Raw genomic sequence first — 72089 nt, 5'->3', positions numbered from 1 at the left:
CCTTAGGCCTCCTGTGCGGCTCCGTCTTCAGCGAGGGGGGAAGTTGTAGGGAAGAAGAAGTGCGCCGTGCCGAGTTCCGCAGCCGGATCGCCAGCGCTACTGAAGTGGGGCTCGGGCTAGACGCTGTTCCTGGTTTTTGTACCAGCTAAGCCTACGCTGTTGCGTCTTCTTGTCCACATCCTTCGCGTCGTCCACAGCCGTGTCGGACTTCTTTGCCATACTAGGTATACAATCAACGTTTTGCCAAGCATGACGACTGTGCCTAGGTCGGTGGCTAGACATGTGATCAGGCTTGAGTAGACACGCATCGTTCGACGGTGCGACGCCTGTTCGGTCACAGGGAAAGTGCAAGTGCTAGACATGCAAAGAGACGCCGCCAACATGCGCAGCTTCGAAGCACAAATGCACAGGGTGCGAACGCGGTGGTTACATTGATCCCCACGGTGCGATGCGTATTGCATTCCGGACCCTCTTCAGTGAAGCAGATCGCGGTGTGATATCCGCGGGGTCGTCATGCGTCACCTTAGCGACGACGGCTCAAAGCCACCGACTCCCACACAACGCACAGAGAAGACGGCCAGACCTCGCTCTTATCTATGGCGAAGCAAGCACCGACTAGGCGAGCGCGGCGCTCCTCTTAGACAAGCGTGCGGCGAGTCACGTAGTCAGGCGGCCACCCAACTGCGGAGAGCGCATGCGCCACGGCGGCGCGGGCAGTGGAGCTCGGCGCGGCAAGTCACGTGATGCGTTGCCAAGGCTACGGCGCAGATGCGGTTAAATAAATGTCAAATTGCTGGTGGCGGCGAAACTCGGCTCGACGTAGTTAGTAAAGCTTTCGCTTTAAAATTAAATTATGGGGTTTTACGTGCCAAAAACACTTTCTGATTATGAGGCACGCCGTAGTGGGGGACTCCGGAAATTTTGACCACCTGGGGTTCTTTAACGTGCACCTAAATCTAAGTACACGGGTATTTTCGCATTTCGCCCCCATCGAAATGCGGCCGCCGTGGCCGGGATTCGATCCCGCGACCTCTTGCTCAGCAGCCTAACACCATAGCCACTGAGCAACCACGGTGGGTAAGCTCTCGCTTTAAATAAAAAGTTACTGACCCGGTCTCCTCATTACCACGACAGAAGAGAAGCGAAATTCCACGCTGGAATGATGAGTGGCAACGGAGCCAGGTATCGAAGACGACGACGACGAACGCGGGAACATAGGCACGAACGCCTTCAAGTGGTGCGCCGAGGCTCACCTACGACCTAGTTCGCGGGTACATACGCAATATCCAATACAATCCCGGGGACTGCGCGTGGAGGTGGACACCAAGGTACAACCGCTGTGAAGAGATTGTTGCCGCTATGCTGTCGCCCGTACACGGTGTGCGCCACCTCAGTTGTAATTACGAGGCCGTGCCTCGAAGTGATGCTCCTCGTTCAATCCGATGGCGTCAGCGCGTCGAAGTTTTCCGCGTAGAACGGATGAAGCTGTACTTTCCGCGAGCGAAGTGCACCAACTGACTCGTCTGGCACCCTCTTAGCAGTGCTATTCACGCTATGCTTCCCTCTGCGAGTATATCTCCACCTTTTTGTCATCCGGCCTAGCGGGAAGATCACTTTGCACCGGAAGTAATGAAACAGAATAGGACGGGGAAACCAGTCCAGAACGAGAATGACGAAGTGCGCTGTGGCGCAGGCGTTCTCCTGCTGTGCGGCATCATTAAAAAAATAATTGTTGGGCTAGCTCTTGCGCGTTAACTTCGTAGCAACATGACTCATTGTATTTTATTTTTTTATTTACAGGATACTGCAGGTGATCAGGAGGCCCTAGCACGAGGGGATATAAATACGTTCAACTAATGTAAAAATACATGTAATTCAGATGAATCAATACAAAAACACCAAGTATTGTAACAGGAACAAGAATAAATAAAGTACAAAGTGCGATAACAAAAACAAACTAAAAGAGGGCGCTCTTACACGCCTATAAGCTCTAAAATAAATGACAACGCTGAAGAGCACTACAACTCTTCAAGCTACCAAAATTTAGGTTAGGCTATACAATCAGGTTAGTAAAGAAATGCACGAAATACTGTAACAATATCAAAGCAACAACATACGAATTTGAATCAAGCAAATGGGGACGCATATGCATAAGGTAACAAGTACCAACAAAACAGAAGGGTACCAACGTAATATACTAACAAAACAGAAAAGAAAAAAGGATACCACTATGTCCTATGTAACCATGTGTTCGATTATCTCAGTGCTATGCAACCATGCCGATGAAAAAACCCTTCAATCATTAACTGTGCGTGGAAAAAAGGAAAAGTTGAATGTATTGGTTCTGGCGGTGAAAGGGCTGAGAGACTGAGCATGGCGATGCCTTGTTTGTCTGGTGAAGAGAGGCGATATATAACCATCTGGATTTAAAGCTAGTTTCCTCTGCTTCAGCTGAAAAACAACTTCAATCTCTGAATTTTGCGCCGAAGCTGCAATGTTTGAATGCCATGTTGACGCATTAAAATGGTCGGGGAGTCTGTCTGCCGATACTTTGAATAAATAAACCGTATAGCTTTCCTCTGGATCCTCTAGAGTGCATCGATATTAAGTTTCGTGTGTGGATCCCAAACAGTAGCAGCATATTCAAGCTTCAGTCGAATAAGCGACGAATATGCTAACCGTTCTGTCGCGACCGGTGCTTGTTTTAATTTATGTCTGAGGAAACATAGTTTGCTGACTGAGGGCGCGCAAACATTTGATATGTGTGAATTCCACTTCAATGTGTTTGTTATAGTTACTCCTAGGTATCTGTAGTTTGTGACCTCAACTAGTGGCTGTGATGCAAGCGAGTACGAAAAGGCAGAGCAATAGATTTTCGGGTTATTTTCATGAAAACAGTTTTCTGGGCGTTCAGAAACATGTCCCATTGTTCACGCCATTTATGAATGTTCTGTAAATTGTGATTAAGGAATGATTATCCTCAGAACATCTCAATTTATTAAATAGCAGGAAATTGTCAGCAAAAAGTCTGATACAGACTGGCTCACTAATTACGTTAACAATAGCATTTATGTATATTGAGAACAACAAGGGACCAAAGGTACTTCCTTGTGGTACACGTGATCTCGCTGGTAGCTGCCGTGAGCAATGGCCATCAATACTAACACACTGCATCATGTCGCTTAAATACGATTCAATCCAAGAAATTATAAATTTGGGTAAGCCTAGAGACCAAAGCTTTAAGATTAGTTTTGCATGACATGCAAGATCAAATGCCTTCTTAAGGTACAAGAATATAACCCCAATCTGACCTGGCTTATCAAGAACTGAGGCGAAGCTGTGAACAACTGTTGTCAACTGGGTGACTGTGGAGAGACCCTTTCTAAAGCCATGTTGAAACGGTGTTATTATGTTATCATCGGTTAAAAACTTGTTCACGTAATTCATGATGGCATGCTCCACAATTTTACACCATGAAGACATTAAAGAGATTTGTCGATAATTAGTTCATAGCATGCTGTCTGCTTTTTTTTTTTGAAGACAGGAACGGTTCGAGCAGTTTTCTTATTGGTAGGAATGTTAGCTGTTGATAGGAAAAGCCATCCTTGAATGGCTTTTCCCTTCGCCTCCCATCACATGTATATGTGACAAACCAATAAAGAATCAATCAATCAAGCAAGCAAGCAAGCACAAAAAGTAACAAAAAGAAATTTAGCAATTACCTCGGCATACCGGTGAAGAAAGGGGCTGGGTATATTGTCAGGTCCAGGTGACGATTTATTCTTTAAGTTTAGTAGCACAGAAACAACACCGGGTTCTGACATAAAGGTAGATATGTCATACCCGCTTTTTAAGGCTCAGACGTAAGGCTCGGTTTGGCTAGAAAAAACACTGTGAAAGTACTCATTGAACTTCTCAGCTCTTCACGCCATCGTACACAGTGCGATGAACTGCCTTCTTTTTTGTGGACAAGTATCGCCAAAACTTCTCAGGAGAGTTTTTAATGAAATTGGGACACGTGTAGTTGAAATAATGGTGCTTAGCCTTATACTTTGCTTAGCTTAAGCTTGTCAGTGCCATTTGCACTGTGTTTTTGTTAGATTTTACTCGCTTCAGTCTTTTTTTTTCTTCGTTTGAGGTGCTATATATCCCTCGTTATTCAAGGATTGTTTTTGCGTGTTCATTTTTTTTTAATTTTGTTCGGCACAACATTATAAAGACAGTACGTGCAAAGGCCCTTAAAAGTGTTCCACCGTGATTCGACATCATGTCCTTGGAAGTTACACAGGTTATGAACCAGATAATCCAAAATACTTTCGTCTTTAGCATGAGAGACGTCCTTAATCACAACTGGAGTGACAATTGCTTTTTGCACCCCGAGGGAACACGTAAGACACACCATACGGTGTTCAAGGATCCCTTCTTTACAGTTATCAGCCTACTTTATGTCTATTACAGGACGAGAACCTCTCCTGGCGATTTCCAATCATCCTTGTCTTACATAAGCTGACACCCTTTTATGACTGCAAGTTTTCTCATTTCATCACACCACCTAGTTCTCTCCTGTCCTCAACTGCACTTCCCTTCCATTCGTATATGCATTCTGTAACTCTAGCAGACCATCGGTTACTGCCCCTGCGCACTGCATGAACGGCCCAACTGCGGAATAATATGGATACGTAGGAGTTATGTTCTAGCAGTAATGTGTGAAGGGGTGGTGCCGTAAGACGTATGTTTTATTTCCGAAATAAAAAATGTCACATACAAGCTCTTTATCTGCTTCCGATACGACCTCCATACTTCTCATGCAGGGGCCCTTGTTATCCCTACAAAAATACCCGTGTCAGCAAGTAGGTAACGCCCTGCATTAAGATTTTCATCTGGGCCTTCAGTTTCCCGTGTTATATCTCTACATCTTCTGTCCTTGGCGCTGTTCGTAAATTAGTAATGAATTGGAAGACACATTCCATCACGAAACTAAAGATTACTTATTTATTCTTACACAACTGCCTTTGCCTGGGGCCGCGATGGTAGTTGAATTATTAACACGAATCGAAACGAGACTATCCGCGGTGTAACTGAGTAAAGCCATGTGCTACAGTGCGGTGCGCTTTCCGCTGTTATGAACAATGTTCACCACGCTAGGGAGTCGACAACACTGTCGATATAAAGGGACTTCAAAATGAAAGCTAACGGTAATTTTAATAAAACCATGATGCTAGCTACGCTTAATCTCCTTGAACAGGCGGTTTATGCACTTTTTTCGGAAAAAATGTTCGCCGACGTTTAGAGTCATCAAGCGCATAAATAACGAAAAACTTCTTGTGACCTCTTTTGGTATCACGATTATGGTACATTTCTATATGCGAAACGTTCAGACAAGCGTATACTTAAAGAGAATCTTCACTTTGATTCTGCTGCGATGCTTATGTTCCAAAATATTAGTCAAACTTCGCGCTCGGTCAGCGAATTTCGCATTCATGGCCGTAGACTTCGACAGCACGTTATGCCCCCATCGGCACATCCCGACGACTACGCTGCGTCGAGTAAAAAGGGGCATTTCGCCAGCCGATAGCAGTTGTTATCCGCTGCACCCTGCTAGCAAACGATGTGCTTTCAACCATGGCTTTTCGAACAATGAGCTTTCAGCGCAGCTTGCACGCAGTGAGCAACGTCACGATGTGATTCAAATCAAGGACAGCGTGGCGCCTTGAGGGATACTTGCTACCGCATACATCGCGTGCCGCGCTCCCAGGGACTCGATCATTCGACCACGAGATACAGTCCCGCTCCGTCGCGCGCCCGGACGAGTCGGGTTTTCTGCGCGAATTTCTTTTCGTCACCCACGTGTTTAGATATTCTCGAAAGACCGCATTTGAGCGCATCTTCCGAGTGCGTGACCGCCAGGCGCCGTGCTTTCTTGCCATCCGGTTTTTCGTCAATGTCTGGCCCTCAAGCGTGTTACCAGAATAACTCAATCGGAGTTCATTTAAACGCGGGCGAGGTATATAATTGATGACAAAAAATATTGATGCTCATTATTCGAAACGCCCCTCATGCATACTTTATTAGCTTCTTATAGCGCGTTATACCATTCAGAAGAGCTATGCAGCACACTTGGCTAACGGAAAAAAAAATATCCTTTAAGTATTTCCGCAATTATTTATACTACAATAACCCTGCAATGCCCAACATTTGCTATATATCGTTCTCTGATGTTGGTACCTCCAATGTTTATATTTAAGCAAGTGAAATTACCGCGTAGCCTATAGCAGTAGCAATTGTAGCAATTTGCTACGAACAGAAATAGTTTGTAGGAATTGCTACGAACGGGTGGATGTCTGATTTTCCCTTTATTAATGGCCTATAGTAAAGTTTTCGACACGCTGTATCCAGTTGCGGATAGTTCGGCAAACCAATTACTACATATGTAATTACTGTACTATTTACAATTTAGCTCAAATAGCATTTCATTGTTGTTGCTTTTAATAGCAATTTTCGTGCCCTGAAACAGAGAGCAATACGTTGTTTTAACTTTTCTTGAGCGGAACTGTGTTTCGGCATTACATTCATAAAGTTGCGGTTGTGACTCGAAGCTTTCTTGATTGTATTCGATAATAGCGTAAGCAATTATATTAAATGCAGACATCCTTTTCATCGGTTTGCTGCTTTATTTGGTGACTCCATGACGAAGCAAGATAAAAAATTAGCAAGTTAAGCATGATGCTTCTGAACCCTGTGAACCCAGTGAACGCTACGACCACTGCGCTACATGTCGTCGTTTGATGAAAATAGGTTCATTTGTTAAAACACTCAAGCAGTAGAAGAAAGGCGCCAAAGTTGTTCATCTGTAGTGTTTACCAGTCTGCAGTCAAAATGGTGTAGAGTGCACAACCTAACGTCTTATTCAACTATTCAAATCGACATCCTGCACTGAACTGGCACTGTTATGAGCATAGGCGGAGTTGAGTTGAGTTGAAGGTTGTAGGCTACTGGTGGGATTGGCCTTGCAGTGGCTGCCGGCAATTGCTTCACAGTAGCGACACTTAAAATAACTAAATCACATAAATCAGACACAGACCTCACAACTACAAATAGTCACTTCTAAGTCACTCCATGTGGAGGCCAAATCCGTGTCCGGCAGGTAACTTAAAAGAAGGCGAGAAACCTCCTTCCTACACAACTCAAATCAACTGAACTCGTAGGCGGAGAGTTTTCAACTTGAAGAAACTTCGTGTAACCTCGAAGAATTGCGCGCTCAAGTGTAGGCGTTATATGAGTACGTACAAGAACTCATAGTAGGAGACAGTTCAATTTCACAGCCTGAGTGCTCTCTCGGTGGTACTAATACTGCTCCGCTACACCTTTCCGGCGAAACTGCGGCCTCTCTCTCTCTTTTCCTTTATCTGTGAGTCCGAGTATACGCGCTGTTGCGCATGGCTGTTGTTGATCCTGGTTTCGAGTAAACCCGGCTTGGCCTCATTTTGGTTACTAAGTAAATTCTGCAGTGTTCCCCAACTATCATGCACCAAGACATAAAGAAAGAGCAGTTGCGTTACTGGAAGAAGAGCTAGTGCATATTGTTTCCAGTACAGCGGAGTAGCCGCCAGTAATTCTTTCGTTACTGAAATTTAATTGGGTAATTGTAATTATCTGACTTGAAAAGTACTGTCCTAATTTCCAAAGTGTCATTGCGGCATTTGCAGGCACCCCAAAATGACATCTAACTGCGGTGTTTTCCTCGACGTACTGATTGCGTTCAATTTTTTGCGACTGGCAAAAAAACGCCCACGAAGTATGAAAAACAGCACGTGAGTGCGCTCCCACCCGCATAATGCAACGCCCTCAAATAAGCTGATTGAAAACAACTGCATTGCCTGACGCAAACCCGAAGAGACGCCGCATCAGCTTGATGATGGTACAGAAGGAGCACCGACAGCAGGTTTCGCGGCTTCGGAGCTATTCCTTCCTCTTATTTTTCCGCCACACTTATTACCAGTGTCTCAAGGCCGACTGATAATATTGATAACAAAAGCCCCTTGATAACGCCGCCGAAGCGCCGCTATAGTTACGCATGAAATGCGAAAAGCAATTTAATAGGCATATAATATTTCAATATCCCGGCTTTGCTCGCCCCGCAACCGAAAGATAGCGCGCGCGAAGCTACATTTCGCGTCAGTCACTTGCTTGGGACTATAGCCAAATTAAAGTGACTGTTTTATTTTCGATTAAAGTGTATACGTGCTGCAAAAACCGGTTCGTGTCAAAGAAATAAAAGTGAAATAAACATACTGGGAAACGACCAACCTGTAGACAAAAGGCAAAATAGATGCATTCAAGAAAGTAAATATTCCACTTCTAAATGAGCCGAATACGCTATCCAGATGTCTCTAAAAGAAGAAGACCATCAAATATCAGTGTGCCTTTATTATCTATGAATTGGTAAGCTCCATTGAACACCAGCTGCTGCCGAGAGGACGTGTTCGAATAAGGCCTTTATGAAGCTACGCAGTACTGAGTCCGCTTTATCACATCTTCAGTGGCTTTCTTGATGACAGACGCCGGGATTATATGACAGACGTTCGTTATCCTTGCCTTGAGCTAATCTGACGTCCGTCTCGATCATGTGAGCACGATCTTTCACATAACCCCAAAGAAAGAAATCGAGTGGAGAGAGGTCAGGTGACCTAGCCGGCCAATTTACAGGCCCGTGCCTTCCAATCTATTGCGCATGAAAACTCGCATCCAGCCAGTTTCGTGCTCGGCTGCTGCTGTGTGCTGGTGCTTCATCTAGCTGATACCACAGAAGTGGAAGTCGTGACAGCGGAACTTTGCTGAGGAACTCATTCACCATTCCTTCAAAAATTTCGTTGACGTAACGCTGTCCAATCAGTGCGTGATCGAAAAAGATTCTGAAGCGCACATTGAGCGACCACTCGTACTGGTGCCGATTGCGCTTTACCAAGTGTGGATTGAAGTCCCTACAATAGCGTGCATTATGCAAATTTACCTTGGCGCTTCTGGAAATTCATCTGTGGACAGGATGTTGCTCAAAAAGTCCGTTAACTCATCGGCTTTTGTGAGGACCCAATTCGAGAAATCCGGACGGTTCTATAGGTATCTATCTTCAAAGCATTGGTGCTGGTTAAGGTGGTACTGGTGAAAGGCCGTCATTTAGAATCTTGCAAACTGATGACTTGGAAATTGGTATCTGGGCGGCCACGTCCCGCACGCTAGCATCAAGGTTTGAAGCCATAAATGCTAGAACATCCATGCGTATGCTAGGACTCAAAGGTGGAGTCCTCCACCGCTGTTTCTTGAGGCTGCCGGTTTGTCTCAGGTTACCATAATTTTCTGATGCTAGTCAGTGCGTTTGGTCTACCACCACACTTCCAAGACTGATATATATTTGCGGCCTTCCTCTTGTTACCATTTGCAGATCCCAGGGCAAGGATCATGTTTAGCTTCTGCTCATTAGAGAGAGACATGGCGAGTGGGACAAAACAAAACGTGCTTTAGACCTTAGCACTGACGTTGTCAATTCGTTTATGTGGTGATAGGTATTTTACCAAAAAAGAAAACATCCGTGCACTTTATCTACGCTAAGACAACAGCTATCACAGCATGTTTTCAACTGACACCAAACGTGGCGTGTTACTTCGGCCGTGGCGCGGCACATGGGCACTTAGTCGGATACAACTTAAGTCTGGAGGGAAACTTCACCCACGCCCTTATAACCGCTAGTCACTGTTCCTGCGCCAGGCTGTAAATAATTCGTACTTTTCCTGTTACCCAAATAAGGCGGTAACCACAAAACAAAGTTATAAGCGCGTAATATTATACGTTTTCACTCGTCTATTATAGTGGAACGGCAATAGCCTAATTCATTAGTTAACTGAAATAAAACGCTTGCTTCGCTGCAACCATTCGCAGTCAAGTTTCACTTCAGTTGGTAGTGAAGCGTCACGAGTAAAATGGGCTCAGCAATGAAAGGAACTGTACCGAGGACTTTTGAAGAGTGAAATGCTCAGACTCCACACATTTTGTCCATGTCGCTTGCGCACCTCATCGCTTCCGTCGATGAAAAGACTTCCAGAGCAGCAGACGCTGCGGAAGTATCAAGTACGACGCAATTTTGAAAACGTCGCATGACGACGACTTTGTTTGTTTCTGTGATTGGCTAGCGGAGTCCCAAAACGCCGCGCGGTCCGTGTGCCTTGGTTGCCAACTGCTGTTGTTTTTGTTTTCTTTAGTTGTATCCTACTATAGCTCGATGACGATGGTTTTCTTTATTTCCTTTATTTCGTTCTGAATAACTCAGAGGGAGCTCGTTAGAGGGCGCTGCTTTATGATGCGGGTGGGAGCGCAGTCACGTGTTATTCTACACATTGCGCGGGGTTTAGCTATCTGTCGGGAAAAAAATTAGTACGCCATCAGTACTGTCGCTCAAAATACCACAGTTAGATGTCGCTTGGCTGTGCCTTCAAATTCTTCATTGACGCTTTGATAATTAGTATAGTACGTCTCGAGTTAGATAATTATTTACAACTACATAATTAAATCTCAGTAACGAAAAGAATTACTGGCAACTGTGCTACACTGCAATGTAAACAATGTGCACTAGTGTTTCTTCGAGTAACGCATTGCTCTTTGTTTAAATCTTCGTGCGTGATAGTTAATTGGGACACTCTGTATGTAAGTATGACCTTTGCATGCAAGTGACGATGTTTCCATTCCTAATAGATGTTGTCAATCATTAGAAATGTATTTTTTATGCGTCGTTAGTATTACTTACTGCAAAGAGAAGAAATACTGAAACACACAATATTCACGTGCATTTAATCATCATCAGCCTATTTTATGTCCACTGCAGGACAAAGGCTTCGCCCTGCGATCTCCAATTAGCCCTATCTTGCGCCAACCGATTTCAACTAGCGCCCGCGAATTTCCTCATTTCATCGTTCCACCTAGTCTTCTGCCGTCCTCGACTGCCTTTCCCTTCTTTTATTGTCCATTCTGTAACCTAATTGGTCCAACGGTTGTCGAACCTGCGCATTACATGGCCTGTCCAGCTCCTTTTTTGTCTCTTAATGTCAATTAGAATATCGGCTATACCCGTTTGCTCTCTGATCCAAACCACTCTATTTCTGTCTCTTAACGCTGTGCCTAGCATTCTTCGTTCCATCACTCTTTGCGCGGTCATTAACTTGTTCTCAAGCTTCTTTGCGAGTCTCCAAGTCTCTTCACCATATGTCAGGACCGGAAAAATTCACTGATTGTACACCTTCCTTTTGAGTGATAATGGCAAGTCTTTAGTCAACAGCTGACAATGCATACCGTATGCGATCCAACCCATTTTTATTCTTCCATGAATTTCCTTCTTATGATCAGGGTTTCCTGTAATTAATTGACCTAGGTAAACGTACTCCTTCACCCACTCTAAAGGCTGACTGGTGATCCTGAATGCTTCTTCTCTTGGCCAGCTACTCATCCTTGTCTTTGTCTTCTGCATGTTAATCTTCAACCCCACTCTTACGCACTCTCTGTTAAGGTCCTCTATCAATAGTTGCAACTCGTCTGCAATGCTGTGAATAGAACAATGTCTTCCGCAAATCGAACATTGCTGAGATATTCGCCGCCGATCCTTACTCCTAAGCCTTCCCAGTTTAATAGCTTGAATACTTCATCCAAGCACGCAGTGAATAGCATTGTAAAGATTGTGTCTTCTCGTCTGTCCCCTTTGTTTATAGGTATCTTTCTACTTTTCTTGTGTAGAATTAAGGTGGCTGTGGATTCTCTGTAGATATTTTCTAAGGTATTTATGTAAGTGGTCTGTACTCCTTGATTACGTAATGCCTCTGAGACAGCTGGTATCTCTACTGAATCAAATGCCTTTTCATAATCTGTGAAAGCCATAAAGAGAGGTTTATTATACTCTGCAGAGTTCTTGATTACCTGACTAATGACATGGATGTGATCCCTCTATGTCATCATCTCTCAGTTCTAAGGCTGCATATTTGTTGGCAATTATCAGCCTGAATTTGTCTGCTTTTACCCTCACTGCCTCTAGGTTGGTCTGTTTCTTCTTGCCCAATTTTACTCTTGCTCTCTTCAAATTTAGGTGAATCCTAGCCCTCACTAATCTATGATCACAGCACTTTACCTTACCTATGACTTCTACATCCTGCACTATGCTGGTGGGCAGGAAGTATGAAATTGATTTCATTTCTTGTTTCACCATTAGAGCTGTTCTAGGTCCAGTTTCGGTTGCTACGCTTCTTGAAAAGGCTGTTCATTATTCGAAGCTTATTTCGTTCTGCGAATTCTATCTACATCTCTCCTCTAGCATTCCCAGAATTTGTAGATGGATCGACATTTGGGCGAATTGGTACTGGTTGAACATCTAGAAGAGGCAGCGCAATATGGCGAAGACAGAAGACAGGAACACGCTGTCAGCGCTCAGCGCCCTGTCCTGTGTCTTCCTGCTTTCTGTCATATTGCGCTGCCCCTTCAAGATGTTCCTAGAATCGGCGCCGTAGTTGCCAATTGCTTGTTCACCAGCGTGCTTTTTCCCCACCTTTCTATTGACGTCCCCCATTACTACTGTATACTGAGTTTGCACTTTTCTCATCGCTAATTGAACATCTTCATAGAACTGATCTACTTCATCAACATCGGGACCAGACGAGCGTCTGGTTATCTACGATGCGCAGGGCGAAGAGGAATAGAAAAATCAGAGAGAGAGAGAGAGAAAACAAGCGGTGAAGTCCAGTACCATGCGCAGACGACATCATCTAGTCAAAGTCGTTCACTCAGGCCAGCCATCCTCAAGAACCACGAAAGTGTTTCTTCACTGCCTTGTAGCCGGACAAGCGATGGGGAGGGCGTTCGAACGCCGCCTATACGGACCCGACTGTCCAGTCGCCGCAATGCGTTAGGGAGTGCTCGCCCTTGTGAGTCAAGTAGAGTACGTAGTACAAGAAGTGATTGACGTTCTCTTTGCTACCCCAGACGTAGTCGATCATTCCGATTAGTGTAGTTTTAGCCATCGTGGAAGGTAACTCCTAACGACAGCCGACACAAGCGATGCCTTACGTCGGTGAAGTACGTCTGGAAGTCGTAGTTGTAGTCAAGGCTTGTCTGACGTGCTTTACGTTTTGTGGTGTTCCACTCTGCTATGGACAAGTTGGGCAAGAAGATCCTTTGCTGCTCTCCAGGCGAGACATTGCGAAGGTCCATGCGTGAGATATTCAATATCTCTACGTGACGTTTTTCGCCGCACGTGAGATTTCGCGAAGTACATTAGCTTAACTTCACTTGCAGTATCCGCGCAGCAATGAAACCACATTCTGCAGTCAAGGGAAATACACGTATAAAACTGGAGGAAATAAACGACAGCACTACATGTCACTGCATATAAAATGATGCTATCAGTATTTTTCCCTTATAATTTTAAGTTTTCTTGTATGTAATGCACACATCTAACTATTCTAACTTTCCGCAGCTCTTACTAAGCACCACATGTTCAAAGAAAATATACCTACAGGTGGTTTGTCGCACAGCTCTAAACGCACAAATAACACAGCGATGGTATTTGCTACAATTAAAAAAGCACTTAATGCACAAACAAAAGAAGGCGTGAAGGTGTGTTTAATTCCACATGTACCTGCATTTTCTCAATATGGAAATGTAATGTTGAAGTCTCTTTCACTGCGACGAGTGCGCAAACGTAAGACAAACCACTGCGAAATAGATGTTCGCGTATTCCTTTGTATAACACTTCAGTTTGCACAGAGCGGTGCTTCTGTGTTCTCCCCGTTCTCTTCGTTGTTTCGCGTATTTACCAAAATGGAAAAGGCCACTCCTTATGTTCTCTCTTCGTTTGGCACTTACCTCGGCTTTTTTCTTTAACTGCCTAGATGCGCCTGCAAGTTCATCTAAATAAAAGTGCAGGCATAACAAGCGGTAACAAATATGTTCGACACGCAACCTCTACATTGTTTATTTGAGCAATTCAAGATACTACGAAATGAACCGGCCGGTAGTAAAATGTTTATGTGGTTGACTGTTTAAAAGCTGCACTGCGGGTATATATTTGACGCCGTAGTGAAGAGCTTTGAATAAATGTGATCATTTGATGCTTGCCCAATGCCTGCCTGCATCCATTTACCCAACCGTTTTTTGTATTTATTGTACCTATATAAGAAGCAGCCACCCCCGTCGCAATAATATTTTAGTAACTAAACCTGAGCGGCGGAGTTTAATGTGATGGAGATGAAAGTCGCTGGCAGAAAGGCTTGTATGAACCTAGTTTTCTTCAGGAGAAGGAGGAGGAGGAAATAAAGAGAGAAGGCAGGGATGTTAACCAGAAATAGGCCTGGTGTACTACCCTACTCTGGGGGACGGGAAAGAGGGAATAGAAAGATAAGATAGAGAGAGGGAGGGGAGGGGAAGGAAAGCAGCGGTGAGCTTGTGCGCGCACGCAGAGGACCCGAGCGAGTCAAAGGCGTTCACACAGGCCAGTCGCCCTCAAGAACAACAAAAGTGCCTTGATAGTTTTGTGGGCCGACGAGCGGTAGGGACGGTCTTCAAGTAGCACCTGCACAGACAATGGTCGATCGCCCAGTCGTCGCAATGCGATAGATAATGTTTGTCTTTCCGACTGAAATCGATTACACTGGCACAATAAATGTCCGGTGTTCTTCTTCCACGCCGCAGACGTTACATGCAGCACTGACGGTCATTCCTATCAAAGTAGTGTACGCCTTCGTGAAAGCCACTCCCAACCACAGCCGGTAAAGAAGCGATGCCTCACGTCGGCGAAACCCGGGTGGAGGTCGTAGTAGTTGTAGCGAAGGGTTCAGCTCGTACAACCTGGTGTGCTTCATATTTTGGGTATCCCACTTTGTTAAAGAGAGCTTGTGTGTCATGTGATGAAGCTGCCTTGCAGCGTCTCTCCTGGAAAGAGCAATGGGAATGATGTGTTGCTCTTGATGTGACTGTCGGCCAGCTTTGTCTGACCATTTCCACTGATCCCGCAACGGCCAGGTAGCCAATATAAAAGAATTCCATGCCCTCCCTGTTTGACGTCGTGATGAAGTTTGACGATTTCCTATGTTAGCTCTTCGTGAGCTCCACGTCTGAGAATTCACTGCATGCTGTGTAAAGCCGGTCTCAAGTCGGAAAGCATGGCCCGTGTACCAGGACTTTCTTTGTCGATTAATTGAAGCACACTGCGCAGAGCCGTGAGTTCTGCAGCTGTGGACGTCGTGACATGTGGCGTCTCTAATCGCAGCGTTATTCTTCTCGTCGGTGTAAACACAGCACCCCCAGAACTGGTTGATGTGGCCGATCTGTCAGTATAGATATGCACGTAGCTACTGTATTCCTCGTAAAACAGGAGTAAGCTCAATTGTTCTAGAGGAAGTGCGGGTAGCTCTGACTTTTTTTTTAGTCCTGGAATTCTGAAGTGTGCTTCAGGACTGCACAAACACCATGGAGGAGAACCCGACCTTGCCGCAGTTGTGTACCCCGATGTACGCGAGGCACGATATTCACTGAGAGCTGTACTGAATGACTTACGGGGTCTTTCCAAGGTAAGTGCGGCGAAGTGGTGGCAAGGGGTCCGGGCAGTGTGCCTGACATGCGCACGCATTGTCTCGGCGACGATGTGCGTCGTCATCGAGTAATCTTGAGCAATGGCAATTGTTTCAGCCATAGGCGCGCTACGTGGTAACCCAAGGCATATCCTTAGAGGTTGGGCTTGAATGCTCTCAACTGTACGCAAATTGGTTTTGCAGGTGTTGGATATAACAGGTAGGCTGTACCGGATGAATCCAGCAAATAACACCCTGTACAGCTGTAACATGGATTGTGTGGACACCCCCCAGTTCTTTACTGCAAGGAACCTGAACAAATTACATATAGCAATCAGTCGCTTTTTGACATGGTTCACGTGCGAAGTCCAGGACAAGTCTCTGTCAACTATACCAAGAAGGTACTTCCTTGGATTTTGATCTACCTAATACAAGAGTCGTACCAGGTAACAGTAAACTGGGGGCGATGTAGCAATGGTTAGGTTCAGATACAATGTACTTTTCCAATTTGTTGGGGAATGAGTGCGTGCAACAGATCGAAGCCAGTTTTTACGTAAGCGAAATCGACGCGAGTGAAGTGTCCAGGAAGACACAGCTTGTCGCTTCTCTTCTTTGAGCGTAGCTTTTACCGCATAACATCGACGCTTGGTGCAGCATCGGTGCCCAGTTTAATGTGTAACATTTTGCTACACAGTTTCTCTCAATTCCGACTCTCTGAGTTCAAGAACTGACTGCAGGTTCCACGCAATTCTCGGGGTCTACGTTATACGGAGTTTTGTTGAAGCGTTACCGCTTAGTGGAAGGCAAGGAGCCACACAAAGCGTGCAATTTTATTTTGTGCGGCAACTGGCCAAAGAAAACTTTACATTTAAGACACGATGTTTACACCGGGGTTGTCTCGAAGTAAACCTGCCACTGATTGATTGGAGAACAGAGAGGCTTTAGGTATACCGTACGTGAGGTTCTTTAACGTGCATTTAAATCCAAGTACAAGAAAAGAAATTTTTCGCCCCCCATCGAAATGCCACCGCAGTCCCGATAGATGGAGACATAGATAGAATCCCCTAACAAGGCCGGTACATTCAACAATTCACTAACTCCCAAATCTATACGAGTGAGCTCTTCAATTCCGTGACTCGCGTTGTGGCGTTTAATGCATCGTGACACACGAGGAGAAAAAAGAACGCTGCGTAATATAGGAGAAAAGCGGCGTTATAATCGACTCTTTGCTGAATCTATGAGATCACATAAGCAAACGCTGAAGCTCATGTTCGTATTAGAGCAAACAACGCACACAATATAGATAGTCTCGATAATCCCCTGGGTGCAAAAATAAAATAAAAAACGCTGGCTCATCTCTTTACAATTTCATTTTTTTTTCAGACAAATACTGCCCGTTTTTCCCCATAATAAGAGGTTACGGCTTGCCGACGGCGAAGCAGGCACCGCTCAGAGCTCTGCAAATGATATGCAAATGAAATGGAGCCCGCTCTCGCACGCAATAATCTCTCCGGCCTTACGCAGTAGCTTTTGTGCGAAAGGAAGACTTCGTAGGTGGCTCGCTTTTTCTTATGTCGTAAAGCTGCCAGTACCTTTGGGCTCACAGCCTTCCAGAAATTCCAACACATTGGCACGACAGAATGTCCTAGCACCACGCACAATCTATGCTTTGCAAAAAAAAAATGATTAACGCTACCACGATGTGCTATCTGTTGCAGTAGTGCCGGGCTAGTAAGCAGACAGCTGCCGTCGTCGTGATTCATCGCCAACTTGTATTAGTTGGCCGCCTCGCGGATCCACAGGATAAGGCTACTGGTTTATTTATTTATTTATTTATTTATTTATTTATTTATTTATTTATTTATTTATTCATTTATTTATTTATTTATTCCACTTTCGCTCCTTGCTTATGCAACCGCACTGATTACCAATGCACTAAAATTTGCGTTGCCATAACCAGCACTTCTTCTGTATCCTTTCCGTCGTGTCCATCGTTTCTCAGAAAAGAGAAATTCGGCCACAGCGATCGACTGGTTCTCTGAATGCTGCAGCTCTGCAGCATCTCAGTGAGGTTAGTCTGTCGGCGTGCGGGTGAGTACAATGTCGTAAACCAGCGTCAAGAAGCCTGCACGCCAAGAGTAGAATGAATCGTCACTGTACAGTTCCTCGCCAGAAGCTCGCATTTTCCACTCGGTTTGCAGACTACAGGCGAGTTCTTCAAAAATGCTGGAGATATATGTTTGTCCAATAGATGCAGTTGACATAATTTAATTAGCTTGTGCTTAATTTCAGTGGCACAGTTGTAAACTTTGCGTGTTATTTCTTAAATTTCATACTTCTATAAAGATCTTCACAGCAAACTGACGGCTTAAACAAATATCCCGCTCCCAAATAGACGGTGACGTACGTTATGCAGCCTTATAAGGACGGCTGATTATGATTCGTGCGCTTCTGTGAAAACTTGCGCTAATCTTTCTTTAACGTGCTTTATTATTCGCTGTGCGTAAGGTTTCTTCTTTGTGAGCTTTTTATGTCGTGATTGCACATGTGACGACTGTTCTTCCAACGCAAGCTGCAGCAACTGGACATTCGCATGTGGCCTATACAGCGCTCTCTGGCCAAGCTTGTATAACAACAGACTATGTCTCAGTTGAGTAGAGTTGTGTTTCTCTGTTACTGTTCAGCCTTTTCTTTTTGTTTCTTTTTTCTAAACTTTCTTGTTTATGAAGTTTATCATTTCTGATTAGGATAGCCGGCGCTTTGGTGGCCTATTTGCCAGGGATTTCACCGTTTAATGAACAACAAAAACCCTGCAGTCAGTAGATTTTCTAACCTTTCCCCTTAAATACAACATACCTCATTAGAAATGATTCAGCGTGCGCCAAAAACGCAATTCCTCAATTTTAATTCTTATACACGGGACATCTTCTGCAGGTAACATTCTTCGCAACGATTAAAATGGTTTACGGCAGTACAACTTCTGATGCCTTTGCATCCACAGATCATGGCGACAGTCACCTGTTTTCTTCGCACGGAGGTGTGGGAAAAATGTATGCGACCACGCCAGCACATAATATCAGACAGCCATTGTAAGCTCGCGCAGTCAGCATACCGATGTAGCGACTGGTATCTATACGTAGCCCGTCGCGGTGACTAAGTTGTCATGGCGTTCTTCAGCGTAGCATGACGTCGTGGGTTCGATTTCCGGCTGCGTCGGTCGCATTCCGATGAGGGCCGAATGAGAAACACTCGCGTGCCGTGCTTTAGGTGCACGTTTGTGAAGCCCAGTTAGTCGTAATTTATCCGGAGTGCCCTACCAGACTATCAGTAATAGCCCATACGTTGCTTTGTAGCGTCAAACCTAATATTTAAGGCGAACGCCTTAAGTGGCTCATGCGCAAGATGGCCTTGATAAAAACGCGTCGTCCGGTCCAATGGCACAATAAATATCATCATCAGCAATAGTTCATAACCCCCCCCCCCCGCACCCAAGCAATGAATGCTACGGCTCATCTTGTGATGGAGAGGCTACAAGCACGCAGCAAAATGAAGCGCATACTGTGCATACCTTCATTGGAATCGCGCATACAACGTATAGAAACGCAAGGTCTAGTCGTGCGTTACAAAAAAAAAAAAAACACGTGAGCTTTTCAATGACTCATACCTCCGTAAGCAATGGCAAGCAAATAGTGCATTGGCTCATGCCGCCGTAAGGCTAAGGCTACAAGCGCTCAGCAAGTGAAGCGAACAGCGCATGCATTCATTCAAATCATCCATACAACACACAGAATAGCATCCGTTTCAATCTCCTGCTGAGAGAATGCAACGTAATGTCGAAGAGAAACGTCGCTGGCGCGAGTCTGACCCGCTATACGAGCCTGAAGCCGCAGCTAAGCGTCGAAAACGAGCCGGAAAAGCCGAACCGCTAAAGCAGTAACGCGACTATGCGAGGCAACGCCTTACCAAGTGTGCAGCAGGCTTTCGCATCCACGTGTTGCAGTAGTGTAACCTGCTACTGAACTTTTAATATTTATCTAGATCAATCTATTTCAATTTAAAGCGTCGATTGCAATAAGGCCACGGACCACACTATCGCCCTGCTCCCCAAAATCGCGAGTTTTTTTTTTACATCGAGCAATATATCTCTAAATATCATGAGTGAAAGAGATTACGCCTGCCTTATTTTCAGCTGACGTAATCGAACAGCTACACTTCTATCAATCAGTCAATCAATCAATCAGCTTTATTAGTGAAACAAAGAAAATTTGTACATTTTAACTGCACCGATAGCGGTGGGGCTAGTGTTCGGTCCAAAGCAAATTGCATCTACCCCTTATTTCAGAGGTGGAATAAAAAGAAAGGAACAAGAAACGTGAGGTGAATCATTCAACATACAATTGCTAGTGGCAATGAACGCTGAAGTGACAAAAATACAACTGCATGTAAGCATACTGGTAAATCACTCGATAATATTTTGATGATTTAGGTAAAACAACTTAGATGATAATCTGAAGTTTTTCGCTGGCTTTTTTGTAAGTGGCAATTCATTCTAAACATTTGCACCATAAAATTGAACAAGTCTCTCGCCGCATACATCGTGGCAAAGAGGGAACTTGTAGTCACCACTTGACGCTTGTCTCGTATTGCGAAGTGGTACAATAACCGCGCTAGAAGGAAGTGGATTAGTGTTGCGTAAAATGTTATCTGCTAAAAGCGGTGTCTTACACAGAACAGTGAATGGTAATATTATACGTAACTCCTGATAGACTTATTTAGTAGGGTGAGTGACCAGTGTCAATGTGATGACGCGCACTGCTCGCTTTTGTAGTCCATATTGTGGTGTTAGGTACGATGTTAAACCTCACAGCTCTGCGCAAGAGAAGACGTGGCAGTGACTGGTTCTGAACCATCTAGAAAACCAAGTAGAGACATTAGGCAACTCAGAATGTTCGATCCCGCCTTTCCAATGGATAGGGCGCTTGGCTATCGGCGCTGTCATGTTCTCAGAAAAGGAGCTTGTTCGTTTGCAGAGGACGATATACGTTCGAGGACAAAGAAACTTGTAAAAAACGCGGAGAATTTGCGTACATTAGATTCACTCGCAAAGTCCGTAATGACTATGGTCAAGAGAGCTTAACTCCCTTGCTTCTTGCTTCTGCTTCAAGTTTTACTCAAGATGAACCAACTCGCCCTAATCAAGCTGCTGTTAACTCACAAGTTCTGTGAAAAGGAAGTTATGGCATTGTTTCTTCATTCCACTGCTCCAATAAAGGCAATGACGAAGACGATATTTCATTGAGAAAGAAGAATGCATATGTTTAAGAAAGGGGGCCGCAAGCTGTCCGTATCAGTGTGATCCACCAATGCAGGCGATGAAACTGGCCGTTTTTTTTTTATTGAGATGAAATTTTAGGAGAGATTGGCGCCTTTATGGTGGCACCGGCTACTCCTTGTCACTTGGCAAAGGAAAACAAGTTTGCGTAAAAAGGGAGAATAGCGACACGAAAGATGGCACTCAGTAGAACACTCAGTAGAACACTGGATGAATAAAAATATACAGTCCAACAGTATATGAGTCGCAAAGTTCTGTGCATAAGTCCAGTCCACGTACGCATATATAAAGTCAGATATTTAGAACAGTCAGAACACTCAACACATGTAATGCACTGCAAGTACAGAACAAAATTATACATATTGCATAAAAGTTGCGATCGCCTCATAAACCAATTATGAATCACGAACAACGTTTATGTTACTCATTTAGCGCATTCGGATCAGCTGATGCCTAATATTTTCCCAAAATGTTGGTCTCCTCTAAAAACTTTTTCAGAGCAAGAAGCGCTCTTTTTTGAAGGCCCGCAGTTGGCCATGGGCCAAGTATTTTTTTTAGAGTGAAAGGTCTTCTGTCTAATATCAACAAATTTGCTTGCAGTACCCTTCTTTGTGGATTGTATTTAGTGCACTCGAGGAGAAGATGATGCACATCTTCGTCTGTATGGCCACAAGAACACTGTGGACTAGAGACACGTTTTATCCTGTACAGGAAGTGTTTAGTGAATGCAGTACCAAGACGCAGGCGGTGTACCAATGTTTCAAATTTTCTGTTGTCTCTTAGATTTCCCAGCATTGTTAAGTTTATACATGGGTCTATGAAGTATAACTCAGAGTTTTTTGTTTGCTGATCAAACCAGGTAGTTTTGCTGAGGCGACAAGAAATCTGTCTCAGGAGCAGACGGACTTCACTACGCAATAGAGGAAGATTGGTTGTCTCCACGTTATTGTGCGCCCGATTCGCAGCTGCGTCCGCTGCAGTATTTCCAGTAATATTGCAGTGCCCAGGTATCCACTGGAATGCAATTACGTGGTTCAGTGCGCTTGCTTTTGTAAGTTCTTTGAGTGTCTCATACAATAGCAAAGTGTTCAAAGAATTTTTCTTATTGCTCTGTAGTAATGTGAGAGCGGCTTGCGAATCGCTAAAGATAACCCATTTTTGCGAATGTTCTTTTGATGCTATGAACCGCAAAGCACACAGGATTGCAAACAGTTCTGCCACGGTGGACGATGTCTCTCGGGATAATTTAAATGTTTGTTCTAGCGCTAAATGTGGAATGACGAATGCTGAAGTCGAGGAGTTTTTATGACACGAACCATCTGTATAAACGTGTATGTACTGGGGATATAAGGAGTAAATTTGGAAGAGTGCCAGTTGTTGGGCGGCTACTATGAACATGTCTCTCTTAGATATAATCCCGTCAACCGATAATTCTATTTTAGGACATGTTAACATCCAGGGAGGGTAACAACCATCCACTTTGCATATTTCAAACCTTGGTAATAATGCTTTATGTTCTCGAATAACATCGTGAATTTTGCTTTTGTTTCTTTCGGTAAGCGCGAGGTTTAATGGATGATTCTCGTGTTGGGTTAAGATGCGATAAATATGTCGGCATGTTTCAACCGTTCGTATGACTGGAAATGGTGGGTGACGAGCTTCCGCAATTACTAAAGAACTCGAGGTAGCCTGCGGAACCCCAAGACACACTCGCAGCCCTCTTGCCAGTAAACGTTGAAGGCGTTCCTCAGAAGATTGCGATAAACCATGGAGAATAGGAGCCGAGTAAGCAATTTTTTGTTTTATGAGTGCGTTATGAACTTGTAGTAGCGAAGAGACTGATCCCCCCCACGTTGTACCTGCGAGTCGCCGAAGTACGTTTATTACTGCATTGGTCTGCTTTTTAATTGCGCGGATGTGTGAAGCCCATGTTAGCTGGCGGTCAAGAATAATTCCAAGAAATTTATTCTCTTTCACGCACATCAAAGTTTGTCCATTAAGCGTAAGTTGGAAATTATTCAGCTGTCGTCTAGTAAAAGGAAGTACGGCTGTCTTTGCGTATGAAAGACTCATGCCTCTTTCTTTTAAAAAGGTGTCGATAATGTCAAGTCCCTCTTGCAGCGTTGTTTGAATGTCTTGTATATGAGATCCAGAGGCCCATATGCAGATGTCATCTGCGTACAGCGAATACTGTAGACCAGACGGGAGCTTTAGTGGCAAGGCTGCCATGACGCAGTTGAATAAAAACGGACTGAGAACACTGCCCTGCGGAACGCCCTGTGTGATGCTGTGATAATTACTCGCGCCTTCGATTGTTTCCATAAATATTTTTCTGTCTTTCAAGAAATTTGATACCCATCGTAGTGCTCGACCGTGTAGGCCAAGCTCTAACATACCAGCAAGGATGTGTATGTGACTTACAGTGTCGAATGCTCTTTGAATGTCTAAAAATACTGCTACTGTCACATTTCCGCAACTTCGTTCATGTTCGACGCATGTGGCAATGTCTAATACTGAATCCATTGTACACCGATTTTGTCGAAAACCGGTCATGTAATTGGAAAACATATTTGTGTGTTCACACCACCACTGCAGTCGACAGTCTATCATCTTCTCCATTAGTTTGGAAAAACAGCTTGTGAGGCTGACGGGTCGGTAGGAATCAAGACTAAGGGGAGTCTTTCCTGGTTTTAGTACTGGAGTTACCCGGGCTAATTTCCATGAATCTGGCAGAGTCTCTCTTATCCAGATGTCATTAAATATCTCCAAAAGAGCCATTCTTCCTACAGGACCTAGGTTCTTTAACATCGTATACGTGACGCCATCTGGGCCTGCGGTTGTCTTTGTACGGCATGACGAAAGAGCACATGTCAATTCATTTAGACTAAACTCACAGTCAAGTTGAGGATGTTGTGACATAAAGCACGCATGAACTTTCTGTTCTGCTAGTGTTATCAAACTTGTAAATTGTAGGCAAGTGAACGGTATTCCTGGTCTCGATATAAGTTGGCAGAATTCGTCAGCAACAGATGTTTCCGGAGTGCTTCGAGCTACGGCAAGGGCTCGGAAGGGATGGCTCTGGGTAACTGGAGCAGTAAAAGATCGGACAACTGACCATATTCTGGGAACTGGAGTAAAGGGAGACAACGACGCGCAGTATTCTCGCCACCTTCTCGTACCTAATTTTTGTAAGCGTCTGCGTGAAGTTGACCGAACTTTCTGTGCCATCTTGTAGTCATCCAGCTTTCCACTGCGGCGGTAAGCCCGTTCGGCTCGTCTTCTAATTGCTCTTAGATATTCATATTCCCCGTCGACTGCAGCGTATTCATTTGGAACAGTGACTTGCTTTGTGCAGATCTCGTAAGACTCACACAAGATATTTGCAAAACTTTGAAAGCTTGAATTTTCGCCCAATGAGTTACTCAAGTGGTGACGAAAACTTTGCCAATTAGTATGTTTTGAGTAGCGCCGGGTCCCCTCCATCCGTATGAGGCGATGTTTTACCAGGATCGGAAAATGATCACTACCGTGCGTTTCTATGTCCGTTGACCATTCAACGCCATCAAGAAGGTCTTGTGAGCAGAGCGTGACGTCTATACAGCTTGAGTAACGAAACCCCCGCAAGAACGTTGGAGAGTTGTCATTTAACACGATAAGATTACTTTTTTCTGCGGCAGACTCTATTATGCTTCCACGGGAATCGTTATATTCACTGCCCCAGATGACGTTATGTGCGTTGAAGTCCCCACAAACCAGCACATGTGAGTTTGCGATACCAAACACATTCACCAAGCTGTCTACTGATATTTTGCTAGCACATTGTAGATAAAGACTGATCACTGTGACACTTGTATTTCTGAAAGATATCTTGCATGCTACGAACTCCGGTATGTTTAAATCGCTCGACTGTATTAAATAGGACGGCAGGTCCTTTCTCACACATAACATCGCTCTGCTATTTCCAGCGATGCGCGATGATTTATATATAACATAGTTTGAAAGACGAAAGTCATCTCTTACGCCTGCCTCCTGTATACATAAAACAGGAAAGTTATGTTGAGCTAGTAGTTTGCGAAAATCAGCTGACTTGTTTCGAAGGCTATTAGCATTCCACTGAAATACGAAAACATTGTTGTAACGATTATTAAACTGGCCGTATAGTACCCACAGTTACTTCGATGTTACTAAGACCGTGAGCCGGTGGCCAATTATTCAGCTCGCCGAGTGGTTATCTGCGTCGCCGGTTGTTTCTTTTGAAAGCGACAATTCATCCACGGTATTCTGCTGCAGAGCAGTGATTTCCCATAGTGCGGGAAACTTAAAGCTTGGTGTGCTTGCCTGCTTGCCAGTTGTCCTCGTCATCGCTCTCTGTGTGGACTGATCATGTTCGCCTGCCAATGAGTTCTGCTTCCCTTAGCTATGACTCACGCCCCGTCAGCCTCGTTCCACGCCTTCACCTCGCACGTCAACTCTCTCAATTTGCTGCGCTCGACAACGTGTCTGCCCTGATATACAATGCCGTGTGTCTCTCTTCACCTTCACGGACACGCACATGTGCTTGGTATACGTGCAAAGGCGAGGTTCGCACTTTGCGTTCAGGAAGACCTAACTAACAATCCTTTCGGAGACAAATTCGATTGCCGGACGAACGAGGTGCGAATTGCACTCTTGACTATATCCGTCACACTACCACCGCTGCAGACTATTGACTGTCGCATTCCAAGGTCTAGCTTCAATGAGCCAGCTTTCAACGACTCCGAGCTGTGTACTGCTCCTCTATCGATTCGACGATGAAGGTCGCACTCGCTCACGCAAAACCGGAGAGTTTGCGCGCTAAGGGTAACTTCTGCTTGCCGATCAACAAATTTCGCGTCAAGCAGCGTTTCGCGTCAGTACCGAGGATACTAGCATTCAAAAGACAATCTGATGGTCACGGAAGAGTGAGAGTGGGTATTGTTGAAAGCAAGGCCTTTTCCTTGCTGGTAATATAAGACATATAGAGAGTATTTAAGAAATACGTAAGGGCGCCCCGCGCGGTTGTACCTTCGCTGTCAACATATCTCATGACAACAGCGTGAACGATACAGCGCTATGCCAAATATCTTCCTGTCATTGTCCGTCTTAGGGTACTTCTGTCCTTAGAGGCAGCTGTCATCAACTCGGTCGCGTCGATGTCTTTGACCGAAACGCTGCGAGAATCAGGCCTCGCTGGGCGCTGCCCTCTGTGCCACGTCGTGCCTTACACGCCGCCTGACCCGCTCTGCTCGACGAGCCTGTCTCGGCCATCGACATCACAACAGACCCTGCAAGTGCGCGTTGAGCGCGTTGAATATCGTTGCTTTTAGTAAGGTGGAGTTGCTTTCGAAAAAAAAAAGTAAGGGAAGAAGCTACAATCACATGGTCACATTTTACGCTCACACACTGTATACCCTCTAGCTTGGCGTGCCAATAATTTTTTTTCATCTCGTTGCGTCGATAATGCTTCGTACACTCTTTCAAATGAAGCGCAGTGGCTCGAATATATCATTGAAAATAACACATATCTATAAGCAACAAATCTTACGAGTTCCAATCTATATATTTAATATCAAGAAAGGGGCTGACAGATGGAGTAGCACACTGTGCTGTGGTATAAAGGTTATAAACAGGCATAGGTGCCTCAGAAAGGCTGGCCAACGTTTGGATGGGAGGACCTATCTTCGTCAAAGACGCATTTGATCTATTTTCATCTCCGCCTTTGAGGACGATGGGTCATCGTATCGAAACTTTGGCCAGCTTTTCAAGGTACCTTATCCCTGTTTATAGCCTATATATCTTTTTATTTATTTTTACGTCACTAAAAAATAAAGGCCCACCTAAATGTTAAGCTATAAAGAAGAAGCAGATAAATACTGTAGTTGGGCCAAACTCAAAAGTTCCCGATATGGGAAGACAGCACCGTAATTAGTGAGATCAGATATGCTAGCTAAGGTGAAGACGCAGAAATTGAAAGCGGCTACAAGTCGCGTTTGCATGCAGCTATTGCAGAAAATTGCCGTGTATAACCACAAGTGGACGAATGATAAGCGAACGCAAAGGACCTCAAAGACGGAAATGGATAAGAATGATCATGGTAGTGTGCCTAAATTTGAGGGAAGAAATTTGCTGGGTTCAGGTACGACATAGTAGTGACCAATATCTCCGTGAATGCTCATAATCAGCGGAATTAACGTTGATTGTGCAAGCGATCGTTGTGATTATGAGGATTGTAGCGATTACAAATATGATTTCTTGCAAAGTTGATGTGACCGCAGCATACACAACTCGTAGAACCACGAGTCAATCGCACCACCCCCGCTGCGTTTCAGTTAGCGGAGACACAGATTGGTCACACCACTGTGCATGTCTGCCCCGCCCATTAAAGCTCGCCGGTCCAGCCGGTGACGACGCACGGAACGGACGGTGAACCCACAAACTCGAAAATCTAGATAGATGTGTGCGCCTTCTCCCTACGTTTAGATGGCGCGCGCCAAGGCTTTTGTTGTTGCACAGACTCGGAAATAAGGAGCGTACCTACAACGCGAGTATTTCTGGTAGTTCATTTGTTATGCTCGCTGGGAAGCGCATTGGCATTTGCGCAAATGCTTATTGCAGACATGTCATCTTTATTACACCTTGGCGGCGCCTCCGCGACAGCAAAGGGGCAACGGCTTCGCCGAGGCCTCCGCGTGCCGGCGGTGTCTGACGCGCGCTATCGTGCACAGCCATTTTCTATGCGAACACCCGCCGGCACACTCCGGCCTCAGCCATGGCTTTGATCGACGCGCTGCCCGTGGGGGCTGCAGACATCCTGCGCCACCCATCTTGTCTCACCCATCTAACGTGCTCTGCCAGAGGCCTCCGTTTGCCGGTATTGTTTCTTTTATTTTTATCGAAGCGGACAAAACCGAACGAGCTGCTATATTGATATTTGCGCTGTAGGTGCGCGGCGTACCTAGACGTCGCCAGCTTCCCGAAGCGCAGCTGGGCCCAGACAGGCGGCACAAATGTGTTTTCCGTTCCTTCTGTACGGCGGCGCCGCAATCGACGGCTACATCGGAGAGCTTAGGCAAACGCGCAGCCGGCGCAAGTTAACGTTAGCACTAACTTCCCTGGTAAAAACTGCACCGTTAACGTATCTCTTTGTGGCTTGTTTTAAACCCAGCGCCGTTCAGTTCTCATCACGCAGAGTGCGCATTCGATTGGTTTTCAAGGCAGACGTTCACAGGAACATAAAGGCTTGAAGTTATGAACCGTGGTCGGAATGTCGCTGGGCCAGCCTTTCGACAAGGGGGCTCTTCTTCGTCAGGCCCCGACAGAGACGAGTCCCCTCGTCGAAACGTTGGCTCAAGCGACAATCCTCGCTCGACCCCGGCTCGTGACTTCATCACCTTTGCGGCACATAAAAGGCAGTTCCGCCGTCTTCCGGAGCCGCAACTGTAGGTCGTACGCGAAATCGTCTCCCAGTGGGGCGCTTAATCGTCCGCAAGAGGCATTCGAACGCGGATATGAGCTATTGCTCGCCAGCGATGAGATCGCATCGCCATGGAGACACCCCTTCCCCTCCGACTGAGAAGCAGCACGCTCTATTCGCACCAGGGACGAAATGGAGATTCATCGGTGGCGGCGGCGCAAAGCATGACCGGCGCCACGCTGTCGGCCAAGCGCACTGGCCATTCTCCCATCGTTCGCGCCCCGTAATTGTCCGTCTCGTTAACGGCGGCTCGAACGACGAATTCATTTCCCGCCGTCATCGGTTACAGATGCCGAAGACAATGGAGAGCCCGTTCCCCATCGACTCTGTCACCCATGCTCCTCCCCCCTTCTCTCCCCCACGCTTCTAGCCTCGTGCTTTCCAGGAGCATTTCGCACATGCCTAGCGTGCCGAGCAGCCTTCGCGCGGAACAGCCGGTTAAGGCGCTTTCATCGCCTCCCTTTCATAAAAGGAAAGGGATCAGCCGCGGCACTGTTTCCAATAGCCGGATGAGGACTCGACTAGTTGGTTCTACAGAAGTGAGTCGCCTTTTCGCACTGGTTGGTTGGTTTCGTCTGGTTGGTTGCTCGACAGGCACTGCTCCTTTGAGATCCTGCACAAGGAATTACGCCGCTTTACGCTCTCGCACAGCACTTCGTTTTTAGACAGCGACATAAAGCGTCGCTTAACACCTCTGAGTCGCGCCTGCTTCACGAGCGAATAAAATTTCTTGCTTCTGCGAATAGGTTCCCTTATCCGGAGGCTTGGATCCTGTGAAATGAGCACGGCTGTTCATTAACCTGAGATAATGTTAAGAGCACGCCCAGCATTGATCACTTTCCGCGCAGATGCTAGATATGGTGTTTCTTTTTGGCTGCACCAAACTTTAAAAAATTGTATGTGGCAGATAGCACACTTCTAACCCTTGAGCTAAAAGTCGGCCATTTCTTCTACGGAAAATCAAGATATCTAATAGAAACAAATTAATGTAATCACAACAATTATATTTTTAATTATTTACTCTCTGGCACATATTTCAATCTACGTATCGAAGCTAGTGGGTTTGCAAGGCATATCGACATAGAACGAATTCTTAGGATGGAAACGCTTTCGAGAAATGCGCCATCAGAATGCGGTAACACTACATTGTTGTTTCGCTTATTTTTTAGGAAAACGTTTTATGCACTGCAGCACGAAAGTTAATGGAATGCCAATGCGTTTCGTCGAATACTGAAAATTAATATCTCAACATTGACGTAGTCCTGAATTTTCGTTGCAAGTGGATGCGCTTTGCGTTCTCACCGGCTACAATCCGTAGATTGAAATATATGCCTTAAAGTAACTAATTAAAATGTTAATCAATGTAATTATGCTGATTGTTCAATTAGGCATTTTGATTTCTCGTAGAACCAATGACCGCGTCATCGCGGAATTTACCTCTACCATTAAAATTGTGCTATCCGCCACAGGAAATTTACCAAATTTGATGCAGCTAAAAAAAGAGAGAAAGACATCTCACATAGCTTATACAAAACAAGCAACCATTACATGATACGGTGTTTTGTCCCTGGAGAAAGGATAGACGCTAAGCATAAGTCACTTTTAGATGAATAGCTTCTCAGAGTGCCGCTCTGAAAACCGCAATGATTGCTAGAACACGGGAGCCCAAAAACGGCAAGAACAGTTGCTTATCATGTGCTAATTCTACCGCAGCTCGCTCATTTATTTCTGGTGAGTTCACTTTTTTTCTTTACCTGCGCTAGTGAGTTCTCAAAGCCGTCGGGCTCTCTAACATCCAACACCCCTCAGTTTTTGGAAGTATGTTGGGAGATGCGGCAATCCCTAACGGGAAGAATAATTTAAACTAGAGCTTTTTTTTTGTGCAATAACGAATGGGCAGACTGAACCAGTACACACAGACAGGACACCGAACGCAAAGTATGTGTCCCGTGTATTCGCTTCACACCGTCTATTCATTATCCTTGCGCTATTAACTGTAGTATATTAGTAACCAGCCCGCCCACTCAACATTTGTTTCTTGAAGATATTAATAACAAAGGCAAAAACCAGTATCCCCTTGCTTTTGCAATCACACTGATTGCGGTCAGCTGGTATCACCCTAATAAAGAAGGTGAAAACGTACAAATAAGGCACGAATGATATAACATTCTGAATAGTGATATCTTTGGGCTCTCGTCATTCAGCTGCAGTGAAGTTTATGCTTGGAGAACAAAAAGTCGCACTTTCGCCCAAAGAACGCCGCATCGATTGCGATAGCAAATTAGTGGCTGAAGTGAGGATACATAAGTGAGGACAGTAGTTTTATCGGGCGTACAAACTTGTAAATACATACTAGCCATATTAACAAGCATGGTGTCACGCGCGCACAAGCCAACATGTACACATCTCCCTCAATGACCGCGGGAACTCGCTGTCAAAACGCTGCAATGAGGAAACGCGGCAGCCGCAGAGATCGAGCCAACTGACGCGAACTATGCCGCAAAAGCACAGCGCAGCGCGGTCTCTGTCCCCGTCGCAGATGACTTTCAAGATCGCGGCCGGGGCGCCCGGAGCACACCGCCGCCCCCCCCCCCCCCCTTCTGCACTACTCCCGAAGCCTTGCGCGCGACGGAAGGCGGCGCGCTTTCCGCCACGGTCGCCGGCTCACCCTCACACGCTTTCAAGCACATACAGCATACGGCGCGCGACGACGGTTTTATTACCCTTACACTTTATACGGAACCTAACAGCGACGTCGACGACAACGCCAACGGTAAAAATGCCCCTGGAGTATCCATTGTGGTATAAAGTTTGAAAACAGGGATATGGTGCCTTTGACGAAGATAGGTCCTCCTATCGAAACGTTGGCCAGCCTTTCTAAGGCACCATATACCTGTTTACAAACTTTATACCGCAGTGTGCTATTCCATTTGTCAGCCCCTTGCTTGTTCCTGGAGTATCCATATAATTGCTGTCGCAGTAATAAGGTAAACAAAATTGCACTTGGTAAACTGGTACTGTACTTCCACATGATGGAACACTTAGGCCCTAGCCTCTTAATGAGATGCAGTCCGCGTTGTCTTTTCTTCAACAATTCTGCTTGCTTCCGTCTGGTAAATTTAGTTCTGGAAGCTACTTGTGCATGACCGCTGGTAAAATGTAGAAGGACACCGCGGCTAATCTTATATGATGCTGTAGAACAAAGAAATGCAACTCCGCAAAAATTTACGATTACCGTGCTTCGCCGCCCGGCACAGTAGTGGCAGCGTCTGACGAGGTCTGTAGCATTCTGTTTTTCACTCTATTACCTAATTTACATACACGCAAATATTCTTTAAGCTTCCCCCGTTGACGGCTCTGCTAAGCTCGTCTTTCCGAGTAGTGCGGCCGCCCTGCTGGCATCTTTCTCTGCGTTCATTTCACTTCGTGAATTGGCAATGAGCCCTCCTCCCCGCGCAGCCAAAGACGTGAGCCGTGCATACCTTATCTCATGAGTCGACGGCGTGCTTTAATTATGAATGCGAATTGAAACGAGATTCTTGGGGCGTGGCCCAAGAAGACGTGATTTCTTGGCGTGTGGTTGCGCCGAGGACTTGTGCCGCTGTTTCCAAGCGATAAGTGGCAAAGCAGCAACATGGAAACGACGCGACCAATAAAAAGCAGGCTGCAAACCGAGGGAACGGCCGCGCCCTCGCCTTACTAGAAGGAAACAAGCCCGTAGAAGTCCAGCTTTTTACGTGCACCTGGGAAGGTAACTTCGGCAGTGCGCACTTTCGTGACCTCTAGCGGCCTCGACGGCCTAAACAACTGGGAGTTGAATTTACTTAATAGGAGCAAGCGCATACAGTGTGCTCCAGTTTGACATCCCTCGCTTTTATTATTGTTCCAATACTAGGTGAAATGAGGTCGACTCCATTGTAGTACGTTAAAATTTGATATGTATGTCTTAAAAAAGAAATATGGCAGAGCCTGTTCTCAAACTTGAATATCTGTAATTTTGATTTATTGCTTAGAAAAACTATTGTGTTAAATAAATATTACGCAGATCCCGCGCACTTTGGAAATCGAATGTTATGCGAAACATTTTAAAGGTCTATCTAACAATGTAAGGGTTCCGCAAAGCTATACCGGATGGACCAACGTGGTTGTGTGAATTGAGTGTATGCAGCTGTGAACCGTGAGATTTGTGACCATGGCAGCACGACGACGCACACGTCCTGTGGCGGCAACGGGACGATTCCTACGCCGCCCTCGACTTGGCAGTTGTTCGTTTCTGCAAAAGTAGTGGCCCAGCGTCAGTGAGACGAGCTAGGATTCGACTGCTTCTTATCGCTATGTGGCGTTGGCTGTGTCATGCGGTGTATGTTAAAACAATGATGGTATTTGTAATCCGGTGAAGAAGTGTTAAAGCGCGATAACCTTGGACGATCACGAAGTCCCTACAATGTCGCACAACTGTTTACGTAGCATGCTACGAGGAACGTACTGAGGAAAGTGGGCCGATCCCGGAGATACTGCGGTCTAACACGGCACCGAACTTCACAGGCTGTCACAAGAAAACGAGGAAGCTTCAAGGAGGTGGTCAGCATCTGTGACAGACCTTTCGTCTCCTGCGATAGCTTACCGGTATCCTGTCTAACGAAATCACCACCGACTTCCATTGCACACTCCTTAATGATGCCCATAAGATTGTCGTTCATTGCTTCAACACTAACGTCCTCTTTCTGAGTTAAAGCCCAATACCTGTTCTGTAGCTTGACCCGGAATTCCTCTATTTTCCCTCTTACCGCTAACTCATTGATCGGCTTCCTATGTACCATTTTCTCCCGTTTCCTCCTCAAGTCTAGGGTAATTCGACATCTTACCATCCTATGGCCACTGCAGCACCCCTTGCCGAGCACGTCCACATCTTGTATGATGCCAGGGTTAGCGAAAAGCATGGAGTCTATTTCATTTCTAGTCTCGCCGTCCGGGCTCCTCCACGTCCACTTTCGGTTATTCCGCTTTGCGGAGGAAGGTATTCATTAACCGCAAATTATTCCTGTTCTGCAAACTCTACTAATAACTCTCCCCTGCTACTCCTATAATCTATGTCATATTTCCCCACTGACTTGTCTCCAGCCTGCTTCTTGCCTACCTTGGCATTGAAGTCGCCCATCAGTATAGCGCATCTTGTTTTGTCTTTACGCATCGCCGATTCCACGTCTTCATAAAGGCTTTCGACTTGCTGGTCATTATGACTGGATGTAGGCGCGCAGGCCTGTACGACCTTCTATTTTTACCTCTTATTAAGCTTCACAAGACCTGTCGCCCTCTCGTTTATTATGTTTTATTTATTTTTATTTTTATTTATACATACTGCAGCCCGTTAGGGCTATGACAGGCGTTGGTGTACATGCGAGGAAAACTGATTATGATATGCAGAAACAATAACATAGAACTATAAAAATGTGACGGAACTATGCATCAGCAATAGCATTTCAAAATTGAGAAATGGGTAACAAACGAACTTCGGCAGGTAACAAATTCCACTGTTCAATCTTGAGGGGGGGGGGGGGGGGGACTGTATTTGAAAGCGTTAGTGCGTGGATGGAGTGGTCTGATATTAGAGGCATGATAAGCTCTAGTTGAAGTCGGGCAAGGAGGCATTAAAAGGGAGGGATCTGATAGGTGACAAAGAGAGTTCTTATAAGAATAGAAAATCTTCAGAGATTCTATGTGCCGCCGTCTCGAAAGAAAATGGAGGTTTAATTCCGCAAGAGCAGCTGACGGTGAAAAGTATCGGTCGAAGCGACGGTAAACAAAACGTATAGCCTTCCTCTGGACCGACTCAATACACTTAATTTGAGTTAATGTGCTAGAGTTCCTGTATGTTACCAGCTATAATCCTTAATAATCAGGAATCCAACTCCTAGTTCTTGTCTCTCCGCTAGGCCCCGGTAGCACAGGAAAGCCCGCTTTTTAGCACTGTATATGCTTCATTCGTCTTCCTAGACTCACTGAGCCCTATAATATCCTATTTACTGCCCCCAATTCCTCCAATAGCACTGCTAGACTAGGCTCACTAGATAAAGTTCAAGCGTTAAACGTTGCCAAGCGTTAAACGTGATCCCTCTGACTCTGAAAACGTTGTATTTTAAACATCAATTAGAATTATTATCAATATTCTCTGAATTAAAGAAATATTCAATATTGCTACTTTGGTTTAAGTGGACGTGTCCGCAATGCCATAGAAAAATTTAATCTACACGAACACTTTCTCGAACAACATGGGCTTTTGCTTACCGACAGTTGTCTGGGCATCATACACGCTGCCTTTGGTCCCATCTTGTGGGAAGTGTGGACTCGGCGGTGAAGACGACGTTTTTCCACTCTTCATTCCAGTGCTCGCGTTCCTGGGCAAACATGACGCGGCTCTCTTTATTTGCCGCGCTCACAATCGGCTTTCGGACGGCTCTCCTGCTTCCGAGGCCCGCTGAATGCAAACGACGCCTCACTGTTGTGTCCGATACAGCCGACGCCCCCGCAATCTGTTTGATTTCTTTGCGGCTGATGCAGGATAGTCATTCGCCGCCGATACTATATCCACATGTCCTCGTGTTCGCTAGTTTTCCGCAAGGCCCGACCTCCGGACGGGCCTTGCGGAAAGCAGCTAAGCTTGGTTCTGTACGCTGCAATAATTCTGTCCACTATTTTCAGTGGCTTAAGAGTGGTTCTTGAAATATTCCTGAAGGCTTCATTCAACAATGCACGTTCTTTATTTTTCCGGAACGCGTGACATCGCCTGATCACACACACACCGCCAAAAATGTTCGCAGGGAAATAAAATACCCTTCAATTGTAATCGCGTTTTACCGCAACTACAGCATGGGAACAAACTGTATAAAAAAAAATATTTTTTAACTTATAGGTTAGGACGATAGTGTCGCTGTATCACGGTCTGCTTCGCACTTTAGTGACATAAGAAAGAGCGCGCAATATCTCTGTTTTCAGCTGGTCAAGTGCGAGTGTGGTGGCCGCGTAGTACAAGCGTATGATATTCCATAGCCGATGTCCGAGCCAAAATCTGATGGCGAGCATCCAATGCGCTCGCATGGCTATAGCGGTAAACCGAATGAAGCTCTCGCTTTGCTACTGCGCCGATTCAGGAGAATGTGAGAATACGTCCGCTTGCTTGCCTTCGTTTCATTTTGCAGCAAACTCGGCGCCGTCCATGTTTCGGGCGCAACTGCCGTTAGCCGACACTGCTCGCCAGGCGCGGCAGACGCTAGGCGCGCGAGCTTTCACGCGCCGGCAAGCGCACGTGCAGTTCGGCCTCAAGAGTGGAGGACACTGTTCATTTTTGCCGGTAATCTCACGGAAGTTGGTATTCGCGGCAACATGCTTAGCGCGATAGAAAGTTATTTATCTAACCGCACGTTCCGTGTTGGAGTTGACAGTGCTCTGTATACAGGCCATTTACCGAGGAGACTGGGGCACCAGAGGACGAAGACTCAGTTGTACCCTTTTTATTTGAAAAAACTAAATTCCTTGCGTTCATTTATTCCACGAGGTATGTCTTATTCCACTTATATTGACTACGCAGAAAGGGGACTTAAATCCTGTACCTCGCAATCTGCGAACCACAGGTTCAACTTAACCTGAAGAAGGTGTCCAGATAGGCACAGGAGAATAATTTACGCTAAATGCTTCCAAACGCTCCTGCGTCCATTTTTTCATGAAATATAGGTTTCGTCGCAGACTTTCATAATGTGCTACCTGGTCAACACTTACATGTTAGCAGAGATCACAAATATTAGGCGTCATTTTAGGCCCCAAGATAACTTTCTTCCACATCTGAAGTACCTAAAAACAAATGCCTAAAAACCATGAACATTCACAAAATTCTGTCACACACAACGTGCGGCAGTAATAGGAAGTGCATCACGACTCTTTAAAGAAGCATCATACGAACGCGCTTAGATTACGGGGTGATTCTACATCAATCGGCTTCTCTTAGACTCTCGAAGATGCTGGATCCTGTCCACCACCTAAGTATCCGCCTGGCGGCTGCTTCCTTCGGGACAAGTCCTGTAGACAATCTCTACGTTGAAGCGAACGAATGGCCGCTTCATCTTCATAGATTGTACTCCATAAACTACATGAACTCTGCAACACTGTTCCGTAATCGACCTACAGCTAGCGAACCATTCTCTCTGCGAGTAAGAAAACATTCTGAGGAAATTATAGTTCCAATTTTTTAGGATAATCTGATGGTCCCAGCTAACCCATCGCTGACGTGGCAGCGGCAGCTCATAGAATGTGATACGTCGATCGTAGAGGTGACAAAACGCGCTCCAGAGTGCGATTCCCAGAACTTCAGCCAAAGTACCAGCACACACAATCTTACACTAACGCTTTAAGTCACATGTCGGTGTATTTTATGCAGAAATCGGTCTATCCTTTCCAGAATGCGGTGTCCTACATCCGGAAACAAGTGATGGCCTATACAAATTTAAAGTGATGCCGTTTGGATTATGCAACGCCCCTGCCACCTTTGAGCGTATGATGAACTTCTTGCTCCAAGGTTTCAAATGGTCCACATGCCTCTGCTACCTCGACGACATCATCGTCTTCTCGCCAACGTTCGACACTCACCTTGAGTGTTTCACAACTATACTTGATGTATTTCGAAAGGCGAAGCTGCAACTTAACTCGTCCAAATGTCGTTTTGGCCACCGACAAATTACTCTTCTGGGCCGTCTCGTTGACGATTCCGGAGTACAGCCTGATCCCGACAAAACTCGCGCTGTCCGAGAGTTTCCGGTTCCGAAGACAGCCGCAGACGTCCGAAGTTTTTTAGGGCTGTGCTCGTACTTTTGTCATTTTGTTCGAGATTTTGCGCCAATTGCTAGGCCCCTAACTAATCTTTTGAAGAAAGGCGTACAATTCTCGTGGGGTACTGCAGAAGCCGCCGCCTTCTCTCGTCTCGTCACTCTTCTAACCTCACCACCCATTCTCGCACACTTCGACCCTGATGCCCCTACAGAATTACGTACAGATGCCAGCGGTCATGGCATAGGTGCCGTCTTAGCCAGCGTCAGCGTGGCAAGGATCGCGTTATTGCTTATGCGAGCCGCCTCCTAGCACCATCGGAGCGCAACTATTCCATTACGGAACGCGAATGCCTTGCTGTTGTCTGGGTGGTTGCGAAGTTCCGCCCTTACCTTTACGGTCGCCCTTTTTCCGTAGTGACTGACCATCATGCTCTCTGCTGGCTCTCATCGCTAAAATATCCTACAGGCCGGCTTGGTCGATGGGCTTTGAGGCTGCAGGAATTTTCGTATTCCGTGGTGTACAAGTCTGGCCGCCTGCACCAAGACGCTGACAGTTTGTCGCGTTACCCGGCTGACGACTCTGACTGCTCCAATATTGCCAGTGCTTCTTGCGTATTCTCTGTATCACAGCTGCTTCATTTCGCCGACGAGCAACGCCGTGACGCCTACATCAGAGCACTCATCCACCGTTTTGATCACTCTCCGGCCGATGCTGCTGTACGCCTCTTCGTCCTCCGCGATGGTACTCTGTACCGTCGTAACCTTCATCGGGACGGCTCTGAGTTCCTGCTTGTAATACCTAAACACCTCCGCTCCACCGTTCTAGAAGAGCTTCACGACGCACCAACGGCAGGACACCTCGGCGTATCTCGAACCTATGACCGTGTGCGTCGCCGTTTTTTTCTGGCAGGGCCTTGCCCGTTCCGTACGACATCACGTCGCCTCTTGTGAACTTTGCCAAAGACGCAAGAAGCCTTCCCAGCTACCTGCTGGTTACCTGCAGCCACTCGACATCCCTGCCGAGCCCTTCCATCGTGTCGGCTTGGACCTTCTTGGCCCATTTCCGGAATCCACATCAGGAAAGAAGTAGGTTGCAGTCGCGGCGGACTACGCGACCCGTTACGCCGTAACCCGTGCTCTTCCGACCAGTTGCGCAACTGACATTGCGGACTTCCTTCTACATGATATCATTTTGATGCATGGTGCTCCGCGTCAATTGCTTACAGATCGCGGCCGCACCTTTTTGGCCAAAGTCATTGGCGACATTATGCGTGCCTGTTCAATACAGCATAAATTTACTACCCCCTACCACCCTCAAACGAACGGCCTCACTGAGCGTTTGAACCGCACCCTTACAGACATGCTATCCAAATACGTTTCAGACGACCACCGTAACTGGGACCTGAATCTACCTTACATTACCTTTGCATACAACTCTTCCCGTCTCGAAACTGCTGGTTTTTCCCCGTTTTACCTATTGTATGGCCGCGAACCGACGCTACCACTGGACACTGTGCTTCCGTCCGCCACAGCTTCAACTAGCGATTATGCCCGTGATGCAATTGCCCATGCTGACCATGCTCGCCAACTTGCGCGTGCTCGTCACAAGTGTCTCAAGAGAAGCAGAAACAACGCTACGACCTCCGTCACCGTGATGTCCATTTTGTGCCCGGCACCCTCGTGTTGCTTTGGTCACCATCGCGTAAAGTCGGCCTTTGTGAGAAACTGCTTTCCTGTTACACAGGCCCATATCGCGTGATACGCAAAGTGACCGATGTCACCTATGAAACCGCTCTAGCCACGCCCACCACGTCCTCCGCTGTGACAACCAGTGACGTTGTCCACGTTGCCCGACTCAAACCCTACAACTGTCCATGCACCTTGGATATTTAACAGCACCGTGACGGTGCTTTTGCCGCCGGGGGGTAATATTACGATATGATTGAGCGATGCTCAAGAGACGAGGCGCCGCGAGAACGACCAAGAAGTTGGTCGGTGCCCTTGGCACGAGCGAGTGTCAGCCTGGCTGCTTGGCTCCAGTGTAAATAGCGTGTAAATAGCATCTTTCGTCTGTGTCTTTCCACAGGTAACAATATTTACGGCTGAGGCTTATGGATAATTGTTATTTTATGAAACACGTAAGGAAATTAAAGCTTTGGAAAGCAATTATATTTACAGAATCTCTAAGCGTCAAGAAGCGTTAATGTCACGGTGTAAACAAAGAAATCCTGCGCTTATCGATCTCTATTTCCCTCTATGTAGAGCGTATATATCTAACTAGCATGTCATTATACGTTGGGTGCCGGCACATAGAGGCATCGACGGTAACGTGCTAGCTGACCAAATTACGTCAATTGCGTCACGAGCTATCAATCCTACCTCTGTTTTTCCGGCCATAGATATCACGCCTTCCCTACGAAAGAAACTGAGATGTCATTGGCAACACTTGTCGGACGCTAAAACTAAAAATCTCCCATTTAGGTTACTGCAGCTCCAGAACGAAAACACGACGAACTGATGACATAATATGTCAACACAGGATAGGACACATGTATAACACCCACAGCTTTTTGCTGACTGGTTATTAACCTCCAGCTTCCGGCAATGAACCTCAAACTCGTGGTAGGTGCGGGGATAGGCTGACCCTCATCCACGGACTCCGGGAGTGTCGGGAAGCAGAAGCTATGAGAAAAACTTTCCTCTAGCATACTGCCAGCACATCCCTCTCCATCGGGTAATGTTTCTTGATGCAGAACTGTTTCTTTTTTAACACCAAAGCAGCCCTGGGTTTCTCGAACGTTGTTGTGTTACACGTTAGCTTAAGAAACTCTTAGCACATCCTTTCGCCAGAGCATGCCTCCGTGATTGTAGTGTTCTCTATAGCACATTCCTCCAGGCCCTTGCGTTTCGAAGGGTCTGTTAATTCACTAGTTCTTCTTGCAAATTTAAGCAATTGACGTATTTTAGTACATCATATCATTCTTTCCCACTGTATCTTTCGTGTTCATGAGTCATTGTCATTATCTCATTAAATATAGATTTTACGCGCTTTACAGCGACTGTTTTTGGGCTCCTTTACAGCCACGTCATATATACCTCACGTAGTTGATCGCTCAGCAGCAAACTCATTAACACTCGTCGGGTGCTCTTTGGCCATACTTGGCCCTTGCACCACAAAACACCATATTCACCGTCAGAATGAAGAATCAGAACCGTAAATCTTCGCAAAATTAGGCTTTGTGAGAGAACATACCAGGCAGCATGGCAGTGCAATAATAACTAAATATGAACTGAATGAAGTTTGAAATATATAATAAATGAAATTGCGTATTGTGCAATAACTAGTGACAACAGTAAACATTTTAAATAAAACGCGAATTGTATAAAGCACCCCTTCCTGCCCGCTCCACTCGCAAAATGAACGAATGGATAACGTACGGAATCATCTAAGTTTCTCGACCATGTATGCGACAGAACATATACCGTATACTAAGACGGCACCAAATATTTCTAGAGAATAGATATGAATAATAACGCTGCTTCAGAAACGCCGAAGTCATGGAAACTAAATTATTCCGCTAACTCACGTAAGCTGGACGTCCGCCTTAGCGGCGAACACGCCGTGGCCGCACAGCGGCCTCCGGAACCGGAAGTCCCTTCCGGAAGAACTGGAAGTGCGCCTTCTCAGCGCAGCAGGAGCAGAGCGCCAAAGCGACGAATTTCTTCATTTGATTTTTTTTCTTTTTTTGCTCATTTGGTTGTTAGAACCGTTCGGTTATACGAGTGATCTACATGTATTCTTTTTTTATGATTCTCAGTTTCTGGGTCTTTTTGGATAGATATAGGTACGCAAAGAATAATGGCATTTTATCATAATTTCTTTTTCTGTTAGTGCAAGGCACTGGTTAGTAGGAGGTGGAAACCATTCGCGCGTCGTTCAGAGTGCAAGCGTTCCTACGCGTTGGAAGAAACGGGGTTTGATCATTAGGTGAGGCAAAAAGCGTGAAATTTTATCTTTATGATATGTACGATACGGACACGATTAGAACGTCTAGAGCAAGAGAATGATAAGCTAGCTAACCGGTATTGGAAGCTAGAGAGGAAGCTCAAGAACAAGCAGAAGCAGAGCAACGTGGTGGAAGATAAGCAAGTCAATGAAGAAATGAAGCTGGGGGCCGCCATTCCGAAAAAAAAAGAAAGAATGGTGAACGCTTTGATGCGAACACTGCGAAGGGGGCTGGCTCCGAAGCGAGAGCAGATAAGGACGTCCAAACCGCAACGCCGGAAGCAGTGATGGTCACGTCAGTGATGGTGACGAAGGAACTACCACTGACGTGCCAGCCGCAAAACACGATAATAAAGCGAGAAAAGTGGGGTCAGTACCGGGGCAAGGGGGCGTCGCGGACCCAGGTAGATTTTTCGGCGGTGACAGGAAGAGAAGCGTCGAGTTGCCTATGTTCGGGATTCAGGCATAGAACCGGTGCAAATATAGAGCAGGCGAGCGAGTCCGTACTAGCGCGCTTCCTTGGAAACCGGTTTGGGCAGTGATAGCAAAAGTAAAGCAACACGTGTGGGACACAATGGGAGAGAGACACCTAGGAGTGATAATGGGCGGAATAACTGACATACTGTGGGGACGACAGAGACCGCGAAGCAAATAACCAAGGTGTTACCGACCTGCAGAATGCTTCAAAGGAAGTGCAAATGGCAATGTCCACGGTGCCAGAGGCTGAAAGCCAGTGGTATGGAAGTGGAAGAACGGCAGTGCTTGCCACGGATAAGGAAGGTTTGGACGCTAGCTATACGGCAGTGAATTTTACAGTCATTGACATCAAACGAGAAGTACACTGAGCAGACTGCGAAGCCGGCTTTGTGTGTGGCGGGATACATTTTAGCGACGGCGTCGCTAAAATTGCTAAGTCCACAAATCGGGCGAGATGTCTTGTCAGTCAAATCATGAGCCTATTCCTCTCACATGTACATGCTGTAAAATCTTGGGACATATCTTAAAATTCGTTACAGAGTTCATTGAGGCAAACAATGTCCTCCATCCCTGCCAACATGGCTTCAAGACTTGTCCGTCTACCGTTACCCAACTTGTTCAGAGCCTACACAATTTCGCCAGAGCAATTAAAGACCAGAAACAAACAGATGTAATTTACCTAGACTTCTCAAAGGCCTTTTATCGTGTGTGCCATGCTAAACTACTTCTAAAGCTTAAACATATAGTCGGAGACGGGCCAAGTTTTCGTTGGATTAGCAATTACTGACCGCCGCCAGTTTGTTCTGAAACTGCCACTACTTTCTGGTGTACCCCAGGATTCCGTTTTGGTCCCCTTCATGTTCGTTTTGTTCATAAATGAAATAACTAATCAGGTCGAATCCAAATTAGGTTATTTGCAGACGACTGCGTCCTGTATAGAGAAGTACTAAACCGACAAGATTAAAGTATTCTTAATAAGGATTTTTCTTTGATAGCCCAATGGTGTGAAAACTGGCAAATGGTCATTAACTTCGACAAAACAGTTTCAATGTCAGTAAAAAAAAAATCCAAGCCTACTTTTAGATAATGCTATGATAATACTATACTTAACACTGTCACTCAGTATAAGTACTTGGGCGTTATCAAATGATTAGACTTAGTATGACCGACTCATGCAGAGCACGTAACAAGCAAAGCGATGCGAAAGGTTATGTTCTTAAACCGGGCCCTGCGATACTCTACGAAGGAAGCCAAGCTCTTGGCCTATGTGACAATCATACGTCATGTCTTAAATTATGCAAACGGGGCGTGGTTTCCCTTTGCCCAAAATCAAAGAGCTACTCTTGAGGCTCTCCAGCGAACAGGCGTGCGTTTTATCTGTAACAGATATCGCCGCACCGACTCACCTACTGAAATGCTCGGCCCTAATACACGAGATCGGCCCTAATACACTAAGTAGTCGTGCGATGCAGTACCGACTCAAATTTTTGTATCTCATCCTGCATAATAAGGTTAATGTAGGCTCTAAGACCTATATTTCTTATAACACATCCAGAGAAGCCCGTCATAAGCATCACCTTACACTCCAAGAATATTCTTGCGCTAACAATACATTTAGTTTTGCGTTCTTCCCGCGAGCCATTCGCGACTCGAAAGCTTTAGCCCAGACGGTAGTCGCACAGCCCACTGTTGACAATTTTTTTTAACTTGCTAGCCCAGCAGTACTGTCAGCAGCGACTAAATGATGCTATGAGCATTGTGTTTATCATTGTTTTAATTACCAAGTGTTCTTGGAAATCTGTGATGTGAAATTATGGATGCTATCAATCAATGGCATATATCATATGCTTGTCCTTGTTTTCTTCCTTTCTTTCTTTTTTTGCAAAACATATGTAATTCAAATAAGTTGACTGTGCGTTATGTTTTTTCCATACTTATTGCTGTTAACATAGCTCCATTATCCTTTACACTTACTAAGTACGCTTTTGTATATATATGTAAATGCCTGTAGTACAATGTCTACAGACCCTTCTAACCCACTCCTGCAAAAATCCCTTATGGGATGGACAGTATCGCAAAAAAATTATATATATATAGACCGTTTTTTCGTAGGCGCCGCCATACTGTGAACGCAGTGGCGCCGCCTATGAGCAGCGCCATACTGGCTTGGGTGAAAGCGGTCTTTTGTATGGCCGGTATACGCCCGGCGGTAGGTTCTGGCGTTTGTTTTCGTTGTCGTGTGGTCTGTTTAGTATGACGTGCGTCTTCTAAGTAGTAAATGGTTCTGTGAAACGTGCTGAAGTGGTTTAAGGCGTCGTGGCCAGAATTTCTGCTGGAGTTCAGGTGGACGGAACACGCAGCGCGATGTGTGCGCGCATATTTGAGCCTACAATCAGCCTCGGAGATCAATTATGTGATCAATGGTGTGATCGGAGATCAATAACTAATGTGACATTATTGCAGTATTATCCTCTATTTCTAAGCTGCGGTTTATGAGCCATGAAACATACGCGACGATCGTAACAGCATGGGTACCGTTCTGCTACGATAGGAGCTGTGCTGTTATACTTTGACAAACATTCAAACTGTTCGCTGCAGGTTACATTGCGTGACTAATTGGTTGGATGGATGAGGTTTCCACACATGAATAAAATAGTTTTGGCTAGTAATAGCAGTATACCTTAGAGTCTGAATTAAGCTTGTCCAGCAAAGCGACCATTTACGAACTGCGCGAGCGCCCTAAGCAGTAGTAGGTGCTAGGTTACAGATATCTTTGTTCTATATAGCGCATGGTCCAAGCATACGGCATCAGCGGTTATATATTTCTAAACGTTGTGCGGCGTTATCCCGTTTTCTCTTGCTTTTTAGAGAAAGGGGATGATAACCGATTTTTTTTTCGGTTGTGTTCGTTCAATTCTCTACGACGCGCTCACACGTATGATGGAAATATTGCGCTCAAATATAGCCATCGCTTTCTTTTTATGCGAAAACTCTCATATATTATGGCTGTATACAGGCCAAAAAGGCAATGCCGAAGCACACAGCTTATATATGTATCATGCTGGCTCACCATTGCAACCTCAGTGATCGCTGTGTTGAGCAGCGCCATGGGCCACATGCAGCAAGGCTAGCATAGACATATGATAATTTCAAGCATACTAGACTTCAAATGCGTGAAAACGATGCCAGTATATCACAAATATTTGATAGCGCCTGCCGCTCAGATATTTCGTGTTTGCCTTAGGTTGGCCGTGCACGAGCGTGCGCTCTTATGTTTTATGATTTACTCCCTACGCCAAATCGATCAGACAGTGAGCTGGTTTACCATTTATTGCTGGTAATACAGAGATGCCGTTTTTCTTTTTGTTGAATTAAAATCGATATAAGCAAAATAGTAAACAACGCACACACGCAACGCGACAGATTATGCGCGTCACATTTTTGTGCCCCCAAGACATATTCTGCCTACAGTATAGTTACTGATGCACCGAAAGGCTTCCCTGACAACCTCATATGAACGAACATGGCGCAAATTTCCCAAAGTAAGATCTAAAACATCTCGAAATCGTTCCACAGCACGCGACAGCAATACTTTCAAGCAGCGCCGCGCCGGATTGCCCAAGCCAGAGAGGGGGAGAGGCTCCCCGCGCGCCCTATCCTCCTCGCCCGATGAAACGGTATATATATATATATATATATATATATATATATATATATATATATATATATATATATATATATATATGTGTGTGTGTGTGTGTGTGTGTGTGTGTGTGTGTGTGTGTGTGTGTGTGTGTGTGTGTGTGTGTGTGTGTGTGTGTGTGTGTGTGTGTGTGTGTGTGTGTGTGTGTGTGTGTGTGTGACTACAAGCAAGAATATCTTTTGCCTCCAGTGTTGCTCACGCTTTCTGTTAAAGGCAAACAAATGAGACCGGGAAAAAATGCAGTATGGTTTGATTTAGCATACATGCCTAACAGACTAATGGTGCAACAGCGGCTCTCCGTGATGTATATGGACGACGTAATGGTACTAGTGGACAACGCACTGTTTCCAAACACTTGCGCATATGTGTGCCAACGCGACGACGAATCTAGGCCTTAAGCTTAGCATAGAGAAATCGGAAATTATGATTTGTAATGAAGAGAGTAGCAATTACGTGGGTGGTGCCAACTCAACATCAAGTCATACCTTCAGCCAAGCAATATAAATACCTCAGTGAATGCGTTAACGAAGGAAATACTCAAGCACTCACAAAGATAATCGGGAAATGAAGGGGAAGCGGAATCCACCAACATTGAAACAGAGCCTTGGAGCTGCAATAATTACGAGGTGCGTGTAATCTGGAAAGCCAGTAGCGGTACCAGCGCTGACGTTCGCAACTGCCATTCAGATATCGGATATCTTGTCGGGGTTGGAAGTCAACTAAACATAGGTATAGCGGTTGACTTTGGGAACCCATGGTAATACTAGAAATCAAGTGACATGGGTTGGTCTTCTTGGTCTTCTTTTGAGGCGACAGAAGCGCAAAGCAAAATTAGTTTTGATGAAAGATTCAGGAATCGGGGGGAAAATAAATGGCTGGCTAAAGTGCAGAGGCATTCGTACCTCAAAAACGCGGATACAGAATGGAGGAAGAAGAAGAGAGAGAAAGCAAGGGTAGGGAAGGCAGGGAGGTCAACCATAACAGCATCCGGTTTGCTACCCTACACTGGGGGTGGGGGAAAGGGGAATAGAAAGAGGAAGAAAGGGAGAGAGTCAGCACTGAGTACGTGTGGGAGGGACACCTTACACAATGATACTATAAGCGGTCTCTTAAGCCCGTGCAATTCAAGTACCGCACTAGTGCACGAATCGCTTTTCGAGCCAGTGACGGTTGTGGCCACGGTCCGAGTATCTTTGACTCGGTGAACGGTCTCAAGTATAGTCTGTGTAAAGTTGCCCGCAGAGAGAGGCGTTGGACATCGTAGCGAGGGCAGGCACACAATAGGTGCTCGATGGACTCCTCGCACCCACAGGAGTCGCACATCGGGCTCTCGGCCATTCCCATACGGTAGGAGTATGCGTTCGTGAACGCCACTCCCAACCACAAGCGACACAACAAGGTTGCTTCGCCGCGGGAAAGGCTAGATGGCAGTTGTAGCCGTAGCGTGGGGTCCAGTTTACGTAATCTGCAATTGAAGCCACTTGATGTCCAGAGATCTTGGGACTTCTTGCGCGCAAGTAGGCGAAGTTCTCTGGCACCCACAGGACTCGCACATCGGGCTCTCGGCCATTCCCACACGGTAGGAGTATGCGTTCGTGAACGCCACTCCCAACCAAAAGCGACACAACAAGGTTGCTTCGCCACGGGAAAGGCTAGATGGCAGTTGTAGCCGTAGCGTGGGGTCCAGTTTACGTAATCTGCAATTGAAGCCACTTGATGTCCAGAGATCTTGGGACTTCTTGCGCGCAAGTAGGCGAAGTTCTCTGGCACCCACAGGAGTCGCACATCGGGCTCTCGGCCATTCCCATACGGTAGGAGTATGCGTTCGTGAACGCCACTCCCAACCACAAGCGACACAACAAGGTTGCTTCGCCACGGGAAAGGCTAGATGGCAGTTGTAGCCGTAGCGTGGGGTCCAGTATACGTAATCTGCAATTGAAGCCACTTGATGTCCAGAGATCTTGGGACTTCTTGCGCGCAAGTAGGCGAAGTTCTCTGGCACCCACAGGAGTCGCACATCGGGCTCTCGGCCATTCCCATACGGTAGGAGTATGCGTTCGTGAACGCCACTCCCAACCACAAGCGACACAACAAGGTTGCTTCGCCGCGGGAAAGGCTAGATGGCAGTTGTAGCCGTAGCGTGGGGTCCAGTTTACGTAATCTGCAATTGAAGCCACTTGATGTCCAGAGATCTTGGGACTTCTTGCGCGCAAGCAGGAGAAGTTCTCTGGCAGCGTCCGACCTCGCCAAAGGTGTTGGACGCGTCTGTGTATCTTCGTGGACACACCGGGCAGCCTTGTCAGCTAGGTTGTTGCCGACGATGCCACAGTGAGCAAGAATCCACTGAAATACAATGTGGTGTTCTCTTTCCAGAGCATGGTGGTGCAGTTCCCTTATTTCAGATGTCATTTGCTCGTAAGTTCTGTGACGTAACGCGGACTTTATGCTATGAAGGGTTGCCTTAGAGTCACAAAATACGACCCATTTCTCTGTTGGCTCTTCGGTGATGTACATCATAGCAGCATGGAGAGCTGCAAGTTCTGCCGATGTAGATGTAGTCGTGTGCGACAGTTTGAATTTAACTGTAACGTTCTTGGCTGGAACGACGAATGCGGCAGTTGAGCTGGTAGGTGAGGTTGAACCATCGGTATATATCTGTATGCGGTCATGATACGTCTGGTGCAGTAATAGGAGTGTAAGTTGCTTCAGAGCCGGCGATGGATGATTGGACTTTTTTGTAATTCCGGGAATATCAAAATTCACTTGAGGCTGTCGCAGGCACCACAGGGGGGAGGAAGGCTTCGCCGCCGACGTTAGCAACTAAGTATACAGGGTAATTTAAAATGTAAAAAGACAACAAGGAGTAATGAAAGAGGAAGTGAGGGAGACAGAGACAGTGAATCGGATGCAAAGAATGGAAGCAAGAAAGACCATGGAGATTTACAAGAACTGAAAGAAATAAATTGGAAGGGACAATCTGTACGGTAGCACGAAGAGCAGCGCCTTGCTATTTGAGGCTGTAGCTGGTTTCCTAAGAACAAAGACACACCGTAGCAAATAGTCACAACGAGACGAGGCATGCGTATGCTGCTGCGAAAATCCGGAGACAACTTAGCACATCTTCATGGAATGACAAGCGATTCACCCAGTGTGACACTTAGGTAACGTACACCTTCCAAAAGCGATTGCACTTAATGTGGACGGAAACATCAACTGGTCGTGAGTCGAGATAAGCAATAGACGTTTAGAGTATTGGTGGAAAAATGCAGAGAAGAGATTGATAAGGCCGGATCCATTACAAGCACAGGCAGTGGTACAAGGTAGATAGAGAAGCTTTCAGGAAGAGAAAAAATATTAAGGAGATGTTTACAAAAATGCCACAATGAAAAATATGCATGACATACTTGATTACCTCAAGTAGGCTAGGTGATTATGCTTCACCGCCCCGTATCAAATTGGATGCCAATAAACCGTCATCATCATCACCGTAGAATGTAGGCCACCCGCGAGGCGTCCGAATTGATAGGCTATACCCGAAAGTAGACTGCAGTTGTGCCGGCGCACCGCATGACCGACGTGCCTATTGGCGGCGGCAAAGTTGCAAGGCATCGTGTCGAGCTTATTACAGTGCGTAGCTTAGAGATTACTCTAATGTGTAGCCGCCATCGGCGACAATCAGCTACAGCATCTTTTCTAGAAAAAGTAATGTTCTATAGAATGAAGCACTGCGTCAATTTCGCATTCGTGAACAATAAGCACTCCTTCTCAAGTGTTTACTGCGAACGGAAGCTGCGACACAAGTTCAGCAGCGGAGCACGGCGCTGAATCCACGCCCAGCGGCATCGAAGCCGACGGCGCCACGAATATCTTCAGCGCGGCAATTTCTCCTTCGTGTGAAATTATTAGATGTGTGTGCGAATACCTGAAACTTTCCAATAACGAATCGAATAGTGTCTTATTCGGTTCGACCTTCTTCGAATCTAGTAGCGATTATTCGAAATTAAAAATATTTTTCGAATATTTTTTGAATATTTTAAAATGTGAGCTGTATCCAGTAAAGACATTTGCAGTAAAAGTACGATAATCCTCGCGGGCATAACATAAAGCTTGAAGATCAAATAGTGCCACAGGTCAGGCACCACAACAGACCACATTACAGCGCTCATTCTCACTCTCCGTGAAACCATGTAAATGCGAACTGCTTAATTTTTCGTAACGCTCCATTCGTGATTTTGTTAAACAACGCTTGAGTGCATTCGGAATTATTCCAAACATTTTTATATGCGGTTTGATTCGCTTCTCACACTATTCGGTTCGTATTCGATTCGATCTCCAATTGCTATTCGCACAACTCTAGAAATTATTGTGCGGAGAGAGTGAAGGCGGCAATGAACGCAACAAAGCATGCCACCTTGTGAGCGTCGGCGGTTCGGTCTGAAGCGCCGTCAGCTGCAGCTGGCAGCTGACGGCGCGCGTATGCGGCGTCATGGCGTGCGAATGGCGGCGAATGCACGGCGTCAGAGCTACCTTCTGCCTACGATGTGCGCGAGCTTCGCACGTTTGTGGCTTTGAGCGCACCTTTTTGAGAAGGCGCTCTGCGACAGGAATGAGGAGGTGCAGAAGATACCCGTCGATCAGCAATCTTTCGGCTTGATTATTGAAGTCATCTGGGACACAGTGTGGGCAAGATTTGCCTAGACCGTTCTTTAGGCACCGCGTGGCAATAGCTCGTTTAACGAGCTTAGTGTGGGCGGACTTGTAAGGGAGAAGTGGTTTGCTGGCGCGCCGTTCATAGCGCCAGCAGGCACCAACACATTTAAACCGGAACCGGTTATGTAAAAATATGATTTGGCCATTATCGTCCTGTCTCCGTCCGTATCTTCCTTTTTTTTGCGGAAATATGTACCAATACGCCCAATTCGACAAATTAATCTTACCTGAAGCACACGAAAAACTCGGCAGCTTTCTTTGAGCCCCCATAAGGATCCACTTATATCGCCTTCGCCATATCGAAATTTGGTGGCCTTCGTCACTGGAAAATGCATAAAGAGACATGCGAAATCACAAAAAGTCACAAACACCGCATTCACTCAGCCTGCACAACATCGCGCAATCTGTAACCACAGCGAGTGAGGTGATACGGGGTCGCAGAGAGCGCTGAGACGGAAAGACGGGGTTCTTCTATTCGGATAGAGAGTGATCAGTGGTGTTAATATTATGCATCTAGGGAAGGCACCAAATGGCAGCATTGGACAAGAGCGATCGTGTGATTACACTGCGATTTGCCAGACTCTCGGGTATGCAGGGGTGCCTTCACCACGATGGCGCTCCACACATTTTTTTTTCTTTTACTCTGATGCGCAACATTGCCAGATATCAAAACCTCTCACAGAGACACATGGACCGCGTATTTACTTTATTGTCGTTGCGAAATCAACCCAACGCCTAAGGAACGGGTATCTTTCTGCGTTTGTGAGCTAAATGTGCAGCTGGAACAGAAAACTGCGGATTCACAAAGCTGCCGATGACTGTGCGTCGCTTGAACGATGTCTAGCTGCTCCGGTAGCCCGCAATCCTTGCGATGACCGTATGTGCGAGTGTTTTTCTGTTGTTTGCAGGCAGTTGATGAACCAGATAGAGCGAAGTAGTGCGCAAACCGCTGAATTTCAGTGCGCGTTTTGTGGCGCAGTATCGCTGTATGGATCCGCTATCTTGAAACAATTTATTCCCAGAGGCTGTGGCAGAGTTCTCGCCGTCCATGCAGGGAGCATTTGCGAGCTAGATGAAGTATATGCTGGAAATGCTCTACGACTCCACCGCTAGAAATGCGTTGTAAAGAGTAGTCGCATTTTTGCTAGAGTAGGTACGCTATCACGACGCTCTTATTTTTTAAAGTGTTGCTCATTTGTGGCCTATGGCAACAGCTGCTCTATACTTCACGTCAGTATGGTGGACTACTGTCAGATGGTACAAATGCAAGTTACACGACGAAGTTACAACGTTATAGCGCGCACTACCTGCGCGCCTATCGGTCAAAATGACGCTGTTTCATGATTACTAATACTAGATGAACAGCTGGCGTGAGAATACACACTTCCCGCCGATAGAACTCTTCGTGGGGCGTGGGATTTATGCCTATTGTGCATATACGACCTAAAAAATCCACGCTTATCTAAGCGTGCGTTTGCAGTTTTTTTACACGCGTAGTTTAAGCGTGATATTTCTCCACGCTTACCAATCACGCCTGCTAGGAGTGATCAGCAACCCCTCTTCACGCTTAGCAGACGTGATAAGGACCCCTGTTCCTACGCTTATTATGGCGTGACCAATCTCCACGCTTAGAGAGGGTTCCCGAGGGGGCAAGGGGGATGGTACGAGGAGCATGCCCCATGCCCCCCTTGCCCCTTCTCAGCGTGCGTTGGAGGCAACGAAGAAGCACCGGCCCTGGTCGGCTTGGGTGCTTGGGTCGCTTCTCTGAAGCGAACTTTGCTCACCGAGCTCTCCGCAGGCCTCTTTTAACTTCTGCTTCGACGGCGCAGACTGTGACGAACCACGATGCTATGACAGTGGCAGCATGCCGGCGAAGTAGAAGCTGACTGTGATGCAGAGAGATTGCGAAAGACCGGTGACACTTAAACTAATCCAATACTAAGGGGCTTGGCAAAGCCGTGGCTCATTTCAATGACGCCAAGGAATGTAAATCGTAAAGAAGCCCCTCGGTATCTCCTTGCACAAAAAGACGAATGCCTTCTCAAGCGTGCTCTGCGGCGCCACGCGTTCGAAGATAGCAAGCCTTGTGTGGGATAGGGACGTCGGGACAGAATTTCCCGCATTAAAATTATGATATTGCACTCTTTCTCCGATTGTTGGCCGAAAATACCTAATCAAATCCTTTTTCACTGGCCTCTTTCTCTAAGAAAGACGAATATTCTAGGCAGCGAAAAAAGTTACATACATATTTCTTCCTGAGGTAAATCTTTTATTCATAATATTCATTCTCAGAAAATATGATACGATGAAACGTTGATGCCTAAAAACAAAACCTACAGAGTTAAAGCGTTTTCAGATCGCTGAGAAAGCCTGTGTCTCTATATGAGTTTGATTTAAATGCGCAGCGCAGTGAACAAACCCTTTAATCTTGATTGCACCGATTATATTTCTTGGCTTTAAGTTGGTTGCGGAAAAAGTGGCCATATGCCGCCGGATATGTTACATATTAAATACCACAAAGGCATAGGCAAATCACTGGTGCCTTTTCTAAGGCTGTGTCATCATTGATCTCAATGCTTTGCTGCTCACAATCGCAAATGAGGAGCTTGTTACACCCCCCCCCCCCCCCTCCCAGACCATGCATAGTCTTGCAAAGTCGCTTAGCGCGATCTGAAAAAAAGAGACAAATGTCTCAATACCAAAAGTATAACACTTTAGAGGTGAAACCATGTTTCTTTTAGACTAAATGTGGTAACGAAGACCACTTTCTTCTTCACTGCTTTAACACTGACTGAACTTCTGACATTTCTCCTACTGATCTGCTGCTCCTAAAATGTTCTAGTTTGGACGTTTTAGAAGGAGGCGATAGAGGAAAGATGGTCAAATCACCGCAATAATTGGACCATGCATTGCAAGCCTGGGTCGGAAGCACGCTTCTACAGCGACGTATGAAGGTTGAGAAAATTTCAGTATTTTCGATAAGATCAGACGGAACTTTTTCCATTTTTGTTCATTTTCATCAATCCTACATCCAAACCTTCATTCGTTTTCAAATGGGACTTGCAAAACTAAAGAACAATGTGCAAAACGCATCTAGATGAGACACATAGATGTAACTGATTTCATCCCATCATGCGCTTCACAAAAATAAAGTTTAAACATTCGAACGCAACTGACAACGCTTTCGATAAAACCTTTTAACACCTAAGAAAAAATTAGCCAGAAAAACGTAGTTACGCTTAATTCCCAACCCAATGGAGATGAAAATTTTGACAGGAATCACATTCTACATGAACTTATCACACGTGAATTGTCTCTGCGGGCATAGGTGGGTTTGCAGCTGGAAATCAAGAGCTGCAACGGGCAGAGTATATTCATGTTCATTCAACACAGTCACACTTCCTCTCTTTAAAGCCCAAAATGTAAAATATGCGGAGGTACACTAGACAGATATCATAATTCAGAGTGCAATTGAGTTTGCAAATGAAGTAGCACGTGTGGTTACAACTTCGCATGCAACGCTTCGGAGATGCTGCTTACTGTCAGTCGGCAAATAGCTAACAAAGTTATGAATTTTCACTTTATAGGCACCGGTATACTATGAGCGGCATACGCGACAACTGCACGGCGCACACTGCATACCACATTGATGCGCCACTAACAGAGTTCGAAATCATGAGAAGAAGCACGGTGCAAAATGCAGAGCGGCAACTCTCAGCTCGCCACCGTTGCCCGAGGATAAATGGCCGCAGGCACAGGGTGAACGCTGAGCTGGCAAATATTAAAGAACAAAAAAACAAGTGAAATAGAGGGAATTTGGTACTTCAGCACAATAAACTGGACACTTCAGAGGAATTCAATAGCCCGATGTTAAAGCTTGTTAAAAAAAGCACGAGGCTAACTGCTCTCTATTTCGATCAACGCTACTGCTCGCGTAAAATGTTCTCGATTTCCACTAAATGTACCATTACGGCCAATTTCGCACCACGCATCATACAACCACATACCGAAAATCCCGACAAATCGGCAGTTAGGCGCTATTTAATAAAAGCAAACCATGACTAATGCTCCTACCAACATATTTCAAACGTCCATGAATAGCAGGTGAGGGACCGCGACATATCCATTATCCATATGGAAATGCTGCTCTGGGGCCGATAGCCAGTGGTGGATTCTCTCTCGTAAACTCGGCACAGTGCGCAATGTACGCATGCACCACTCGCGTTGTACTACGCCATGAATGTATGTAGAAGTGAACGTGGCGATACACAGCGACTCTGACAATTAGACGGGAAGCTCTGTGCTGCAACGAACGAACGTCGATCGTGGCAGTCCGCTGGAAAATTCACACCAAACATGGCCGAGTGCCGTCTTCAAAACACCACGGCCCCCTGCAGCCTCTCCAAGAAAAGTTTCGCATTCCCCGCAGGGCAGTGAGAAGACGCAGAGCGGTGTTCTCCCTCGATCACGCTCCGCGCAGACAACGTGATACATCACGAATCTCCTATTCGCATTTTTATAAGTGGGATGTTTTATAAATGTTCCCGCTTGAGCACTCCGCGGGATGTTAAGCGTGTGATTTGCATCCCTCACGCGTACGCGGCTCGCTCACGCTCGCACAAGACCGAACCACGGCAGGCACTTTTGCCCTCACGCTTACATGAAGGAATGCCACGCTTATTTTCGGTCACGTGGTGCTTGAAACGTCGACCGTGCTTCATTTGCACCTGCCTCACGCTTTAACTTACGGTTTAGCGTGAGATTAACCGTGAAATGTTTTAGTGTGTGTATGTGTAAATGACTAAATTCCTTTGTCTTCGGACAACCTTTTGGTACCTGCGCTTGGCCTCATTTTGTGATCTCTGATTTGCTCTATGGTAGTCATTTACGTCATTGATTCTATATCAATTGTCGTACTTTCAGTTCAAGAAATAATGTTGTTTAAAAATGATCACCAGCTGCGGGTGTCACTGTCGAAGAACCATGCAGACGTAATGGCGCGAATACTGTAATATGTCGAAACTAATATGTTCGGTCATAACCACATGCAAAAAGAATGAATTACCATTTCCATTGTACTGAATGATCGCGAGCATAGACCGCCTCTTCTTCTGCGGTTTCTGTCTGGGAGGTGCCGAATAAAAGCGTCGCATCGACTTTTTGTATCTCAGGGCGTACGCAAGTGCGGGGTAGCTGTAGTGCTTAGAAAATTCCGCCAATAGGGGCGGCACTACTTTACCGAGGCCGCATCCTTTGCTTCGGGGCTTTCTACTGAATATTTATTGCTCTGTAGAGAACGCGCTACTGAAACATCATACGCGGACTCGCCCATGCAGCATTTATGGTCGATTTTTGCATAGCTGATCTGCTCTCCGCCTATCATGCATGCGTATATGAAACGAGAAATTGATCTCGCAGAGAAACAGACGCCTGTCCGCTCTCGGCGTTACTTGCGACATGTCGACGGCAGTGGCTGCCTTTTTTCGTCAAGTTTTTTCTTTTTGTGCATACGTATGTTCACCCGGTTTCGAAGCGCAAAGGGGAGCGCTTCCCATGCACTCCGCGTGATGCGCGGCCGAGATCCCTTCCTCGGAGCATAGCTTCGCGCGCACATTGTCGGCAAGCTGCGAAATCCCACCCAATATAGCATTCACCCGGCTCCCATTTTACAGACGGCCGGATCACGTCGAACTGTGAATCGCACAAGTCCGATACCCAGACATGCAATTCGGAACAGAACACTTTCTGCCCATCGCGAAGTACAGCTGGCTGGCTTTCGCAATCACATACCGTGGTGCTGTATGCGTACGTTAGCCAAATCGTGGTATCCGAGTGACAAAAACAGACCGCGTGTTGCCAGCGCGTGTGGTAGCTGAGTGTCGGCGTTTCTTTTTTCTCATACTGTGCTCTCTGTCGCATCAGGCAATCGTGCCGCTGTTACCTGCATCAAAAGTCAGATCACAAACTGCAACACTTTCAAATTTTAATATCATTATCCACAAATGCCTTAAATATTTTAACCCATAGGCATTATTTCATGGGCATTAGGCTTTCGCCACATAACTAAGCCAGACGACTGCTCAGGTTGCGTTCACTTAGCGCATATGAATGCAGATAAAAGCTCCTCATTGAAAGGCAGACGTTTCTGCCGGCTTGCACGTGACCACTGACTCTGCATAGGGAGCGCAAGTGGCATCGAGTGACAACTGAAAATCGCTGGCGTAGCAAACAGAAGTACACGAACGTACACCGTATAGTATGCACATCTTACGCATCGGCTTCGACTGAACGTAGAATTTACGAACATTTAGACATCTGTACCGCGTGCACCCACCTAAGGAGGTTTATTGTGATAACTGTGGAGCCTTAGATAATGCCAAAATATTACTTTAATGCCGGGCATATTGGGGTGAAAGATTTCGCTTTGACGGGCAAATTCAGAATTCTCACGCTTCCGACTTGCTACTTCGGTCAATGCGCCACATGACACGCGCACCGTTAACCCTTCATTCTAGCAAAAATTGTCCGCTGCTTCAATTTCTCGACGACCTTGATAGAAAGCAAGGCATTTAAAGATGTGGCTCCGTTGTTCCTGCTAGAGGCTGGATTGCGCAACATTTTAACGAGACACACAGAAGAGACCCACACCACAGAGCGCTTAGAGGTTGGATTCCGCAACATTTTGACGGGACACACAGAAGCGACCCACACCACTTAGCGCTCTGTGGTGTGGGCGTCTTCTGTGTGTCTCGTCAAAATGTTGCGCAATCCAACCTCTAATGTGCTATACCAACATGCCCAGTCGTCAACCTTGGCAAGTTGTTCCTACACCATCATCATCATCAGCAGCAGCAGCAGCAGCAGCAGCCTCGTTACGCCCACTGTATAGGCAAAGGTCTCTCACATACTTCTCCAACAACCCCGGTCATGTACCAATTGTGGCCATGTCGTCCCTGTAAACTTCTTAATCTCATCAGCCCGCCTAACTTTCTGCCACCCCCTGCTACGCTTCCCTTCCCTTGGAATCCAGTCCGCAACCCTTAATGATCATCGGTTATCTTCCCTCCTCATTACATGTCCTGCCCATGCCCATTTCTTATTCTCGATTTCAACTAAGATGTCCTTAACTCGCGTTTGTTGCCTCACCCAATCTGCTCTTTTCTTATTCCCTTAACGTTACACCCATCATTCATCTTTCCAGAGCTCGTTGCGTCGTCCTCAATTTAAGTAAAACCCTTTTCGTAAGGCTCCAGGTTTCTGCCCCGTAGGTGAGCACTGGTAAGACACAGCTATTATACACTCTTCTCTTGAGGGATATTGGCAACCTGCTGTTCATGACTGCCTGCCAAACGCATCCCAGACCATTCTTATTCTTCTGATTATTTCCGTCTCATGATCCGGATCCACCGTCACTACCTGCCCTAAGTAGATGTATTCCATTACCACTTCCAGTGCCTCGCTACCTATTGCAAATTGCTGTTCTCTTCCGAGGCTATGAAACATTACTTGAGTTTTCTGCAGATTAATTTTTAGAGCCACTCTTCTGCTTTGCCTCTCCAGGTCAGTGAGCATGCATTGCAACTGGTCCCCAGAGTTACTAAGCAAGCAATATCATCAGCGAATCGCAAGTTACTAAGGTACTCTTCATTAACTTTTATCCCCAATTCTTCCCAATCCAGGTCTCTGAATACCTCCTGTAAACACACTGTGAATAGCATTCGAGAGATCGTATCTCCCGGCCTGACGCCTTTCTTTATTCGGATTTTGTTGCTTTCTTTATGGAGGACTACCGTGGCTGTGGAGCCACCATATATATATTTCAGTATTTTTACATACGGCTCGTCTACACCCTGATTTCGTAATGCCTCCATGACTGCTGAAGTTTCGACTGAATCAAACGCTTTCTGGTAATCAATTAAAGCTAGATATAATGGTCGGTTATATTCCGCACATTTCTCTATCACCTGATTGATAGTGTGAATATGGTCTATTGTTGAGTAGCCTTTACGGAATCCTGCCTGGTGCTTTGGTTGACAGAAGTCTAAGGTGTTCCTGATTCTATTTGCGATTACCTTAGTAAATACTTTGTAGGCAACGGACAGTAAGCTGATCGGTCTATAATTTTTCAAGTCTTTGGCGTCCCCTTCCTTATGGATTAGGATTACGTTAGCGTTCTTCCAAGATTCCGGTACCGTCGAGGTCATGAGGCATTGCGTGTACAGGGTGGCCAGTTTTTCTAGAACAATCTGCCCACCATCCTTCAACAAATCTGCTGTTACCTGATCCTCCCCAGCTACCTTCCTCCTTTGCATAGCTCCCAAGGCTTTCTTTACTTCTTCCGGCGTTACTTGTGGGATTTCAAATTCCTCTAGATTATTCGCTCTTCCATTGTCCTCGTGGCTGCCAATTGTACAGTATAAATCTCTATGGAACTCCTCAGCCACTTGAACTATCTCATCCATATTAGTAATGATATTGCCGACTTTGTCTCTTAACGCATACATCTGATTCTTGCCTATTCCTAGTTTCTTCTTCACTGCTTTTAGGCTTCCTCCGTTGCTGAGAGCATGTTCAATCCTATCCTTATTATACTTCCTTATGTCAGCTGTCTTACGCTTCTTGATGAACTTGGAAAGTTCTGCCAGTTCTATTCTAGTTGTAGGGTTAGAGGCTTGCATACATTGGCGTTTATTGATCAGATCTTTCGTCTCCTGCGATAGCTTACTTGTATCCTGTCTAACGGAGTTACCACCGACATCTATTGCACACTCCTTAATGATGCCCGTAAGATTGTCGTTCATTGTTTCAACACTAAAGACCTCTTTCTGAGTTAAAGCCGAATACCTGTTCTGTAGCTTTAACCGGAATTCCCCTATTTTCCTTCTTACCGCTAACTCATTGTTCGGCTTTTTATGTACCACTTTCTTCCATTCCCTCCTCAAGTCTAGGCTAATTCGAGTTCTTACCATCCTATGGTCACTGCAGCGCACATTGCCGAGCACGTCCACATCTTGTATGATGCCAAGGTTAGCGCAGAGTATGAGGTCTATTTCATTTCTAGTCTCGCCGTTCGGGCTCCTCCACGTCCACTTTCGACTATCCCACTTGCGGAAGAAGGTATTCATTATCCGCATATTATTCTGTTCCGCAAACTCTACTAATAACTCTCCCCTGCTATTCCTAGTGCCTATGCCATGTTCCCCCACTGCCTTGTCTCCAGCCTGCATCTCGCCTACCTTGGCATTGCTGTCGCCGATCAGTATAGTGTATTTTGTTTTCACTCTACCCATCGCCGATTCCATGTCTTCATAGAAGCTTTTGACTTCCTGGTCATCATGACCTGGATGTAGGGGCGTAGACTTGTAGAACCTTCATTTTGTACCTCTTATTAAGTTTCACAACAAGACCTGCCACCCTCTCGTTAATGCTATAGAATTCCTGTATGTTACCAGCTATTTTCTTATTAATCAAGAATCCAACTTCTAGTTCTCGTCTCTCCGCCAAGCCCTGGTAGCACAAGACGTGCCCACTTTTTAGCCCTGTATAAGCTTCTTTTGGCCTCCTAATTTCACTGAGCCCTATTATATCCCATTTACTGCCCTCTAATTCATCCAATAGCACTGCTAGACTCGCCTCACTAGGTAGAGTTCTAGCGTTTAACGTTGCCAGGTTCATATTCCAATGGCGGCCTGTCCGGAGCCGGGAATTCTTAGCACCCTCTGCTGCGTCGCAGGTTTGACCGCCGGTTCCTACACCACGAACTCCATATGTGTGATAGAGGCCTGTGTGGTTCAACCCACTAGCAGGAATATCTCCACGTCAAAAACTTCAGTGCAATCTCGAGAGATTCCAGAATATGCAATTTATTCTCGATCCAGCGGCTGCAACTGGCTTTGGAAGTATGCAACCGTTTCCTGTTACCTGGCCTTTATGGTGTAACATACAGGAGCCTTTGAAACTTCAACCGAGCAGCCGGTCGTTAGCTGCAAGCAACGGCTGATCGCGTAACGGCTTGGTTCGTCCTTCGTGAAAGTCCAGCCGCCTTGTCCCACTGCTCAGACCAGGAAAATCTTCCTTGGATTTCTGTGGTACGGCTATCACAGTACCACCGCCCTACCTATCTTTTCTGTCATAGCGATATACGTCACAGGAGTTGCTTGACTGGAACATTTGCACACTGTATAACTTAAAGCTAAGCCATGTTGCGGTTAACAATGTTGAATCAGCGTCGCAAGAGGATATAGCAATACTAGGTTGATGTCAATCCTTTTTCATGCTTCTGGCCTTCGTAAAAAAAACTCGGGGGTCTATTTTATATTAATGATATTATCAATGTGCCTAGTTCAGCTTATATAGTTCTGTATGCAAATGACACTAACATATTTTTCTGCGGTAATGACTCTTGAACGCTATAGCAAATGTAAACAAATATCACTATCATTATGGATAAATGCCAATGAGCTTCAGCTAAATGTGAAAAAAATTATAGTGTTTAAACCTAAAAATTAAATTCTAGCCTTCGAGCCTGTCCTAAATTTCAGAGGGCAAAAGATTGAATGTGTGAGGTCTGCACGTTTGCTTGGTGGGGTCTTCAGTGAGCAGTTACCCTGGACTGAGCATAATAATTACTTGCGTTCCAAAATACCACGCTCAGTTGGACTAATTCATAAATATGGCTTCTACCAACCTGGCTAAAAAAACAACTATATTTAACGCTTGTCCAGCCACTTCTCCATTACTGCTTATTTGTATGCGGTCGAAAAACATCTACAAACCTAAACTCCTTACTTATCTTACAAAAAAGCAATTAGAGCAATCATTAATGTTCCCTACACTTCGAGTGTCGAATAGAAAAATAGAAACATAGAAATAGAAAAACGTGGCCGGGGCCACTGTTAGGGTTGTTACTGCTGATTTCGACAGCTGTCTCTCGGTCTTTGCACTTTTGAGCGCGCATATATTTAGTGTATTCAGCAAAAAAAAATAATAGCTACATAAACATTCGCGTATAAGTGCTTATTGAGACAGCATACCGGTTTCTCACGGCAGCGCTTGTGCCAGAACACCCGAGTGAGACAGATATTCACGCAACTTTGTGGAACAACCCAAAACTTCTTTTCCGCTTGGCAAAAGCTTATGCAATATTTCTGGGATATTAACTAATGGGTCAGCGTAGCAGTACGCGCAAGTCCACAAGCCTGTGCGTCACGTCTTACAAGATAAAGCAAAACAAATACGCAGCCGCAGATGCGAGGTTTTCAATCAGCGGTGGATCTTGAGGAAGCCGGTAAGGCGTTTGTTGGTGCCACTTCGTCACGGTAAAATTACGACAATTCGCCACGTTGACTTTAATATCGGTGTCGATGGCATTAACATTGTCAGATTCAGAGAACGCACCATTGGAAACCGCGCAAGTGAAATGTACAGTGTGCACCACCGGCGTGAAACCCATACAATTTTAAAACGTCGCGACGGAAAGCGCTTCTGTCTCACGTCAGAACTTTTGTCGTTGCGATAGAAAGTGGCACATTTCTAACACCATGGCGGAAAGTGTCTGTGATCCCGACGGAGAGTTCCTGCTGCGATGTCAGAATCGCTGTCGCGAGAGAAAGTTGTTGTTGCAGCTTCCGAATTCTTGGTCATCGTGAGAGAGGGTTCTTGTTGTGACGTATTAATTTCTGTCATAAGGTCAAAAATGTCTGTCGCAACTACAGAAACGTCAGGAACTTCTGTCGTACGGCAGGAATTTCTGTAGTCGTGACATAAATTTCTGTAGTTGCGACAGAAATCTCCGTTGTCTTTTTCAACTGTGGCTTGCATTCATTTACACTCGCTTAAACTAACTAAGCGACTTCACACTCTTGTCGAATCAGCAGAAATGAGTGATAGGGCTCTTGAATGTGTTTCTACCTGTAATGATAATACAACACGTGCAAGTGCTTCATTGGAGCGATATTGCAAATACTTGTCTCATTCTGCGCCCCATCCCACTTTTGTGCTGGCACAATATCAGCTTTTTCTTTGTGTGCTTCATCATAACCATATGATGTTTGCCCACTCCCATGAACAGCCATTCTAGGCCTGATTTTAGCTTACCCGTGCTGTGGTCTACTCTATAGTTGCACTGGAAAGCCGGGCACCCTGCTTCCTTTGGTGGCGTTTTTACTAGTGTTCACCTCTCCCGTTTCAATCCTGTATAGAAAAAAAGATCAGGTAGGTGAGAATAAAAAGAAATTGCAGAAATTCGATACTATGAGAAACAAAAGCTCATAAAGAAGGCCTTATGGCCTATGTTGGGGCTAATGGGTACCTCATAGCCGAAAATCAACACCATACATAGCAATTACTACACAGAAGCAAAATGTCCAACTTGTTGCTATGTTCTTTGTTCTTGCATAGAAAAGACAGGGACTGCGGGAGATGGAAATTCAAGACGATGACCAAAACGTGAACAAGGGGAATGCAGGGGCCAACGTTTCGACAAGGGGACTTGTCTTCTTCAAGGCGACGTACTATGCTTTCCACGCCACAGTATATATAGGTGGAGTTCTTCTAAAGGGGAAAGGGTGTGAGGCGGGAGGATGCGGAAACGAGGGAAAATGTGTTAGCGTGTCGAATTGAGAGTAAAGGAACGCTGTGTACAAGGTCAAAGCCAGAGCACAACTACCCCCCCCCCCCCTGGTCTGTCAACGCACGCGCGTTAGCCGTCGTGTCAAGGGCGTCTGACACGCCGGCTGACAAAAAAAAAAAGGAAAGGAATGGAAAAGAGAAAAAAAAGAAAGGGGGGATACGCCAAGAAATCAAACTTGGCTCAATCAAAGTGTTGTTGCCTATAGCCTGAAGTTTAGCATAGCGAATAGATTCTAAAGCTCCCTTTGAAATGTTTGTGCCTATTGGTTGCAATGTCTTGAACTTATGGATAAGGTATGATTCTCTGTATTTAAACATAAACAACATCCTAAGAAAATACCACCCAATATTATCAAGTAACAAGCGTCTGCGAAAAGCGTTCCCGGATGTACCCAGGGTTACCTATCGCCGAAACAAGAACTTTAAAGACATGTTAGTGCGCGCAAAAGTCAGCCAACAGCATTCCCCCGTAATAAAAGCATGTTGTCGACCTAGGTGCAAAACCTGCAGGCACCTTCAAAGTGACATAAAAATTAAAAGCACCGCAAATAGTTATACACATGAAGTCAAATCTAGCTTCACTTGTATGAGTTCGGAAGTGATTTATATGCTTGAATGTTCCTTCTGTAAGAAACGATATATCTGTGAAACAGGACAATCAATGAACGTCAGATTAAAGGGAGATCGCGCGGACACAGCTAAAAAGCTTCCTTAAGCCGTCGCCGAGCATTTCAGCCAACCAGGTCATAACTTTATGAACTTAAACTCTACATCTTACAGTCAAATTTGTGTTGTAGACGAGAAAGAAAATACAGAGAATCATACCTTATCCATAAGTTCAAGACATTCCAACCAGTAGGCATAAACGCTTCAAAGGGAGCTTTAGAATCTATTCGCTATGCTAAACTGCAAGCTATAGGCAACAACACCTAGTTGTATTTCTTGGCGTATCCCCCCTTTCTTTTTTTTTCTTTCCTCTCCTTTAGGCGGTTTTTTGTTGTTGTTGTTGTTGTTGTCAGCCGGCGTGTCAGACGCCTTTGACACGCCGGCTAACGCGCGTGCGTTGACAAACCGGAAGGGGGGGGGGGGGGGGGAGGGTTGTGCCCTGGCTTTGACCTTGTATTCCGCGTTCCTTTACTCTCAATCCGAGACGCTAACACATTTTCCCTCGTTTCCGCATCCTCCCGCCTCACACCTTCTCCCCTTTAGAAGAACCGCACCTATATATACTGTGGCGAGGAAAGCATAGTACGTCGCCTTGAAGAAGACAAGTCCCCTTGTCGAAACCTTGGCCCCAGCATTCACCTTGTTCACGTTTTGTTCTTGCAAAGTTACTTAGCAATGCAGCGCTGCTTTCTGACAACATTACCAAACGGCCCAGGTACTGAAATCCACAGATTTTTCAGCCTGCAATAAAACTTGAAACGTCTAGCTCGACATGAGATACCACGCCGTTGAAATTTTGCCAGTGGCATAGAACTTCGCCCCTAGTGCAAGTAACGTATGTACTGCTCCTCTCCAAGATATATCAAATTGTGCTTCTAACGCAGACAGACACTTCGGTGCTGCTGCATCGCTGGAGTTAAATTATTATTTTTCCGCCCAGCAATCTTCGAGCAAAATTGGGCTTTGAATTTGATTGAACTCGGCGCATTGACCAGGAAAGCCAGAAACCCACGCACATCCATAGATTACGCAGAGGAAAGTGCGGAACACACCAGAAAATTGTTCAAAATAAAACAGCCGTTCGACATACCTAAACTGCCAAATCCGATGAACTCATTTCGTAAAGTCCACGAAAGGGATAAAAAAAAGGAAGATTTCCTGTTTAGACTGCTACAAGCGATTGCAGCGGCGAGAGAAAACGCAAGCCCTTGTGAAAATCCGCGCATGAAATTTCAACGAAAGGACACCAGGCTACGTAAGAAAAAATATCGCCAGTAAGAATGCCATTTGAGGGAACCGAAACGGAACTACACCTGCACTTATAGCTAGTTCACACGCCAAAACTTCAATGCGTGAGTCCGCATTAATACTACACGTTCAGATGTTTCATCACCGAGATTCGTTATCTGCTAAATAATAATGATGCAATGACATAAATTAGGCATTTAGTGGTATGGTAAGCAAAAACTAACCTGCCGAATCGACACTGGTTCGCAGCTGTACAGCACGCACTCCTGTGCCCGACGATCGAGGGCACATGCGGGACCGCCGCCGCTGGTCGTCGCCCTGTGACCATCGCACTCGCACGAGTTATCGAAGTTGCACTGGCTTCTCGCAATTTCCGGTAACATCGGGGGAATCGAACGTCACCGAGATCACCGAGAACGTTCATTAACGTGGCCAGATGATTTCACAACGCGAACACAGTCGCATAACGTCGCTGGTACAAATAAATGGCGCTAATTACCACCGAAAAGAATTGCCCTTTCCGCTGGTTGACGCCATGTGTTCGCTTCTTCCCGGCTGGCGCAGTCTTGCTTCCTCCTCCACCTTCGAAGCTACGCAGAGAGGCGACGACTTCTTAGTCCATCCGTTCTCTCCCTTGGCCTTTCGCTTTTCTTTCTCCCTCACAGGTTCTCCCTTGCTGCTCCTTGCAGATTTTGCTTTGTAACACTCTCAACGCTCCGGTGGGCTTTTTGGACGCCAAACTGGTAGGGCTGCATATAAAGGTTGTGTTTGCTCATTGGCTGCATAAAGCCGTTAGCAGCGGGTCAGCAGCGTTTTTTCACGGATAATCTCGCTTGAAAGTACGCTTATATGCGGTCGTCTGGGCTGAACCGAGAGCATACCGCTTATAAGGAAGACTTTATGCAGGAGTTGACTAAGAGTGTAGTGTTATAAAGCTAATTTGATGGGACTTCTTCAAGTAGGATCCCGTCGGGTGAGTCTCGGACGTAGCCCTGAGTAGTGTTAGGGGCATTAAAATCCCCTCCAACCACCACTTGGTCTGTGGTGCCCGCGACCCGCGCTGCCTCCATTAGAATCATAGTAAAAGCGTTCATTCTATTTAAGGAAGGCTATGAAGGTTAAGAATTATCGGATGTGCTCTCCCTCGCTTTTGGGGAAGGATGCCTATGATTTGGTCGTTCATCATAGTTCGATCGTAATAGGTTAATTTGGCCGTAATAGGTTTGCTCACTAGTGTTGCCACGTGAGGGTGTTTAGGCTCGAAAAGGGCGTAATATACCTCCATGTTGACGGGTCTTCTGCTTATTTCTCGCATGCATATCAGCTGAAAACTGGTGCCGAGTTCATATAATTCTGGAGTGCCGCCCCACGCTTATGAAACGTGTGGCAGTTACACTGCCAAATTTCGAATTGTTCGGTGTTTTTCACTTAATTATTTTGAGCCATGATTGACGCTGTTGTCAGAGGATTTTGAGTGCTCGGGGGTGCAGTGGTAGGCCTTCTGTGGACGGCTAGTCGCGGGCGCGTCGCTAGAGCGTTTATTGGTTGCTCTATGCACACCTGCCATTGGTTAGTTAAGGCGTTGTCCTTGTTGTTGCAGATAGATTGCTGATTGATTTGTGAACTTAAAGATCATGTCTTGCGTTTGTCGCTGGAATTGATCCGTGAGCTCACAGGCAAACGTTGTTTATGTGACTGCAATTCCTGCGTTAGATTTTGTAGCTGCTGCTGTGGTTGCGCATGTAATTGATTTTGATTTGCCAGTCTAGTTAAGCCCTCCTTACTAGATGTTTGGGTGCTATTAGGCGTTGTCTTTTTGGTTGTGGCCGAAAGGACCACATTTGTCATGTTCCTACTAGCGGCTCTTCCATTCGTCTCTGTGGCGTTACGTCTTGCTTCAAGCTTACCTACTAGAGCTGATATAGTTTTTTTGCAAGTCTTTGCACTCTTGTTTAGTTTCGTTCTGGAGTTGCTTATTTTCTAGAGGCAATTGCCTGTTTTTTGCAATGATTTTTTTTCATTTTGCCTTTGCCTATTATGGGAGCAATAGGAGACACAATCATCGCCCAGATCACCTGATTTGTTGTCTGATGGGTGGCTTCCTCTTTTTCCTCTTTAGTGCGGGGAGCATTAAAAGTAGTAGTTCTAGTTGTAGTCGTCTGTGTTGGCCCATTCTTCTGTTGCTTCAGGCTTGGCTTCTCCACACGGAGTTCTAGTCGTTGAGGGCATTCGTGATTTTCATCTTTAACGGGGTTGTCGGTGGTATTAAGATTCTCGGTCGGAGTTTAACCATCTAGGTTGGTGTTTACGCGTTGGCTGAGCCACACGTGACTTCCCAGGGGCGACAAACTTAAGTTCTTTCTTGCACTGCTTATCTCCTGTGATGTGCTCCTCGTTGCATATCGCACACTTGGGAGTACACTTATGTTCTTGCCCGGGTTCACGTATTCCGAACATGGAGCATACGTTGCTGTTTGGCGTCGGACATACGTCGGTGCGATGACCCGTGGAGAGGCACAATTTGTACACTTGAATGGTTGGTTTGCACGGATAGCAGATGGCTTCCGCACCCGTGAAATAGACGCACCAGGGTAAAGTATTTCCCGCGAAGCTGGCTGTGGCTGTTTTCGATGATACGAGCATTCGAGCTCGTTCAATTGTTTGCACCCTGTGCGCGTATTTGCAGATTAGCCACGACTTCCCCTGGGGGGTCCCGGATAAGTGTTCCATAGATAATTACCCGCAGGACATCCTCTGAGTCTCATACACGCACATTGAATGGATGCACTCAGCTTGTAATATTTAGTTGAGTGATTTCCCTCAGCTGTCCGGCCACTTGTTCGTCGGATGTTGATATGATAACGACGTTGGAGCCCCGGCGGATGCTCGGCTGTTTCCACCGAATGGTCGGCGGCACGCGTCTCTCACTGCGGGGGGAAAGTTGCGAGACAAGTTCGTCTTTCGCTGCAAGGCCCTTGTGTGGCCTCAGAACGATTAGGATGCCTTCTCTTTGTAGCGGCGGGGGCTGAGGGCGTCGTTACGGGCGGCGCCCGCATTTCGTCTAACCTCCTTGCTTCGTAGTTTGGCCGCTCGTCGCTTTGTTATGGTTAGCAGTTCCCGTTATGGTTGCCTGCTTTTGCACTTGATTTTTTATCTTCTGCCGGCGAGGCAGGACTGTGTGCCAGCCGTCTTTCGTCCATGCGTAGCCTTTCAGGTGCCCTGTTTCGGCCGCGCCATTGATTTCACCTGGCGTTTCCTGATGTGACTGCGTTTGTATTTCCATCGATGTAGGCTCCGAGCACAGTTCCGTGCTTGTCGGAGTCGTCGATGTACCCCGTTAAGGGCAAGACACTTACTTGTTCACTGATATCCGTATGTTAGCAGAGGCTCGGCCTCGCTAGGCCTCAGCACCCGTTTAAGCTGTGTGCGTTAAGCTTAACCGTTTACTGCACCTTGTTGCATTTACGCAACATTCTGATGAACGGCATTAAAAACCGAAGCAAAGACAGTTTCGAGCTTCCTGTACATGTTGTTGCGTACCCGCAACATTGGTCTGTAAAACGCGGCACCTTGTGCTGCAATCTGTGCTAATTCTTTGCATCTTCTACCAAAACAAACGTGGCGGAGGCTGCGCGCGCCCAGGAGCAGTGATATAGGTAAGTTTTACAAATTGTAAATGTATTTCTCCATAAGACAAAGCGCAAAAAAAATTGTTACGCTATGCTCCACATCCTTCTGACTCTGTAGGTTAAAAAAAATATTGTAATTTCGGAATAGTTTGTTCCTGGCGACAGAACGTTGCTATGTTGCACAAATGCAACAACGTGTACATGGTTTATTTTCTTCGGAATAATGAAATGGCTTCGAAACGCTGGTATGGCCTAGAAATTCCTCCTGATAGTGAAGGCAGTGACTATTCAATTAGTCGCGACAGCCACGAGTGTAAGTCCGTTTCGATTCAATATGTGGACAAGATGTTCTCTGGTCAAATTTCCTTTTTTCTTTTCAAAAGTACGCTGTGCCTCCGCACGTTGCCGTGTCACGTCGTCACGGGCACAGCTTTACGTCTGTGCTTCGATGTTCTGCATTTTGTCAACAACCCGAAAACACTGCATTGTTTCCTGGCTAGACGGGAATCTGCATGACGTACTGCACGAAGTGTGGGAACCACCTGTGCTGCACAAACATGTACAAGTGCTTCTTTTTGTTCCACACTAAATCATAGGTGCACCAATGATTGTCTTGTACAAATAAGCATCTGAGTATGAATCGCACTAAATCTATCTTTTACTTTCAACTTCTTCTTTATTGGCACATTGTTGCAAATATGCAACATACCCTTTTTCTGCTAATTGAAACTACAGACATTCGCTAAAGTAAGTTTCCATGGGAGTACAGGTACTATTAAGCTTCCCTACAACGCCGCGAATAATATTTTGAGGAAACAAAAAATTGTGCAGTAAAGGGTTAACGTGTTAGCCGTCGTCTCGTGGTTGAAAGCTCTTAAATGTCCGAGAGCTCTGAAATGCCGGGCTGTTACACGTGTAACAGCCCGGCAGGGCTAATAGTAGTGGAAATAAATCCATCATCATCATCATCAGCAGCAGCAGCAGCAGCAGCAGCAGCAGCAGCCTATTCATGTCCATTGCAGGACGAAGGCCTCTCCCTGCGATCTCCAATTACCCCTGTCCTGCGCCACCCGATTCCAAACAACAACCGCAAATTTCCTAATTTCGTCACACCATCTAGTCTTCTGCTGTCTTCTACTGCGTGTCCCTTCTCTTGGTACCCATTCTGTTACCCTAGTGGTCCAACGGTTATCTAGTCTGCGTATTACATGACCTGCCCAGCGCTATTTTTTTTCCCTTAATGTCTATTAGAATATTGTGTATGCCCGTTTGGTCTCTGATCCAAATTGCTCTCTTTCTGTCTCTTAAACTTATGCCTAGCATTCTTCGTACCATCGCTCTTAGCGCGGTCCTTAACTTGTTCTCAAACTTTGTCAGCCTCCAAGTCTCTGCGCTGTATGTCAGCACCGGTAAAATGCACTGATTCAATACTTTCCTTTTCAATGATTACGTTGAACTCTCATTCAGGAGCTCACGATGTCTGCCGTATGCGATGCAACCCATTTTTATTCTTCTGTGAATTTCCTTCTCATGGTCCGGGTTCCCTGTGATTAGTTGACCTAGGTAAGCGTACTCCTCCACAGATTCTAGAGGCTGACTTGAGATCTTGAACTCTTGTTCCCTTGCCAGGTTATTTATCATTATCTTTGTCTTCTGCATATCAATCTTCAGACCCACTCTTACACTCTCCCTGTTAAGGTCCTCAATCATTTGTTGTAATCCGTCGGCATTGTTGCTGAACAGAACAATGTCATCGGCAAACCGAAGGTTGTTGAGGTATTCGCCGTCGATCTTTACTCCTAAGCCTTCCCAGTTTAATAGCTTGAATACTTCTTCCAAGCACGCAGTGAATAGCATTGGAGAGATTGTGTCTTCTTGTCTGACCCCTTTCTTTATAGGTATCTTTCTACTTTTCTTGTGTAGAATTAAGGTGGCTGTGGATTCTCTGTAGATATATTCTAGAGTATTTACGTAAGCGCTCTGTACTCTTCGATTACGCAATGCCTCTACGGCTGCTGGTATCTCTACTCAATCAAATGCTTTTTCGCAATCTATGAAAGCCATATAGAGAGGTTTATTGTACTCTGCGGATTTCTCGATAACTTGGTTAATGACATGGATGTGATGCATTGTAGAGTAACCTTTCCTGAAGCCAGCCTGCTCCCTTGGCTCACTAAATTCCACTGTTTTCCTTATTCTATTGGAGAATATTTTGGTAAATATTTTATATAATACTGGGAGTAAGCTAATGGGCAAGATACTCCCTCACCAGAACAGGACTTGGCCACCCTAGTGCAGTATTCGGCCACAACCTCCCTCGGTAACGAGGCTGGCTTCAGAGGCAGCAATTGAAGTGGGAGGCAAGGCACCAAGGCAACTAGTAGGCTAGCTCTCCCAAGTAACAAAGGACGTGATAAAGAAACGACAAAGAATGAAAGTGTCCAACTCAAGAGATAAGATAAAATTTGCGGAACTGTCAAAAGTGATCAACAAGGCGAAAATAAGTGATATCCGAAACTATAACGTTAGAAAGACTGAAGTAGCCGAAAAAAATGGACGCAGCCCGAAATCAGTGAGAGGGAAACTTGGCATAGGACAAACCAAGATGTATGCACTAAAAGATAAGCAGGGTAATATCATCAGCAATATCGAAGATATAGCAAAAGCAGCGGAAGAATTCTATGCAGACCTTTACAGTACCCAGACAAAGTCAGGAGCGCTTTATTCAAAACAATAATGAACAGTTTACAGAAACTGCTCCTATAACTAGAGAAGAAGTCAGAAAGGCCTTGCAAGGCATGAAACGGGGAAAAGCGGCAGGAGAGGATTGAATAACAGTCGATTTAATCAAAAATGGAGGAGACCTAATGTTAGGAAAACTGGCAGCTCTCTATACGAAGTGTCTATCGACTGCAAGGGTTCCAGAAAACTGGAGGAATGCAAACATTATACTAATCCACAAAAAGGGACATTGTGAAGAAAAAGACGCGTCTCGTGGCACAGTCGCATCGCCAACGCGCGGCTCGGCTCGGCTCGCGCTGTTGATTGCTGGCGTATTTTTGGAGAGTGCTTCAGGCAGTCTCGCCGTTCCCGGTCGATGCGCCTTTGCATTAGGAGCCGCCAATAAACCTCTTCTCAATTGGTGGGGGTGCAGGGACTCAAACCCCGTCGCTTGAAACCCTGGAGCTGCGATCAAGAACGCTACCACCTGCCATGACCGACAGCTCATCCCAAACGGCGCCAACGCCACAGTCCGTCACCTGCACTGGCGTTCCACGACAACGGGACCCCAAAATCTTCAGCGGTACGGACGACGAAGACGTAGAAGACTGGTTCGCGTCATACGAAAGGGTGAGCGCACACAACAAGTGGGATGATCCAGCGAAGTTAACCTACGTCATCTTTTATCTGGCTGGTGTTGCCCAACTCTGGTTTCACAACCACGAAAGCGACGTACCCATATGGTCAATCTTCAAGACAACCTTTACGGAAGTGTTCGGCCGGCCCGCTGTTCGCAAGCTGCGCGCTGAACAACGCTTGTGCGCCCGATCACAGCAGACGGCAGAAACGTTCACAAGCTACATTGAAGACATCGTGGACCTTTGTGAACGAGTCAATGTCGCAATGCCCGAAGCTGAGCGAATTCACCATATACTGAAAGGCATCGATGACGGCTCATTCCAGATGCTCCTAGCCAGGAATACGCGCACTGTGTCCGACGTCGTCAGCCTATGCCAAAGTTATGATGAGTTGAGGAAGCAACGCGCTTCGACTCTGTGCTTTG

At 45.9% G+C, this 72089-nt stretch overlaps 1 long non-coding RNA gene across 1 annotated transcript; it reads right to left on the bottom strand.

Annotated features, from left to right (window-relative positions):
• Nucleotides 1-32536: 32536 nt before the first annotated feature.
• LOC135902158 (uncharacterized) lies at nt 32537-62326 on the bottom strand. The gene is made up of 4 exons (XR_010564431.1): nt 62229-62326; nt 50360-50454; nt 34706-34815; nt 32537-32693 (listed from the first exon to the last, which is right to left on the bottom strand). It is a non-coding gene; the product is annotated as an uncharacterized lncRNA (long non-coding RNA).
• Between the last annotated feature and the right edge of the window lie 9763 nt (nt 62327-72089).

The sequence above is a fragment of the Dermacentor albipictus genome, chromosome 3 (assembly GCF_038994185.2).
Source record: "Dermacentor albipictus isolate Rhodes 1998 colony chromosome 3, USDA_Dalb.pri_finalv2, whole genome shotgun sequence".
NCBI lineage: Eukaryota > Metazoa > Arthropoda > Arachnida > Ixodida > Ixodidae > Dermacentor > Dermacentor albipictus.
The sequence above is the reverse complement of the archived record's forward strand: the minus strand, read 5'-3'. Positions and strand labels throughout refer to the sequence as shown.